We start from the raw sequence: 71,376 nt of genomic DNA, 5'->3' as shown, positions 1-71,376 counted from the left end.
ATGCGGCTTTACTCTTAGGCAGCCCGGCAGCCGGTTCAGGGCCTGATGCCTGGTGGCGGGAGGTGGGGGGGGATTCCGTTGGGTTTGAAGAGGGAAGAGACCCCAAGGAGGGAGCTGAGTGGGCAGACCGGGAGCCCGGGAAGCATCGCTACTTTTCACTGAACCGTTTGATCCGGAGGATACATCCAGTTTCCCTTCCTGGGCACGTCTCGGTGTCCTTTCCATCTGCGAGAGGCTGCCCAGGGCCCGTGGGTGTGCCCAGCCCGTGCGGAGTCCTACAGACTCCGCAATGGAGCAGATGGGGATGGCACTGTCGCACGCGCAGACGAAGGGACTCATAGGTCCCTGGGAGCAGTGGGATCCGCCTGTGGGGGGGAGGATGGATTCGCCTGTGGGCGTGGCCTCCACTAGGAGGCGCTGCTCGAGAGGGGGGTGGGTCTTCCTGGTGGGAGAGTGGCGAGCGCGCAGGCAGGCTGAGGTCCCAGTGTGAGATGGCCTGGGGTGGTCCACACAGCCGTTCCTCGGGAGGAAAAGAAAATCTGCGGGTGGGGTGGCGGGTACAGGGCCAGGAGGTCATCACGGAAGGCCCAAGGCTGAAGGGATGTGGGTGGGGTGGACGGTGACCAGATCCCAGACAGGTCACTGGGGAGACCCCGGCAGGTGAGCGCCTGCTATGCACCATTCGCTCTGCTGAGCCCAGTCGTGTGACATTGTCTCCTGTAATCCATCCACCTTGCTTGGGCGTGTGGTCCCCCGTTTTGCAGACAAGGAAGCTGAAGCCTGTAGAGGTCAAGTCGCCCCCCGCCCCGCGAGGCCACACGGCTCCTAGGTGGAAGCACTGGAATTAAAGCCAGGGCCTCCTTCGCACTCTGCCACGTCGCACCTGCTGCTCCAGGAGTGTCTGTGGCGCGCAGGGAGCGATGACAGGCCGTAGGACGAGCAGGTGAGGCAGACGGGGTCCAGCCCTTGCAGTGATGTCTGGGAGCTGGGCGTGTCACCGGAACCCAGGAGGATGGACAGGAAGAGACCAGGGGGACACAGAAGATGGGCTGGTGCCGAGCAGAGCGCTAAAGAGCCTACGTGGTCCACTTCTGACTGGTGGGTTTATGGTGCGAGAAGAGACCGGTGAGCCCATCGCTCAGCGCCCCCGCGCCTGGCCCTCGGGACCGCGGGTAAGGAGCACAAGAGAGGGAGGCTGACAGATCTCCAAAGCAGGGTGCAGTGGAGACACGTGCACAAGACATGTGCAAGTTGGCCAGCGGAACAGATGCCTTGGGCCCCTAGAAGGGTCCCCTGGGAAGAGATTGGAGATGACCCCTCCGAGAAGTGACATTCCAGCTGTAACACCAGGGATCTGCAGGGAGCTCGGGTAAAACCACAGAAGGGGTCCATTTCTAATCCCATCCCATGGCAGAGCGGGGCCTCTGAGAATTTGAGGCGCTGGGCCCGCCCGGGAGGCCTTGGATAAGCCGCTCACCCTGTTTGGGCCTCAGTTTCCTCGTGTGTGCAACTGAGAGTCGCTAGCTACTCTAGATGATCTCTTGGTTCCCTGCGCATGGGTTGGAGGTCTTTGAGGTCCCCCGGGGTCTCCAAGACCCCTGGGCTGGGGAACTGGGAATTCCCTGGTATGGTTGCCCACCAGGACCTGTCATCTCTGCTTGGAGACATCTGGGTGTCCCCACCTGAAGGATTAATTCTGCTGTGCCTGGGCTGTCGCGCGCAGACGTACAAAAGGCGTCTCTCCATCTCCTTCCCGAAAGTTCTGTTGCTGGACCAGCCCCTCCCTCTGTTTCCAAACAGGGAGTCGGCAGTGGGGTGGGGAGCAGACCAGCGTCTATTGTGCCCCACCTCTGCTCTGCGGGACAGACGGATAAAGCACCTTTCTCTCTCTAACCACTTCATCCTTCCAAGTGCACCTGCACCTAGAGACTTTTGTCCCCCCCCTTTTTTTTTTGCAGATGGGGAAAGCAAAGTCGGTGGCCAGCAGGGAACGGAAGGCAGTCTGTCCACTTCTCCCTGTCAGACTGTCCCCTTCATGACCCAGGAGCCCGACAGGAGGCCCTTGTGAGAAATTTCTATTAGGCCTCCGTAAAAGCTCTCCTCTGGAGGGAGTGGATGGCTTCCAATAACCACTCGCCCGGCACCCTCAGCTTCCAGGCACAGATCATAAAGATGTCTCCCTGCCCTCTAGAGACCGAAGGCTGGAGTCTGCAGGAACGTTCTATGGGGATTCAGATCTCCTAGGAATATTCCACAAACAAAGCTATCAAATAAACGGGTATCATTTGTTGGTTGTGATGCTTGTAAGGGGTACACTTGAAACACGGTGAGTGTCAGTGTCCTTAGAGAAAGTGGGGACGGCCGTGTGCTTTTCAGGGGATGCCTCCTAGAATCACATCCAATGACTCACCTGAGCGTCCTGGTCTGGCGTCGGGCCAGGATGCTGCTCTAGGAGATGCTGACGGCAGCTTTCTGCCCACCTGCTCGGGGACAGGTTTCTGGACACCGGCACCGCATCCCAGCCTTACAGATGAACCGATGGAGACTCATGGGGGATGGATCCCACGCATGACAACTGGGGACAGACGCCAAATCCGGGCTCTACTCCAGCACTGTGAGCCCCCTCCCCCCCCCCCTTGTAGTGAGGGAGTGACAGAGAAAATGCTGAATACCAGGTAGGGTTCCAGGGATTCCCCCCTGACTCAAGAGCGGATCCCTTCCTGGGGAAGAGAACCTTGGCTAATCTCAAACCCACGCAGGGCCCACGTGGTTTCCACGGTGGTTTTCCATCCACTATCTGCTGAGAACAGAGTGGATTCAAGTGAATACATCATTGTGGAGCACCTACTGTGTGCCAGGCACTGGTGGGCAAGGGAGCCACGGTCCTGTTCTGAGGAGAGTACAGGCCTTGGGAGGCGGAAATCAAAAAGGTCCGTGGAGAAGACGGGTCTAGACGGGGACAGACAGCACGTAGAGCCAAGGCCCGAGGAGTCTGTGAGGAGGAGCGTCACCTTTGAAGCCAACCACCTGTGTGGCCACAAGCAAATCGTTTCACCTCTGTGCCTCAGTTTCCTCATTGGAAAATGAGCCAACAGCAGCACACGTGGTCGTCGGGTTGTCTGGAGGCTGAAGTGGGGAGTGACACGTGTGCTGCCTTGGGCTGCTGTGCAGAGGGGACAGGGGACAGGGAAGGGAGCGAGGAGACAAAGTAGGAGTTGACCACACTCAATGGTGCTGGACTGGGACAGACCGGCTGAAGAGAGTGAGGGAGTCAGCTGTGGAAGGGAGGGGAACAGTGTTGCAGCAGAAGGAACAGCGTGCGTGAAGGCAGGAAAGAGGCTGGTTTGTTTGGGAAACACAAGGCCGTATGGTTGGAATGAGTGAGGAAGAGGGCCTTAGGGGGTGAGGTCCGAGGTACAGGCAGGGGGCAGAGTCTATAGACCCTGACAAAGCGGTATAAGGAGGTTGGGTTTGATCCTAGATAGTGAGAAGCCATTGTATTTTTTTTTAATTGAAATATAATTCCTGCACCCGTCCCCTTATTTTAAGCAGGGGATGCTGGAAGACTGTGGCGATAGGCAGTCAAGGCGGCCCCACGATCCCCACTCCCCACTCTTGTGTATTCCCCTCCTCCCGAGTGTGGGAATAACCTGTGACCTCCTTCTAACCAACTGAACATTCAAAGCTGATGAGGAATATACCTGATTACCTGTATGTGATCCGCGTATGTAAGATTGTAACATGCACCTTGCTAAGCGGCTCCCCCCTGCTGGCTCTGATGAGGCGTGCGTCCATTTTGGGGAAGCCCAAGTTTGGGCAGGGACCTGCCAACGACCTCTAGGAGCTGAGGACAGCATCCAAGCTCCAGTCAGCTAGAATCAGAAACCCTCTGTCCTACAACCATAAGGAACTGAATTCTGCCAATAATCGCACGAGCTTATGAGCAGATTCTTTTCTGGCCAATCCTCCGGCCAGGAGAGAACCCAGTTAAAACCATTTTCAGATGCCGGAAGTCTGAGATAATGAGATAATAAATATGTGTTGGTTTAAGCCACTAAACTTGTCACGTTATTGGCATCTGGCAATAGATCATTAATGCAGACACGATTCTCTATGGGCCGGTGGCATTTCTGCACATCTCACAATCAGAGGCTCTGATTACCTTTGTTCTACACTATCGTTTCAAAGATGTTTGTATAGTGAACAGCCTCTGAGGATAAAGATAGCGTCTGCCTCCCAAACAGAAGGCAATTTGTTTGCTGTCTAGCATGATGGAGATAAATGTCTCCCTCCAGGACAAAGATTGGGCACGTTTGCTTGCAGCTCATTATAAAAGATTCAGGTTCCCCAGGCTTGGGGCTCCTTTCCTGTAAAGCATCCCTCTACCTGTGCAGGAATTTCTTTTTTTATTTTAATTTTTTTAATGTTTTATTTATTTTTGACAGAGAAAGAGACAGAGCATGAGCAGGGGAGGGGCAGAGAGAGAGGGAGACACAGAATCCGAAGCAGGCTCCAGGCTCCGAGCTGTCAGCACAGAGGCCGACTCGGGGCTCGAACTCACAGACCGCGAGATCATGATGACCTGAACCGAAGTCGGACGCTCAACCGACTGAGCCACCCAGGCGCCCGTGTGCGGCAATTTCTTGATCTGGTTGTTTCATCCTACGGGATTTGAGGAATTTGAGAAAATGATATCCTGGCTATTGCTATTGCTGTCGGTAATATGCTATTCTTTGTTTCTGATCCAAGAGTCTCGTGTCTCCTGCTTGTTAGCTTGTAAGGAGGCTAAAATCCCAGACCCTTCACAGCCCTTGACAGAGCAGTGACATGACCTTATTTGAATTTTTAGAAGCTCTCTTGGGCTGCTGTGTGGAGGGGACTGGCAGGCAAGAACACGAGTGGGGAGACAAGGTAGGAGTTGACTACAGTCCAAGAGGCAGAAGCCAATGGTGATGCCACGGATGGAATGTTTGTGTCTCCCTCAAAGTTTATATTTTGAAGCCCAACCCCCAATGGGATGGTATTAGGAGGTGGAGCCTCTGGGAGGAGATTAGGTTTACAGGAGGTCATGAGGGTGGAACTCCATGATAGGATTGGCGTCCTTAGAAGGCAAGAAGAGACACCAGAATTCTCTACCTCCGCCCATGGGAAGGCGTCTGTCTGCAAACCAGGAAACGTCCTCACCAGGGTCTGAAATGACTGGCACCTTGATCTTGGATTTCCCAGCCCTCAGAACCTTGAGAAACATGTATCTGTTGCGTAAGCACCTGGTGTGTGATGTTCTGGTGCGGCGACCCGAACTGACCGAGACAAGTGGCGGGGGCGGGGCAGCCCTGGTGAGGACGGCCAGTGGGGGCGGCTTTGGAGGAAGATCTGGCAAGGCATACTGAGGACGGGGTACTCAGGAACATCCCGGAGTTCAGGGCCTGTGCACACAGAGTGAAGCAGCTCTCCGCCAAGGTGAGGACGGGGAGACAGGGGTGGGGGGAGGCAGGGAGGGGAGGGGGCAGGGAGGCTGTCCGGTTTGGGACGCGTTGGAAAGATGCCTGCGGGGGAGCACGTGGGTACCTGATCCGGGGCTCAAAGACGGGCATGCGCTGCAGATCCAGACTTGCAAAAGAATGCAGAGAGGAGAGAAGGGACCGGGTTCAAAGAGGGTCTGGGTGGGTCCCCGGGACACCCCAGCGTGTGGAGGCAAAGAAGGGTCTGGGACACTGACCCAAAGTGGTGAAGCCCTGAGTCAGGATCAGGAAGCCCCTTGTTGGGCCGGGCACTTGCTCTCCTGCTTCTGGACTCTGGGGAGGTCCAGGGATCCCTGGACGGGGTCCCTAGAAAGTAGGAGGTCCTCGGCGGATTGGGGAAGCAATTTACCAGCTGGTACGAAAGTATGTTCCTAGTTAAACTAACAGAAGACCCGTCCCGGTGTCCACTGAGTATCACCCCGACTTCAAGACCTCTTGGCAGGGCTGACCCGCACCCCCTCACCCGATTCCTTACATCCCTACCCCAGCAGGGAGATTGGAGTGGTTGCCAGCTGGCCACTGTTTGCAGCTCCTGACTTTTCATTAAAATCCTGGACACTTCCCCAGCGCTCAAAGGTGTCCCGATTAATTACGGGCAAGTGTTGGCTCTCCCCCCGGAAATCTGCCGCCCCAGCCTGGCTCTGTCCCCTATGATTTTATTAAAATCCACCTTGCCAGCCAGGGCCCCGAGATTTATGGCCACAGCTAATAGGCTGCCTCCCCACGAGACATAAATCTGGGGCCTGCCTAGGGAGCTGCTCGCTGCTAAGAGGCCAGCTAATTGTTCCATCTAGAGGGTTCCACGGAGGAATGTTCAATTAGGCCTCTCAGAAAATTTGGAGCATTAAATAAGGTGAACAGGGATTTGGGCGCCATTATTTTCTGAGAAGCAGCCCCTTCTGGCTCCCCGGGCTTGCTGGAGACCCTGGGCCCCCGCTGGCTCTCCTCGGCCAGGAGGCCTTCTCGAGGGTCACGGAGCAGCGCTCTTAGCAGTCAGTTCAGTTAGAAACAAGGCGACACCAGGATGTATCGTCCTACAGAAGTCCTTGGGACGCTCTCACCCGGAGTCAACTACCGACTGGCCTCTCGGTGCCCTCGGATGATTTGCTTCCATTCTGAGGGCCGGCCCCCTCCTCCAGGACGGGGTGACACTGTCTATTCCTTCTGCCTCTCAGCATCGCCGGAAGCTAAAATCCATTCATCCGTGCCTTTGTTCATTCAACAGCTCTTCGCGGAGGGATCAGCCTCCTGCGGGGCCGGGGAAATGTGCTCGATCTGCAGCTCTAGGGAGAAAAAGACACAGCACTGCCCTCAAGGAGCGCCCAGTTCCGAGGGAAGGCAGACAAAAGGACCCTGAAGATGTGGACTGACTTATGATAGAGGCCTGGTGGGGCGTGGGGTGGAGGGGATGTGGTAGCCCAGGGGTGCCTAACCAGCTGGAGGGTAGAGTCAGTCAGGGAGGACTTCCTGGAGGAAGAGACAGGACTTGTCTCTTATTTTTGTTGTGCCTGTGAGTGGTTGAGCTCCTCCCCAGAGACCTCACCCCAGCTGGTCCCGCAATGGCATGTCTTTCCCACAGGCTGATTTGTGAGCACACTTCAAGAGTATCTCACTCTCGCTCTGGATTAACAACCCCAGGCACTGAGTTTATTACTGTTGATTTGGAACCTGGGGCTCAGGGAGCCTGGAGCCTGCTTCGGATTCTGTGTCTTTCTCTCTCTGCCCCTCCCCCCCTCTCAAAAGTGAATAAATGTAAAAAAAAAAAAAAAAATACCGTCTCTTTCCCATTGGACCCTGGTGGGTACCAGCACCAAGTCAGGTACAGAGTGGAAGATGTCCCCTGGGGGGAGACGCAAATGATGTGGACGCCAATTCCAGCCCTTTCGGGGTTAGTGAGGGTTGGTTTTTTGCTGATTTGAGGTTTGATGGTTTCCCCGGTCTCGCCCAACGCACGAACAGGAAGACATCACACACAAGGGTTCCTTCTCTAACCCCTGTGCCTTGTCCGCTAACATGACAACTTGGAGAGCAGAGGGATGCCCAACAGGGGTTGAGTGGACGGGGGCAGCCCCGGGGACTTTGCCCCTCCGTGCCTCGGTTTCCTTATCCACCGTTCGGAACGAAACAATCCGTCTCCAAAGATGGTGGCAGGGATCCGGGCCGTGCTGAGACATGGCTCAGAAAATACTTTGCAAACTGGAAAGCGCGGAGAGAACAGAAGGCATTAGCATCATGCTTCGCATTTTTATTTTTAACCTGCGTGAAATTCTGGAAGCCATTGGCTGCCAAGAAATGCTAAGCTGTAGTTTCTGTTCCACGGGGAAATGGGGTTTATTTTAAGCGGGGAATTGCACGGTGCACCACGTATTTGTTTGGGAAACCGGGTCCGATCGAAGGTAGCCCCCAGCCCCCAGCGGTGCCCCAGAGTTCACTCCGAAGGTCTGTCTGCTCACGACGGAGGCACTTCCCACATGGCAACAAGGCTGTTTCTGCCCAAGGCCACGGCCTCCCTCACATCCCTCACCTCCTTCACCTGCCTGGGGTGGGCTTGGGCTCCCGTACAGACATAATAGCTTTTCACACCAGAAGAAACGTGGCTGCTGGCCCCCCGAGCACAGAGAAGTAGCAGCAGCTACGTGATCCCCCAGCAAGGCCACGGTGGACGGCAAGTTTCGAAGCCCGACCCCCTTCAGGGGAGACACTTGTTCCCAGCTGTGGGGGGTGTTGGTAGCCGAGGGTCTGTCCCTCTCCAGAGTTGCCCTCAGCTGGAGAGAGCCCTCCTGCTCAAGGGGCAGGGAGGGGGACAGTCGTGCCTGAGGGCCCCTCCTCCGGAGCCCATGCTGCACCTGCAGGGTCCCCGGCCCCTGCTCCCTGCCCTTGTGTCCCCCACCCCCGACATCTCCCGCACGTGAATGGCAGTGTCTCTCAGGGAACCAGACCTGGGACAGACACTAAGAGGGGCTGTCTCCATTTCAGAGATGAGAAAACCATCTTTAGGCGCCACCGCTGGGGAGTGGCGAACTGTGGCCGTCTGGTTCGCAGGGAGAGGAGCTCGGCACTCACATCAGCAAACACCTGCTGGGTGCCCAGCCTGGGGGCCAGCACAGGCCGAGCCCTCCCATGCACGGAAAAGTGTGGAGTGTGGACCAGGCGCCACGGTGACAATGCCGGCCACGTGCCCCTCCGCTGGCCTGCTCGGTCACCCCTTCCTCACTCTGCTTCCCCGCAGTTCCCACAACGCTGGGTGACAGCCCCCGTTGGCGGAGGCCACAAGGCTCCTGACGTTCTCTTTGCTGGAGGCGAAGGGCGGGACCCTCCTTGCTGGCCGGCCGGGACTCGGATAACTAAGATCGTCTCTGCAGACCCACAGTTCACAGTCCGGCTGATGTAGCGACGGTTCAGTCCCTCAAACTTGCTGCATCGGGCACAGTGCTGGACCCTGGAGCACAGGGGAAGGACATAGTGCCTGTCCCTCGGTCCCTGCCCGGACTCACCGTAACATGGCTCACTGCAGAAACACGCCCTAGCTGCCTGTGAAAAGTAGCCCAAAGCTGTAGAGGGAGGGCACTGCCTGGGTTGGCTTTCTTCTGTTCCAACAACTGTGTCCACTCACCGGAGCCTAACTTGTCTCCTCTTGTGAGCTGCAAGGAAGCCTGGGAAATGGGGTTTTTAGCTCACCAGCCCCTGCCGTTCCCAAGGGGTCACCAGGGGTGGTGAATAGGGATACTGGGGCCAAGCAGCTGCATGCACCTGTCCACATCTGCTGTGGCTTTCTCTGCGGCTTCCCTCAGCCTCACATTCCTTGTACGTTCATGTCTGTTTTCTTCTCCTGCTGGAATCTAAGAGCCATTTTATGTACCTCCGGCACCTGCCCAGGGCAAGCTTACGTAGGTGTCCAATGAGTATTTGTTGAATGGATGAATGAGTGGTTTAAGCCATTGCAATGGCCTCTCACAGACTGTTCTGCCCCCAGCCTTTCACCTTTCCCACAGTTACTAGAGACCCTTCCCCCAGAATAAAGCTCACTAGATCTCTCCCCTGCTGAGGAATCCCTCCATGGCTCCCAGTTGCCCAGGAACCAAGTCCAGCCTCCCCTGCCAGCCTGCAGAGGTGCTTCCAATCCAGACACTGCACTCCCAGCCTCATTGGGCACCCTTGTCCACCCTCTTGGGCCACCCAAGCTGCACCTCTCTGCACATGCAGTTTCCTTTGCTAGGATGACCTCCCACACTTCTTCAAGGGGCAGACTCCTGTTCAAGCTTCAAAGCCCAGCCCCAAACTCCCCTCCCCAGCAGCTTTATGACTCTCTACTTACCCTTTTCTGTTTCTTTACTTGTCTCCTCTCTGGACAGTCAGCTCTTAGAGGCCAGTGACTGTGCTAGCAAGCTCTACCACCCTGGAACCCATGCCTGGCACAAAATGGGCACACAAGAAATGCTGGATGGATGGGTGGGTGGGTGGATGGGTGGATGGATGGATGGGTGGATGGGTTTATGAATGGGTGGGTGGATGGATGGATGGATGGACGATGGATGGGTGGGTGGATGGATGGATAGGTGGGTGGATAGGTGGGTGGATAGGTGGGTGGATGGATGGATGGATGGGTATATGGGTGGATGGATGGATGGGTGGATGGATGGATAGGTGGATGGAAGGATGGATCGGTGGATGGATGGATGGATGAGTGGATGGATGGGTAGATGGGTGGATGGATGGATAGGTGGATGGGTGGATGGATGGATAGGTGGATGGGTGGATGGATGGATGGGTGGATGGGTGGATGGATGGATGAGTGGGTGGATGGGTGGGTGGGTGGATGGTGGGTGGATGGATGGGTGGGTGGGTGGGTGGATGGATGGATGGGTAGATGGGTGGATGAATGGATGGGTGGATGTGTAGGTGGATGGGTGGATGGATGGGTGGGTGGATGGGTGGATGAGTGGGTGGATGGGTGGGTGGGTGGATGGTGGGTGGATGGATGGGTGGGTGGGTGGATGGATGGGTGGATGGTGGGTGGATGGATGGGTGGGTGAGTGGATGGATGGAAGGATGGGTGGATGGATGTGGATGGATGGATGGGTGGATGGATGGATGGGTGGGTGGGTGGATGGATGGTGGGTGGATAGATGGGTGGGTGAGTGGATGGGTGGGTGAGTGGATGGATGGATGGATGGGTGGATGGATGGATAGGTGGATGGAAGGATGGATCGGTGGATGGATGGATGGATGAGTGGGTGGATGGGTGGGTGGGTGGATGGTGGGTGGATGGATGGGTGGGTGGGTGGATGGATGGGTGGATGGTGGGTGGATGGATGGGTGGGTGAGTGGATGGATGGAAGGATGGGTGGATGGATGTGGATGGATGGATGGATGGGTGGGTGGGTGGATGGGTGGGTGGGTGGATGGATGGGTGGATGGTGGGTGGGTGGATGGTGGGTGGATAGATGGGTGGGTGAGTGGATGGGTGGGTGGGTGGGTGGATGGGTGGAAGGATGGGTGGATGGATGTGGATGGATGGATGGGTGGATGGGTGGGTAGATGGGTGGATGGATGGATAGGTGGACGGGTGGATGGATGGGTGGATGGATGGATAGATGGATAAATGGATATGCAAGGCAAATTCTAAGATCACCTAGTTGTCTGTGTGGCTAGAACTGAGGATTCAGGACATATTTATGGAATTGTTTTCACATCGACTTCCTTACTTGATCCTCACCTATAGTGCCATGAGGTCACCAGGGGGCAGTTTCTCATTCCCATTTTATAGGCAAAGAGACTGAGGCTGGGAGAGGTTTAAGCAGCCTACGCAGCCAAGCGGCAACGCTGAGGCCAGCACAATGACCTTGTGACTCCAGAGGCAGTGCTCCTGGCTCAGCTAGCCCCAGGGCAGCATGAAGCACAACAATTAAGACTCCATTGAGAGGGCCCTTTTGATCCAAATTATATGGCCCTTGTGCTCCGGAGCAATTAACAGGGAGCCACCGGATGGCATCCGCAGCCGCTGTGCCCACGTGGGCGACATGGGGGCACTATTATCTAGTGCCACGCAGCCTGCGCAGCCCTGCCGTGGACCGGGGGGCTGCAGAATGTAGGACTCAGAACGGAGAGGAGGCTGCCCCAGAATTCGCGGTTCGAATCCCCCCTTCTCAGAGAGGCCGACTCTGACCGTTCTATTGAGACGTGCCCCCTCCCCCAGCCACTCTCCTCCCTAATTCAGAATCTACTCTGTTCTTTCTCCCGTGCCTCCCTAACACCTCACGTGGAGCCTGGCTTACAGCAGACACTCAAGAGACTTTGGCTGAGGGAATGAATGAATGAATGAATGCTGAACGCACAAATGCTGGGGTGCCACTTTGTACAAGTCACCTTACCCCTCTCCAAGCCTCTGCGGGGTCCTCTGTAGCGTGAGGAGAGGGAGTCCTACCTGACCCAGGGAGTGTGAGTCTCCTGAAGTAACAGGTAGAAATGCTTGGCATGGGGGCTGGCACGTAGCAGGGTCTCAAAATTTTTTTCTTATCCTTCTGAATCTCCCCTCCTCCCCCCCCCCCCCCCACCAAGCCCCAGTTCCTGCAGGGGCACTTGATAGTCATTCAATACGATTTCATGTCTCTGACTCGCTCACTGTCCAAAGGTAGAGGCAATCAGGGTTGCCCTTATCTACTGCTGAGTCACAGATGACCCCAAACCTAGCGGCTTAAAACATTCACTTCGTTCTATGTGATGATTTGGGGGTCAGGGATCTGGGCAAGTTTCATCAGGACAATCCTTACGTTCCATGTGGCACTGAGTGGGTCACGCGGTGGTGTGCAGGCTTCTGGGCCGGGCTGTAGGAGATGGACACACAGAAAGACAAGTTCAAGGCGATCCTTCTCACCCACGGGGTTACCGCCCGAGTCCCAGCAGGTAGGGGTGGCAGCGGGGGAACCAAAGGCCCTCATCACCGGAAGAGCTGCTAATGAGATCGCTTGCAACATCACCTCCAGCAAGACCGCTGTCCCTCCTCCGCTCTAACGCTCATGCAGCTAAAACCACAAACCCACATCTCTCCGCTCAAGTCAGATCCGCCCCTGAGGCCGGCGAGCACTACAATCTAAATGTTTGCCTGTTCGGCGAGGTCCCCGGGGAATAGCCTCTGAGACTCCGACTGGCAAGCGGGGAAGTGACTGCAGAGCCCCCAGGGCAGTGCCACCTTTCCTGGGAATGAGGGGAGCGGCCCACGCAGAGGTGAAGGGATCGTGATGCCTGCCGTCACTGGAGGCCTCTCGTCCCCGGGGCCGCTCTGCTAAAGGACCTTGAGAACCGTGCAGAATCAAGACCAGGCTTCTGCCCCTGGCAGTGAGCAGCCAGTGTGGCCCCCAGGGGAGGGGGCGCAAAATCAGGTGTAGCTGCTGTCAGCAAGGGGCTGGGGGTCTGGGAGGAGAGCCGGGGGCGACGGGAGCGGGGGGCTTGCCGCCTAGCACAGCGTCCCCCGTGATCGCAAAGGAAATCGCCAGGAGCCTAGTCAGCTCAGGCGGCCACGGCAAAATATCGCGGATGGGGTGACTTAACAGAAATTTATTCTCTCACGGTTCTGCAGGCTGAAAGGCCAAGGGCAAAATGGCAGCACGGCTGGGCTTTGGTCTCTTCCTGGCTTGAGACAGTTGCCTTCTTGCTGTGTCCTCACGTGGCAGAGAGAGACAGAGAGACAGAGACAGAGAGACAGAGACAGAGGGAGAGAGAGAGAGCCATCAATCCCATCAGGTCAGGGCCCACCCTCATGATCTCATCGTACCTTATTATTATTATTTTTTTAAGTAGGCTCCACACCCCACGTGGGGTTCGAACTCCCGACCCCGAGATCAAGACTTGCGTGCTCTACCGACTGAGCCAGCCAGGCACCTCTCGTTTTACCTGAACTCCTAGAAGCTCGGTCTCCAAACACGGTCACATTGGGCGTTAGGGCCTCACCATTCAGCTTGTAGCGTGACGTTTTCAAAGATGCATGATTCCCCGGAAGTGGAGAAAAGTGTGAACACGCGTCTCTTCGTTTCCTGTTCCTGCTGCAACGGGTGATCACAAACTTAGCGATTTGACACATATTTATTATCTTGCACTTCTGGGGGTCAGAAATGTGACACGAGTCTCACTGGGGCTAAAACCCTGGGCGATGGGGCGCCTGGGTGGCTTGGTCGGTTAAGCGTCCGACTTCGGCTCAGGTCATGATATCACGATCTGTGAGTTCGAGCCCCGTGTCGGGCTCTGTGCTGACCGCTCGGAGCCTGGAGCCTGCTTCGGATTCTGTGTCTCCCTCCTCCCTCTCTCTCTGCCCCTCCCCTGTTCATGCTCTGTCTCTCTCTGTCTCAAAAATAAATAAACGTCAAAAAAATAAATTAAAAAAATAAACAAATAAATAAAACCCGGGGCGAGGCCTCTTCTGGAGGCTCTCGGGAGAGCCCGCCGGCTTCCAGAGGCTTCTGCATCTCTTGGCTCGAGGCCCCTTCCATGCTCACGGACAGCCGCGTGGCACCTGCTCTCCCCTCTGACCTCTGCTCCCATCCCCAGATCTTCTCCTTCTACATCTGACCCCCGTGCGTCCCTTGAGAAGGGCCCTCGAGATTACCTTGTGGGTACACTCAGGACGACCTTCTCCCTCTGAAGATGCTTAACCTTAATCTCATCCGTGAGGGCCCCCTTCTCGTGGAAGGTGACATACTGGAAAGTTCCAGGGATTAGGACATGCTCATCTTTGGGACCCCAGTGTTTTTCAAGAGTTTCTTCTACCACAAGCAAAGCTGGTGACGAAGGAGGATCTGACGGAACGAACTCACGGAACATTGGCTAAAGAGCACCTTCGCTGCACTGACCCAGCGTAGGAGACTTCGAGGACCGTGATTTGAGGACCCTCCACAGCAGAGGCCCCTTGGAGCGCTGATGAATCCCTCAAATGTGTGGTAAAAAAAAAAAAAAAAAAGATGTCATTTACGTGGTGTGTCCTATCATCCTATACCTTGTCAGAATCTCCAGAAGGACTGATGACTCTCCTGACCGGTCCCAGGAATCAGTTTATCATATAGATCAAATTGTGTGAAATATTAGCTAAGCCGTTTTTCACAATTTAAAATTTTATTTACGAGATAAACCCCAATTAGCGTCCCCCTGCCCCACATGATTTACTATGACTTAAAAAAATTTTTTTTTAATGTTTATTTATTTTTGAGAGAGAGAGAGCACAAGCAGGGGAGGGGCAGAGAGAGAGGGAGACAGAATCCGAAGCAGGCTTCAGGCTCCAAGCGGTCAGCACAGAGCCCGATGGATTTTTACTATGACTTTTTCGTGTCTTTCCCAGAAACTTGCATCCTTGATAGCCAGGCCCTCCTGCTTGCACATGGTAGCTGGGCCTGGAGTCTCAGCGAGGCACAGGGGAGCAGAGGAGGGGAGCCCATTCTGCTGGTGGCAGGGGGCTTGGGTCAGAAAGACTTCATAGACTAGCTGAGCCTGAGATGAGGTGCTCTGGCAAAACAACGTGTATCAGGCAGAAGGTTCCCAAGAGTGTATGTACAGAGGCATGAAAACGCCTGGAAGGTTCGAGAAGGCTCTGGAACTCTAAGACGTTCCCGAAGAGGTGCAGTGGTAGTGGGGGTCCTAGGGAAGAGAAGGAAGGGCAGCTCAAGCTGGAGGCTGTGGGCAAGAACCGTGGGGCCTCCCACGGAGAGCTCACTCAGGAAGTAAGTGCGTAAACAAATGCAGTTGATTTCAGCCAACTGAATAAGGTGCAACAAGAGACAGGACGAGGAGCCAGTGAAGGGTCATGGAGAGGAGCTCCGGCTCCCGAGCCACCGCTTCGGTCCGTTTTCTGGGCTTGACCCATCTCTAGCTGTGTGACTTTGGGCCAGTTCCTTCACCTCTCTGTGACTCCATTTCCTCAGCTGTAAAATGAGGACAGTACGGTCCCTGGCCGGCAGGCTGTGGGGAGGACGTACTGAGCCAGCTCACGTAGACTTGGGAGGCCAAGGCTTGACCCAGGATAGGCGTTCAGACTCCCGACCTTGTTGGCTGTCTACTCAGGAACCCATTTTACTTTGAACTATTTTTCAGGTACTGGGAGGAATATTATGCTTGAAATTCATAACGCATGTTGCTACAGCCCTTTATCCTTTACTTCAGTTTCTCTTCCTTACAGTTAAAAAAAAAAAAAATCCCAGCTGGGGCTCAGTGGGTGGCTCAGTCGGTTAAGCCTCCAACTTCGGCTCAGGTCCCCATCTCATGGTTCGTGGGTTCCAGCCCCGCGTCGGGCTCTGTGCTGACAGCTCGGAGCCTGGAGCCTGCTTCGGATTCTGTGTCTCCCTCTCTCTGCCCCTCCCCCACTCATGTTCTGTCTCTTTCTCAAAAATAAACATTAAAATATATATATATATATTAAAAAATCCCAGCTTCATTGATGCATAATTGACATGGAATAAATAAACTGCATATATTTTAAGTGTACGATTTCATGAAACCGTAACATACGCATATGACGGTGAATCTACCATCATAATGAAGTTGATTAACAAACACATCCCTCCCTCAACATTTCCTGCTGCTTCTTTGGAAGCCCTTCCCACTCCTTCCTGCACTGTACCCCCTGCCGCCACTGATCTTTTCACTACAGATCTTCTAGGATTTTATGTAAATGAAGTCATACAGGATGCACCCTTTTTGTCTGGCTTCTTTTACTCAGCATAATGAATTTGAGCTTCATCTTTGTGGCTGCATATATCAAAAGGTCATTCCTTTTTTGTTTTGTTTTGTTTTTTTTTTAGTGCTGAAGAGTAGCCCACTGTATGCATATACCACAATTTGTTCATGCATTCACCTACTGGGGGACGTTGGGATTGTTTCCAGATTACAAGTAAAGCTGCCATGACATTTAGCTCACAGTTCTGTCCGGACACATGTGTTGATCTCTCTTGCCTCAATACCTACTAGTAGGATGCGTGGGTCATACAGCGGTGTACGTGTAACTTTTTGAGAGACTGCCAAACTCTTTCCCAAGGTGATTGAACCCTTTCACATTCCTCCAAGCAGCGCATGAGGCTTTGATTCCTCTGCGTTCTTTCCAGCACTTGGTGATGGTCTGTCTCTAATTTTAGCCATTCTGGTGGGTACAGAGTAGTATCTGCTGGTGCTTTTAATTTGCACTTCCCGATGATTAATGATGTCGGGCATTGTTTCCCGTGAATATTTGCCATCTTCGTAGCTCTAGCGAAGTGACTCTTCCTATCTTTTGCCCGTTAAAAATAGTTTGTTGACGCAAGAAACAAGCCTTGGCGAGGATGCGGAGAGAAAGGAATCCTCATGCGCTATTGGTGGGAATGCAAATTGGTGCAGCCACGGTGGAAAACTGTATGGGAGTTTTTAAAAAGCTAAAAATAGAAATACCATCTGATCCAATTATTCCACTTCTGGGTATTTACCCAAAGAAAATGAAAACACTAATTCGAAAAGATATATGCACCCCCCATGTTTATTGCAACATTATTTACAATAGCCCAGATATGGAAGCAGCGCAAGTGTCCATCTGTAGATAAATGGATAAAGATGATGTAGTATATATACAATTTGTTTATATATATTATGTGTGTGTGTGTGTGTGTGTGTGTGTGTGTGTGTGTGTAGTTCAGCCATAAAAAAAGAATGAGATCTTGCCATTTGCAAAAACACGAATGACCTAGAGAGGATTATTATGCTAAGTGAAATAAATCGGTCAAAGAAAGAGACATACCATATGATTTCACTCATATGGGGAATTTAAGAAACAAATGAACAAACAAACAAAAAAAGAGGCAGTCCAAAAAAACAGACTCTTAAATACAGAGGACAAACTGGCGGATGCCAGTGGAGAGCTGGGTGGGAGGATGGGTGGAGGAGATAAGATTATACAAGTACACTTACCTCAATGAGCACTGAGAAATGTACAGAATGGTTGAGTCATTACATTGTACACTTAAAAGTAATACAAGTCCTTTTTGGAGAGACATTTATAAAAGCTTTTACCCAGTTTGTGGCTTGCCTTTTTACTTGTGTGAATGTCTTTTGAAAAGCAAAATTTTTTATTTGATAAAACACAGCTTGATCTTTTCCTTTTATGTTTTGTGGCTTCTGTGTCCTATTTCAGGAATCTTCACCAAATCCACGGTCGCCATGATTTTCTACCACACTTTCTTCTTGAAGTCTTCCACTTTGAGCTCGCACATTTAGGTTTATGATCTGTTTTAACTTGGTGTTAGCACGTGCTTTGAGGGAAACGTCAGGGTTGATTTTCTTGCATACGGCTACCAATGGTCACAGCTTCGTTTGTTGGAAGATTATCCTTTCCTCACGGAATTGCCTTGGCATTTTGGCGAAAATCGATCGTTGGGCCTGGCTGCAGGTCGGATAGAGTAAGCATCTGTCTCTGCTACTGAACGCAACTATAAGAGCTGGACAGAATGCATGCAGCTGCTATATGGGGCTCTGAAAAGGAAATAGTGGAGGAAAGAAGAAGCATAGCAGAATTTGAATGCAATGCAAAATGAGTGTGCCATTTAAAAAAAATTTTATTTATTTATTCATTCATTACTATTATTATTTTTTAAATTTACATCCAAATTAGCATATAGTGCAACAACGATTTCAGGAGTAGAACCCAGTGATTCATCCCCTGTGTACAACACCCAGTGCTCATCCCAACAAGCGTCTTCCTTAATCCCCCTTGCCCATTTAGCCCATCCCCCCACCCGCAACCCCTCCAGGAACAGAAGCTCCAGCAATGAGACCCTGCAAGAGCCAAATCTGAGGAAGCAGACTCGTTTCTCCCCATTGCTGGAGCTGTAGTCCTGAGTGTGGTCAACCCTCATTGCTTTTTCCTCTCTGTCCTTCTGCCCCGTGGCTGCAGATGTGGAAGTGTGAAAAAGAGTAGATTAATTCAAGTCCCAGCTTTCTGGCCAGAGGACTGAAAAGGGAGGCCCTGGAAATTTGAAAGTACTTAGAAAAGCATGGAGAGGGAGGGACTTTGAAAAGTGACCTCATAAAACTCCTTTGAACTCTAGGGTTTATCCCTTCCTCCCATTCCCATTCCCATCTCCCACCTGTGGGGGTGCAGATTTTTTCCTATCTAGTATATCTTTGAGAACTATTGTAATAAATAGGTCACCATCCAAGCTCCCACCACCTCCCAGGCTAACCAATACCACAAACAGTGGACTGAGCACATGTGGTACATACTGGATTGTCATAGAAAAGACTCGGTAGAAGCCAAGACCATTCATTTGAGACCCTTCTTCTTTTTCTAAACTGGGCATTTACTCCTACAAATGTACCTCTAAGCGCTGCTTTGACTGCATCTCACACGTTGTGTTTTACCTTTTCAACCATCTCAAAATACTTCCTAATTTCCCTTTTGATTTCTTCTTTGACCCACTGATTATTTAGAAGGGCATTATTGAGTTTCCAAATATCTTTCTGTAATTGATTTATCATTTAATTCTGTTGTGATCAGAGAACATACTTTAATATGATACGAATCCTTTTACATTTACTGAGACTTGTTTTACAACCCAGAATATGATCTATTTTGGTAAATATTCCATGTGCACTTGAAAAAACTTATGTTGCTCTTTTTGGATGGAATGTTCCAGAAATATCCGTTAGGTCAACTTAGGTGATAAGAGAGTTTCCAAATCTATGTTCTAAGTGATTTTTGTTCAACCTGTTCTGGCAGTTATTGAGAGGGGATGTTCAAATCTGTGACTAATTGTACATTTGTCTATTTCTCCTCTCAGTTCCATTGGTTTTTATTCCATGTATCTTAAAGCTATACAAGGAGGAGGACAAACATTTAAGATTGTTATTTCCTCCTCAGCAATGATCTCTGTACCATTTTGAAATTATTCTTTTCATCTTTGGTAAAATTCTTTGCTCTGAAATCTACTTTGATATTAGTATAGGCACTCCAGCTTTTTTTAGACTAATGTTAGTATGTCTTTTTCCATCCTCTTCGTAAAAACAAATTTGTATATTTACATTGGGTTTCACATAGGCAACATATAGTTGGGTTTTGCTTTTTAAGTTCAGTCTGATAATCTCTGCCTTTTTTTAAAAAAAATTATTTATGTTTGAGAGACAGAGAGAGATAGAGCACAAGCAGGGGAGGAGCAGAGAGAGAGGGAGACACAGAATCCAAAGCAGGCTCCAGGCTCCGAGCTGCCAGCACAGAGCCCGACACGGGGCTTGAACACATGGACTGCGAGATCAAGACCTGAGCCAAAGTCGGCCAGTCAACCAACTGAACCACACAGGCGCCCCAATCTCTGCCTTTTAATTGGAGTGTTTAGCCCTTTTACATTTAATGCAATTAAATATAATATTAATATATGGTTGAGTTTAAATCTATCTTACCATTTGTTTTTTAATTGTCTCTTCTGTTCTTTGTCCTCCCTTCTTTTTCCGGTTCTTTCTTTCTTTCTTTCTTTCTTTCTTTCTTTCTTTCTTTCCTTCTTTTAATGATGCCATTCTAGTTCCTTTGTTGGCTTATTTGTTATGACTCAGTTTTGTTTCTCTAGTGATGCTGCAAGGCTGATTGTTTACATTTGTAATTTGTCAGAGTTTAGGTCATGTTATATGATTTCACATATAGGGTAAGAATCAACCTCCTCCTGGCTTTTGTGGTATTGTTGTCATACATTCAACTTCTACCCAAGTTATAAACCACATGACACATAGTTACTATTTTGGCTTTAAATTGTTGATTATGTTTTAAAGAGATCAAAAATAAGAAGAAAAAAACCCTTAATAGTTACCAACATATTTACCATTTCTGGCGCTCTTTTTTCCTTTGGGTAGATCCAGGTTTCCAACAAGTATATTTTCCCTCTGCCTGAGTGACTTTCTTGAATACTTCTTGTAGACCTGCTGTGCTGCTTTTAATTTTCATATTGTCCCTTTTGCCTTTTTTTTATTTCACCTTTCTTTTAAGAAATATTTTCACTGGGCATAAAATTCTAGTTTGCATGGGCTTGTTGTTGAGTACTTGAAAGATTTTGCTCCATTTATTTCTGGCTTTTGCAATATTTCCAACGAGTAATCTGCACCCATTGTTCTCATTGTTCTGTACACAATGTGTCTTTTCATCACAGACTATTTTTACGATTTTCTCTTTATCACTGGCTTTAAGCAATGTGATTATGCTGTGCCTTGCTGAAGTTTTTTCTTCATGTTTCTTATACTTGGGGTTCAATGGACTTCCTGGCCCTGTGGGTTAAAATTTTCATCAAATTTAGAAGGTTTTTTTAGCTATTAGTTCTGATGTTTCTTTTATTCTGTCTCTCCTCTCCTTTGTAGACTACAATTACACATGTATTAGCATACTAGAAGCTGTCCCACAACTCACTGATGCTCTGTTCATTTTTTTCCCCAGTCTTTTCCCCTATGTTTTAGTTTTGGATAGATTCTACCACTGTCTTCACATTTACTAATCTTTTTTTCTCTGCCGTTTCTAATCAGCTACTAATCTTCCAGATCTCGACATGTTCAATCTTTCTCCTACTTTCTTGAACATCATTATTATAACAGCTTTAGGATACTTGTCTCTTACTGTTATCATCCGTGCCTTTTCTTGTTGTGTTTCTGTTGATTGATTTTCCTCACCACGGGTTGTATTTTCCTGCTACTTTGCACGTCGGGTAATTTTTTATGCCATCTATTATGGTTTTTATTCTTGAATGTGCTGGATATTTTTATATTCCACAAGAATTCTTGAGTGTTTTTTTTTTTTCTGTGACACGGTTAAGTGACTTGGAAACCATTTTTCCCACTGGCGCACATTTTTAATCTTTGTTAGATGGTATTGGGGCAGCCTTTAGTCTGGAGCTGATTTTACCCACTCTTGAGGCAATAAATGCCCTTCTGTGTACTCTCCTCGGTGTCCTTTGAATTGTGAGGTCTTATCATTCCAACTGGTGAAAACTCTAGGTATTTCTGTTTGAACGCTAGGGATTATTTCATCTAAATTCTTGGGGGAGGATGGCATCCTTGCACATGTGTGCTGAGCAGTACTCCATTGAAGACTGGAGTGGTCCCATCTTCAGATATCTCTGTGCATTCTCTCCTCACTGGTATTCTGCTTTGCGAACTCTAGTCCTTGTGTACCCCTGAACTCCTAGCTCCATGCCTCGGCTCATGGACGCTGCCAGATTCTGCCTGGCTTCTACCTCCCTGCACTGGTCTCTAGCAGTAAGCTGGGATGATTGTAGAGAAGCCCTGTTTGTTTTTCCCTCCTCAGGGAAGCTGTCCTGTGCTGCCTGATGTGAACATCAGAAAACCGTTGTTTCTCATGCTTTGTCTGGGTTTGTAGTTGTTCCAAGGGGGAGGATAAATCTGATCCTTGTTACTACTTTTTGCAGGAAGCAGAAACCTGGGGCCCCTGGGTGACTCAGTTGGTTAAGCATCCGACTTTAGCTCAGGTCATGATCTCATGGTTCATGAGTTTGAGCCCCGCGTCGGGCTCTGCGCTGACAGCTCAGAGCTTCGAGCCTGTTTTGGTCCTGTGTCTCCCTCTCTCTCTGCCCCTGCCCTGCTTGTGCTATGTCTTTCTCTCAAAAATAAAATAAACATTAAAAATTTGTTTAAAGGAAGCAGAAATCTTCTTATAACATTGTGAGGTAGGTTTTGGCTCCCCTTTAACTAGCCAAGAAACTGAGGCTCAGAGAGACAATCCCATGATCACACAGCGGGGATGTGAGAGTGCTGAGTCCATACAACAGATCCCTTGCCTTGGAGCCTTGTGTTTTCCTAACGCTCCCCCAAGCTAATAACGCTCAAGAAATTGACGAGGGATGGGCACGAGGAACCAAAGTTCAACTATGAGAGTTATTGTTGAACAAGTCTCTGTTTGGACCAAAAGTCGTCAACCCAATGGATCCCCCTGAAGATTTAAGGAATGTGATGGACTCTCTTCCCAGAAAATCGTGTGTATATATTCCTAATTTTGCATACAACTTTAGGAACTCTTTGACCCCACTGCGGCAGAGATGGCTGGGAGTTTATTCAATATCTACTTCTTTCTTTCTAAGAGCACTCCAGTCTCATTTGTAAGCAGCAATATACCAGTTCAAATAAAACACGATTTCCCAGCCTTTCTTGGAGTTTGAAGGGGCCAGCGGAAACTACGGGGAAGATCTTCCCAGCAAAAGTCTTAAGCTGGCATACACACATTTGCTCTTGCATTTACCCTTTCTTCCTGTTCAGAAAGACTTCCTGAAGTTGGGGGTGAAAGAGGGTCTGTCCTGTGACCATGATGACAAGAACCTCGGGCTGCAGATGGTGGGAACTGAGTGGGGGTGGAGGCACGGGCCCTGCGGAGTCCTGGATCCTGGACCAGGTATTTCCAGCATTCTTATGTGAGAGAGAAATGAATTCTATGTATCTAAACCCTTGCAAGGTGGTCCTATCTCACCGAACCTCTTAAGGAGAGCAAAGACTTTGTCTCCTTCACTGTAACTTGCGTGGAGAGAAGTACAGGACCAGAAGTATGGGGGGGATGTTGTAAATGAAAATGATAGACGATGATACATGGAAAGTAAAACACAACATTATCATTCATCAACATTGAAACATGAAGAAACTGACCACGTTGGTCCCAGCAGAGAGTAAGAGCTTGCAGAAATGGCACATGGGAGAGGTTGGCCATGAGATGCTGCAGGCAACTGGGACTCAGGCTCCAGATCCTTCTAGCTCTGCCAAGAGCTTCCTCTCTGAACCCAAGTTTCCATCAGATAAAAAGGACTATGGTTTTCAACCGTCCAGGCTTTCAACCTTGACTCTCTCCTTAGCTCTCAGATGATGAGTCCAACGACTTTATTATAGACTTACCTTATCTCTATAAAGGTACATGGAGATTTTAAGGCACCCCCTCCTTAGCAAGAGGAAGTCAGACATGTATCCCTTGACCCTGTAGGTCAGCCTCCTTTCCCACTGATGACTGGAAACCACTTCTCTGGGTAGGACCGTAGGATCCCCTGGAGGCAAAGGATACAGTCCATTTGTATGCGTGGAGGCATTCCAGGTCTAGGGAACCCGGAAGGTTTGCTCATTTAGGGAACATGCAGCCACTCAGTATGTTCGCCTAGAGGCAGCAAAGCCCACTGCTAACAGGCAGATGGACCAACATGGCTTCAAATGTTATCACCAAGGCTCAGGGTCTCCCGATGCAGCACAGGGGCGATGGCAGCATCTTCCTGAGACGAAGTAGGATCATAAAGATGAGGGAATTAAAGTACTCATGATGCCAAGCTTTTGGCACAGTGGTTGGGGCACAGAGGGCTCTGGATGCTGACTGTTGGAAAGCTGTGTGCCCGGCAGTGTGCTCAGGGAGTGGAGGGAGGGGGGATTAGGCTCACATTCCTGAATGCCTTTACCATACCGGCCAGTGTGCTCAGTACTTCACAGCCGCCACCTTTGAAACTCTTAAAGCTTATCAGGAAGATCTTTCTATTTCATCCCATTTCATTTTTCACTATATCTCTGCCAACTAGGATTTATTACTTCCATTTTCATTTTTTATGAAATGAGGACATTGGCTGGGAGAAGTGAAGTCACTTGCCCAAGGTCACGTAATTGTTCAGTTGCACGGCCAGGTCTGGGTGGCCCTGACATGGTGTGGTCCTTGCCTTTGGTGACGTACCCATCCATTTAGTTGGATAAGAACAGCCCAAACCGTATGAGGTCCTACAGAACATGCTGCTTTGTAATGAATACATGTGAATGTTCTGGAACACAGATTGGAGGAGTCTGGGAAGTCTCATTGTCAGAAAAAAACGAAAAGGAGGAGGAGGAAGACATTCTAAGAAGATCTTCATGAGCAAAGTCATAGAGATGGCATTTAGCCTAGGGTATTAAGAAGCTATGGAAAGATGGGGCACCTGGGTGGCTCAGTCGGTTGAGCGTCCGACTTCGGCTCAGGTCACGATCTTGCGGTCTGTGAGTTCGAGCCCCACGTCGGGCTCTGGGCTGACCGCTCGGAGCCTGGAGCCTGCTTCGGATTCTGTGTCTCCCTCTCTCTCTGCCCCTGCCCCTCTCACACTCTGTCTCTCTCTGTCTCAAAAATAGATAAACATTAAAAAAATTTAAAAAAAAGAAGCTATGGAAAGAGATGAGACTGGTTAGGTGTGAAGAATCCAGATTCTGGAGGTCCAGAATAATGGACTACAGAGCTTTCAAGAGTTTAGCTTAGTCTCTTAACCACTGGATGTTTTTAAGCATGAGAACATTGTGACGCCTATAGGGGTTTTGCAGACCACCCAGCAGTGTGTGCAAGATGAAAGGCATAGGACAAGTGGTAGATAGGTGGGATCCGGGAGCAGGAATGAGCAAACAAGAGAAGCAAGTCGCATTGAAAGGACGAAACAAGGATGAAGTGGTGAGGAGGAATGGAAGAAGGAGGAGTTCATAAGGGGTAAAAACATCAGGGAGCCTGAGAAGGTCTTTGCTGTGAGGGTTCTGATGTGCTTCCTTTGCATGATACATTGGAGAACTTTCTTTGGAGTCTAAAGATTAGGGCAGCAAAGGGGAGAAGGAACAATGTGGCGTGGTGCCCAAGGGAGGGCCGGGAAGGGGGTATCAGTTATGGGTCGGAAGCTGATTTCGTTCTTTAACAGCCCTCCGGTCTTGGTCAAAGCTCTGGTTGCTTCAGTTTCCATACCTATAAATTAGAAGAAGTAAAAAAAAAAAAAAAAGTACTATGTAGTTCTTACCTTATAGGATTGATGTGGGGTTTAACAAGAATGTAAAGTGGTTTCAGGGGCGCCTGGGTGGCTCAGTCGGTTGAGCATCTGACTTCGGCTCAGGTTCACAATCTCATAGTTGGTGGGTTGGAGCCCCGTGTCGGGCTCTGTGCTGACAGCTCAGAGCCTGGAGCCTGCTTCGGATTCTGTGTCTCCCTCTCTCTCTGCCCCTTCCCCCACTTGCACCCTGTGTCTCTCTCTCTCTCTCTCTCTCTCAAAAGTAAACATAAAAAAAAAGAAGCACAACACCAGAGCCTAACGGTGATAAGTGCTCAATGATGGCAACTGCTATTATCAATCACCATCATCATAACCTCAATAATTATCACCGTCACCACCATCACCAGTGTTACCGCCATTGCCACCATCGCCATCACCATCAGTAGTAGACGAGCTCTTGGAGGATCCCTAGTCCAACAGAGAGATGATTCTCTCCTCTTCCGAGTGCCCCTGACTCTTCCTTGTGTCCTGATTCCATCGTCTTCTGTCTGTCGCATCCAGACCCTTAACTTAACCAGGCAGCAAACGTGAGGCTGTTTCCAACACACGAATTTTTTTTTTTTTTTTTTAGTGGAAAGAAAATTTTAGTGGAAAATGAAGCAAAGAAATAAAGACACGCTGGGGCCATTTTTGTTGGGAGCCTCCTTGATTCAGAAGCTGAAGTTCTCACATAGGTGGAAGAGGAAGCTAGGGCAATGGCAACTCCTGCAGAAAATTCTGCCATGCGTGCTCTTAAAATTCTTACAACACTCTCAAAGAACTCCTACAGAATTCCTGAGCACGCTGTGCGGGACGTCTGCAGGGGCTCCTCGTGGAATATTTTATAAGCCCTCTGGAAGTACGGCTGTTCTTGGGTGGCTCCGGGGGGGTGCCTCCTTCTCACGGAACTTGAGAAGTCTCGCGGCACGGCATAGAAGACCCGTGGAACTCTCGATGAATTCTCACGAAGCCCCCCCTGCCCCAGGGTTGCCACAGGATTCGTGGTGAATTCTCACAGAAATATCCTGGAATTCCTACTTGCAATGCTCCCTGGGCTTCCGGGGAATTCTTAACTAACTCTTCAGGCATGCTAATAAAATTCCCAAGCAACGTTCGCAGAAGTTGCATTAAATTATCTTAGAAACCGCAGAAAGCACTTGGAGAAATCTTGCAGAGTTTCCTGGGAACAAAACTAAGCTGGAGGCTCTCCAAACCATCGACGACCAGACAGGTCCTATCCGCAGGGGACTCTGTCAAAGGATGCTTAGGACAGGGAAAGCGACGGGGGCTGCTTTTCCGGATTTAATGAGGAGGCAGGTAGAGGATGTGTCCCCAGCTGCATTTTCTGACTTAAGCAGCAGGAGAGGAGAAGCTAATGTGTAAGCAAGACGGGGCACAGATCTGGATTTTTCTCATTCTGCATGTTTCCATCCCTCCTCCAGTTGTCACACTCCAAAGGTGTCTCCGCCCAGGGACCCAGCCGTAGCTGAATGGAATGTCCCCATAATGTCCTTCCTATTATTACCCAGCCCCCACCCCCTCTCGGAGCCTCGCGTTAACCGTGCATGCTCTTCAAACCATTAGCGAAGCCCGAGCCAGTGAAGGGCCTTGGATGTTGGTGTATAATGGGTGCCGTCTATCGACGTCACGTGATTCTTTCCAAGGTGGGGTACGGAGACACGCAGGCCACGACTTCACCGAGCCCTCCCCAGAGCCTGCTGCTTCGGGACAATACCCTGAGTTTTGCAGGCTGGCCTCCACAGAGACTGGATCCCAAGGGGCTCGGCACGGGGGACAGCTGTCACATAAAGGGGATGCCCAGGGAGGTCAGCGGGGCACCCAGACAGCACTACCCAGCCTTCAACACGGAGGCATCTGCCACTGCCTGGCCCACTCCGAGCCAGCCTGGCCCCGTCCCAAACCGGGGGCCTGGGAGCTGAGGCCCAGCAAGCTGGCCTGCTGGCCTGCACTCCCAGTTGGCTGAGCGGCCCTGCGTGCGCTCTTTGCTGGGCTGACTCCGGCTAGTTCCCGGGGTCCCAGCTCAGGACAGCTGCTCCCTAGGGAATCCCAGGCGAGGCCTGTTCCCCCCGCTTTATGCTCTCATGACACCTGCCATGTGCCACAATACTGGGTAATTAAGTGTGGGAGGGATTGTTTAGAGCCCGGGCTCCCGGCGGGGGCAGACCCTGCCTGTTTCACTGCCAAGATGGGGCCGGGCACACTTGGGTGTCCACTGGGTGTTGAACGAATAAATGACACACATCCATATCAGTACGAGTCCCAGATACCGGGGCAGCTCTGTGCCTTGTTTTATGCTTCATTGTCCACATCTCATTGGCCAGAACTGGCTCTCTCGGCCACCTCGAGCTGCCAGGGAGCCGGGGAAGCATCTATCCCATCTTTGCAGTCTCTGTGGTGGGGGATGGGCCAGCAAGACAGACATACGGCTGGGGAGCCCCCGGCCAGTGACCGCCTGAGGCCCAAGAAAGACCCTGAAGGGGGTGAGCACGACCCCCGGGTTTGCAAGCAGGTGCTCTGAGCCTGGCCTCTCCTCCTTCGAAAGAGGAGAAGGAGGCACCCGGGCTCAGTCGGTTGAGCGTCCGGCTCTCGGTTTCAGCTCAGGGCATGATCTCAAGGTTCGTGGGTTCGAGCCCCATGTCGGGCTCGGCGCTGCATTCCAGAGCCTGCTTGGGATTCTCTTTCTCTCCCTCTCTCTCTCTGCCCCTCCCCCACTCGCTTGTGTATGCTCGCTCTCTCTCTCTCTCAAAATAAATACATAAACCCAAAAAAAAAGAAAGAAAGAGGAGGGAAGTGATGCGCCTTAAGGACCGTTGCCGGGTCCTAGCCAAGCACCGACAGATTCCCCGCAGCTGCTCCAGATTTTCCCCGTCCAACCGCCTTCCTGATTGCGACCACGCCCACGGGCCGCCTGGACTTAATTTACTTAACAATTTTCTTCCAATTGCCTCACCTTTTAAAAACTTTAATCTCATCCCGAGCAATAACATTGATGAAATCACAGCTTGGGTGCGTGTGTGGCAAAGACCAACGTCTCCTTCACAAAAGCGACTCTTTCTCCCTGTAGAAAACCCCGGATCTCTTCGCCGGGCCATAGGCCGCTGAGAATAAAAACTTCCTGACCTGGCCTTTCAGCTGGATGTGGTTTTATGACTTGTCCCGGTCAATGGGATAGAAGCAGAAGGTGTGAGTTAAAAGAGAGGAATGTATCTTTTTCCTTTCCTAGTCTGCTTCCTGCCTGGAATGTAGACGTGATGGCTGGAGCTGTGGCAACTAAATTAGACCTGGAGGTGACTCTGAGACTAGAAGTCCTGCAGAGTAAAAAGATGGAGAGAGGTGGGGGCCTCGATCTCGTGGAGTGCCCTGCAAGCCCTTGACTTTCACCAACGGAGAAGTACACATTTTTCTTCTTGAGCCCCTGGTTTGTTGTTGGTTGTCAATGGCAGTGAAGGCTGTTCTGAACTAATGTGATGTGTTGGAACTAGTTTTACATAAATGCCTAAGTATTAACATTTTATTTTTTAATGTTTATTTATATTTAGAGAGAGAGCACACGCGAGCCAGGGAGAGGCAGACAGAGAGAGAGAGAGAGAGAGAGAGAGAGAGAGAAGCCCAAGCAAGCTCCACACTGAGCAGAGCCCGATGTGGAGCTCAGACTCGTCAACTGTGAGATCATGACCTGAGCCGAGATCAAGAGCCAGACGCTTAACCCGCGGAGCCACCCAGGCGCCCACTATTAACATTTTAAAAGGTCCATGACTGGGGCGCCTGGGTGGCTCAGTCAGTTAAGCGTCCGACTTCACCTCAGGTCATGATCTCACAGTTCATGAGTTCGAGCCCCGCGTCGGGCTCTGTGCTGACAGCTCAGAGCCTGGAGCCTGCTTTGGATTCTGTGTCTCCCTCTCTCTCTGCCCCTTCCCTGCTCATGCTCTGTCTCTCTCTGTCTCAAAAATAAATAAACATTTAAAAATAATAATAAAAAAATAACATAAAAGGTCCGTGACCCCTGATATCATCCTGGCTGCCCACGGTGGAATATTACCAGACCTCAGGAAATGCTGACGTCGTGCACGAGAAAAAACCTGGAAATCTCTAAAGTGTTCCTCAGATGTCCCTGGTGCATTTGGTCTTGCCCAGGGCCCAACACTTCTCTGGATGGTGATAACAAAAGAAAGTGGGTAGGGGGCCTTGACAATGCAAAGTGTGAACCCACGGCCCCTCTGCTTCCCTCCCAGCAAGACACAGGGCAACTCATCTCCTTTCCCCGATCTGGTAAGAACCTCAGAATCGACACTGAAATCAGAATACTGAAGGGATTGCCCCCCAAAGCCAAGAGCCATGGGTTCCGGTTTCCTCGACTCTTGGCTCCCCATGTGACCTTGGACACAGTCGTTGATTCAAGTGAAATTAAAGCCCTCACTTCGACTCTTCAAATATCTCGTGGCCCCTTGGGCGCTAATGCTCTGTGAGGCGCTCCTTGAGGAGATCACCACCTGCTTGCAGGTGGGCTCAGTCCTGGGAACTCAAGAGAGGATGTGGAACCCGGACCCGGACTCCGAAGGTAGAATCTTCATCTGGGTTCCCAGAAGCTGTCCCTGAGAGCAGGATTTCAGGGGCGGGGTTTACTCGGGAGGCGATCCTGGAAAGTACCCATCTTAACCTTTCTGTGCCTTAGTTCCCTAATCTACAAAACAGACGTAATAATAGCACGCACACACACACACACACACACACACACACACCCAAAAAACGCATCACGCTGCTGTGAGTTATTAGTTATGGGTGTGCTGGAGCCACTCATGAGAACAGTTCTGTGGGTCTCGTCCCAACACTCCGCTGGTGACACGATGCTGGTAGCCTGAGTCAGCAAGGTGGGGGTGAAGGTATTTACACCATGGAAATCAGCAAATGCTACTGATCAGGGAGCCCCTGGGTTGCTAAACATCGACCATTGCGCCACAATTACCGTCCCAAATCGACACAAGACAGTGATCAGTGGCGACGGTCCCTGTGCTTCGTCCAGGGCAGTGAGGTTTACCTGGACCCCAGGCCTGGGGGGACCGAGGACACGTTTACAGCAACTCCACACGCCTTCCGCTCCGGGGCCCGGAAAACCCGTTCAGCTTCTTTGAACCTCAGTGCTTTCTAAGAGGATGAGCCCGTTCCTGTGCAAAAGCAGGCTGGTTCTTTGCTGCTGGCCAGACGTCACGGCTTCTGTTCAAAAGCAGCAATAGGGCGAGCAGATGATGGCGTTGGGTCCCCGTTCTAGCTGCCTGGCCGTTGAAGTCAGCCACCGCTCTCCAGCCTCGTGACTTTGGACGAGTCGCTTGGCCCCTCTGTGCTCGGGTTTCCTCATCTGTGAAACGACAGTAGCATCATAAAGATGTGTGGCGTGTGTGCTTGACCTCCGAACAAGACAAGTTTGAATTGTGTGGGTCCTATTTCCACGTGGAGTTTTTGTGATGAATGTAGTGCAGTCCTGTAAATGTATTTTCTCTTCTGTATGACTTTCTCTCTTTTGAAGTTTCTTTCTTTCTTTAAATATGTTTAAATATTTATTTATTTTTGAGAGAGAGAGAGAGAGACAGAGCGTGAGTTGGGGAGGGGCAGACAGAGGGAGAGGGAGACACAGAGTCCGAAGCAGGCTTCAGGCTCCCAGCTCTCAGCACAGAGCCGGACGTGGGGCTCAAACTCACCAACCGCGAGATCATGACCTGAGCCGAAACCAAAAGTCGGATGCTTGACCGACTGAGCCACCCAGGCGCCCCTCTGTATGGTTTTCTTAATAGCATTTTCAATTCCCCACCTTACTTTTTTGTGAGAATACAGTACCTAATACATACAACAAAGTACATGTTATTCGACTGTTTCTGCTATCGGTAAGGCTTCTGTCATCAGTAGGCTATTAGTAGTTACGTTTTTGCAGAGTCAAAAGTTACACACAGACTTTTGACTAGGTGGGGGGGGGGGGTCAGGACGCCTAACGCTTGCACTGATCAAGGGCCGAGCATAGTACGCTCAGTAAAGGTCACGACCACCAACACGACACATCGCCGACACCAACGGTGCCCTTGCCTCCGCGCGCATGTCACTGTTTCTATTTCACCTGTCCACACGGTTGCTCGACAAACTGTATCCGACAAGATCCTTCACAGTCGGTTGGAAGATGCACGGCCGAGGGGCAGACTGTCGGCGGTCTAGCCAAGGTCGCAGTGCAAGTTGGTGTGGGAGCTGGGGAGCCTCGGTCCCTTGCACCCTCCGCCCCACACTCAGGCTGCCTCCGCTTCAGAAGTCAGTGGCTACGACAATTGCACTTTCTTTTCCCTTTCCAAAGAGGGATCATCAGCCTTGGAGGCCCTTTGAAAGAGCTGTGATTACATCTTCATTTGTGGGTAATGGGATTAGCACGGCCCATGGCAGAGCCCCTGGGCGCAGTGGGGATTGGTAGGCACTACCCACAGTGCTGATAGCCGGGAAGATTTGCTCCAAGCTGCCCAGCCCCTCAGCGCTGCCAGGCTCCAGACACGGAGTGGGGGGGGGGGGGGGGGGCTGTGGGCATGGATACAGGGACCGGAAAATGGAATTAGCTGCATCCCAATGCACAGAGGGCTGGCTGCCTGGTCCAGCCCAGACTCCTGCACTAATCAAGGATCTCTGGGCCCAGAGACGCCAGGATAATGATGACAAGATGAAGGGGGTGTGTGTGTGTGTGTGTGTGTGTGTGTGTGTGTGTGCGCGCGCGCGTCTGCGTTGAGTGCAGGTGTCTGTTTGTGACTTCGGCCTTCAGATATCCTATCCAGGAGGGCTCTCCCAGACCAAGAGAGGCAGGAAGAAACTAGGGCAAGAACAGAGGGAGCCAGAGACCAGAGCCCGGTGACCCAGCTATGTCCAGCTCTCAACAGACCTACTGTGCGCAGGTAAGAACTCACTGGGTTGCACACCACAGCGCGCCTTCCTCATAAGCTAGCTCTGCGCCCAGAGCCCTGCCTGTGTTAACCTCGTGCAATTCTTTAAAAAAAAAATGTCTTTTACATTTTTTTTTTTTGAGAGACATAGGGAGACAGAGCACAAGTTGGGGAAGGGCAGAGAGAGGGAGACACAGAATCTGAAACAGGCTCCAGGTTCCGAGCTGTCAGCCCAGAGCCCGACGCGGGGCTTGAACTCACGGACCGCGAGATCATGACCTGAGCCGAAGTCAGATGCTTAACCGACTGAGCCACCTGGGCGCCCCAACCCTGTGCAATTCTTACCACATCCCCGAGGCTGGGACCGGCCATCCCAGGACAGTGTAAAACTCATCCCCAGTTTACATGGGAGGGAATTCAAGCTTATGGGTAACTGAGGCTAGAACACACCCTCTACCCTGGCATCAGTGTCCCCAAACCGAGGTTTTGCGGGCTACAGGACAGATTTTGTCTGTTGCTATAACACACGTTAACGCATTATGTATCTATTTACTATTTCTCCTGAAACGTCCTCTCTTTAAAAAATTTTATTATTTTCCCGATGTTTTATTTTTGAAAAACTTCAAACCTGCTGGAAAGTTGCTTGAAGGGACACCCATGTGCCTTTTATTTAGAGTCTGGATTCGGGGCGCCTGGGTGGCTCAGTCGGTTAAGTGTCCAGTTTCAACTCAGGTCATGATCTCACGGTCCGTGGGTTCGAGCCCCACGTCGGGCTCTGTGTTAACAGCTCAGAGCCTGGAACCTGTTTCGGATTCTGTGTCTCCCTCTCTCTCTGCCCCTCCCCTGCTCACGCTCTGTCTCTCTCTCCGTATATAGAATGTATGTCCATGTACATGCATGTATGTATATTTGTATACATACACATATATGTACATACATAGGTGGTTATGCGCGTGTGTGTGATGCACGTATGTGCAGACACGTTTTTGTGAACGGCTTGCGTTCACAACACTGGACTTGTAACGCCCTCAGCACGAGTCTTCCGGACAAGGACATTCTCTAACATAACCACAATAATAAAGAACACGCTCAGGACACTCCGTGCTGATTTAATTCTATTATCTAATTTATAATCCACATTCAAATTTCCCCCCAATCAACCCACTCACGTCCTTCAGGGTCTTTTTCCTTTTTAAACCCAGGATACGATCAAGGATCACTCATTGCATTTATTTATCATTCCTTCGAGATGTAATTGGCAGCATTGAAAGCAATTGAAGAGGGGCATTCTCTCTCCCCGGGGCTGCGGACCACTGCGTCAGCATTGTGCCGCAAATCATCTCTCCCACGTGTGACGGCCTTCGGGAAACCCTGCCCTGTGCGAGATTGCTTCTGAGTCAGTGCGTCAGATAACACCGGGCGCCTGTCCTTGAGGAGTGCCCGAAGCCCGGATCCTCACTTGTCCAATGAGCGTGTCCCTAAGTCTGGGCTCCTGCCAGAGGCGTGGCGGGCACGGTCCCCTCCCCGCCCTTCACTATCCGGACTTTGATTTTGTCCAGGGCAGCGAGTCCGTGCCCACAAGACAATGACCGATCAGGGCCGCCTTTGCTTGGGTGCTCACTTCCTCCCTGTGGGGTCGACCAGGTGCCCAAGCCAGCCAGGGATGCTTAAAGGGAAGTCTTCGGGGATATCTGCCCCTGGATACTTTTCTCCTTTGGTAATAAAAGGGAGAAACCACGTCAGGAAACGCCCCTCCCCCTCCTCTCTTCCCTCTTCCTACCTTGAACTTGGTTGTGATGCCTGGAGCTGTAGCAGCCATTTGTGGCCATAAAGCAACAGAGCAGAGAAGTGGGGGAGAGCCTGGTTTCGTGATGCCAAGATCTGGCCTCTGCTCCAGGCCTGACCTGCCACCTCCCCCTTGCTCCCCGTGGGAGAGAAGTGCTTGTCTCTGTCGCTTAAGCTACTATCAAAAGCATTCTTAATTGACACTTTCAGGAGGCTTCTAAGAAACTCTCAGACACAGTGAAAAGTATAAGGCACATGGGGCCAGACATAACTGGGTCCAAACATCAGCGGCAGACTCTAATTATGTCTGTGAGCCTGGGGACACTATTTAAACTCTCTGAGCCCAGGGGCGCCTGGGTGGCGCAGTCGGTTAAGCGTCCGACTTCAGCCAGGTCACGATCTCGAGGTCCGTGAGTTCGAGCCCCGTGTCGGGCTCTGGGCTGATGGCTCAGAGCCTGGAGCCTGTTTCCGATTCTGTGTCTCCCTCTCTCTCTGCCCCTCCCCCGTTCATGCTCTGTCTCTCTCTGTCCCAAAAATAAATAAATAAACGTTGAAAAAAAAATTTAAACTCTCTGAGCCCAAACGTCTCAGAGACCAAGAAAGAAAGGAAGAGAAGAAAAAAAGAAAGGAAAGGGAACTCTAGGAAAGGCCATAAGGCTGGACATACTTACATACAGGTGTTCAATTGCCCCTTCAGCAAATTATTGTCGAGCCGTTCGTTCATTCAGTAACAATTTAATGAGCACTTACTATGTGCTAAGCACTGTGTAAGCAACGCAGGGACCCCCATGAGACCAAGTCCTTCTCATAAACTTACATTCGGAAGTTTCTTCAGGTTTTAGTTACAAACCAGCAACATTGCTCACAAGATGTGATCGTAGGGGCACCTGGGCATCTCAGTCGGTTAAGCGTCTGACTTCGGCCCAGGTCGTGATCTCACGATTCGTGGGTTCGAGCCCCGCGTCGGGCTCTGTGCTGACAGCTCGGAGCCTGGAGCCCGCTTCGGAGTCTGTGTCTCCCTCTCTCTCTGCCCCTCCTCTGCTCACGCTCTGTCTCTCTCTCCTTCAAAAATAAATATTAAAAAAAAAAAAAAAGATGTGATTGTCCCCACCGTCACCGATGAGGAAGCGGGGTCTCCAAGCCGTCTGGCTCGCCCACAGCACCAGCCCGCTGCGTGTGGCGGGGCGGAGGCCACCCTGACCTGGGTAACCACAGGGCTGCCTTCTCCACGCCATCCACGTCGGCGAGGCACAGCGCCTTTGCAGCTGTAAACGACGCTCCAGAAGAAGGATAATGCCTCGTCCACGTCCTTTTAGGAATGTGCTTCTGATGCTGATCGCGTTTGAGGAGATACGCGAATAGGTTGTCTGGAAAATGCACAGGCTCAGAGGTGCACACGAGCCGATGCTTTGCTTCCAGCTTCTCAGACCTGATGGGATTATCAGACGGGGCGATCCTGGCCCAGGCGGGCACCAGGCAAACTCTCCCGTTTTTACCTTCTCCTTCCTCTTCAGCTCTGCCAGGAGCCTCAGGAATCCAGTGTTTCACTTTCCAAGTAGGGGAAAGCAGGAAAGAACCTCACTTTCCGGAACCTTGGCTCAGCCGTGAGATGCTGTCCCTGCCTACCTCACTCTGCCCTCCTGTCAACCCTGGGCAACAGAGTCATCCGTCCTCCTCCTACAAAGGGAGAAACTGAGGCTCCAAGGAGCCACGTGACTCGTGCGTGGTCACCCAGCCTTCAGTGCAAGGTCCGACGGTAACGATTTGCTTAGCGACTGTCTCCCTGCCTGAGGGCGAGCACAGAAACCGCACCTGTTTCATTTACTGGTGAACCTCCTTGGTTCAAGGCCTGGTCTCCTGAAAGGCACTGTCCCGAACCCCTTGCTGCCACAGGGAAGGTGTGGCTAAAGGCCTCTAACTCAAGCGCCTTCGCGCCTTCGTCTGAGAGGACTGAGCAGGGCATAGGGCAGACGGAAGGGAGGGGATTTATGCTTGAGACTAAAAACAAAACCCATCACAGCCGGATAGCAATGAGGCTCTCCAACCATGACCTGGGGCCTGTGCCATCTGAGCTTCTAGGGGTTTCTATCATACAAACTAGCCTAAATTTGGATGCCTGCGTGGCTCAGTTGGTTAAGCACCTGACTTTGGCTCAGGTCATGATCTCCTGGTTCGTGAGTTTGAGTCCCGCATCGGACGAGTTCAGGCCCCACTGTGGGTGAGCCCCACTTCTCTCTCTGTCTCTCTGCCCCTCACAGGATTCTCTCTCTCCTGCTATCTCTCTGCCCCTCGCTCACTTGCGCTCTCTCTCTCCCTCCCTCTCGAAAAAAATAGATAAATTGGCCAAAATTGGTGCCATGCCCTGAAATGAAAAGAGGGGGGCAAAACACCCAGGGGTGGGCATTCGCACTCTGTCTGAGCTGCTGGGTAAAACCCTTCTCTTCTCCAGGCCTCAGTTTGATTCCTAGACTCGTTTTCTCCACTCAAACACCCTTCCCAGAGCTTGGATGACTGGACTTTTCCCAGCCTCGGTAAAGACTTCAGAGTCTAGCTTGTGACACCTTCTTCGCCATCTGCGAAGAGTGAGTAGCTCAACCGACCGTCAGGAGCCAACCTTGTCGATGCTCAGATAATAAAAATCACATTTATGTGGTATTTACCAGGTGTTTTGTCATCCCAACTTAACAGGTGAATAAACTGAGGCACAGAGAAGAAGAGTGATTTGCCCAAGGAGCCACAGCCAGTAAGTGGCTCAGGCTCCCGGGGTCTGCATTTAACTGCTGCCCTGCGGCTCCTCCCAAAGGTGTCCGCCGTGTGCCGGGCCTGGGGCCAGGATCTCACTCTCGGCAGGGCTCACTGATCTCTCCAGACGGGGAGATGTAGCCATCGTCCCTGTTTTCAGAGAAGGCAGCCGACGCGGGGGCTGACGCAGAGGCTGAGCTTGAACTAAGGTCTCCCCTGTAAGTTTTGTCCTCGTGTCCCATACATGGGTCATAAGCAGGCCGACTAGGGCTGGAAAGAGGTTCTTTCACCCAGCTCTGTGACCCCAGGAAAGTTGCTAAACCTCTCTGAGCCCAAGTTTTCCCATCCTGGCATTTCTCTCCTGAGCTGTGAGTAATGTTCTTTTTGCTTTGCCCCAGGAGATGTGAGAAGAAGTCCCATGATTCTTTCCAGCGAGGCTGTCGCGCTGGGGAACTGAGGAAATACTCACGTTTGCCTTCCTGTCTTCTGCTCTTTCTTTCTCCCCCTTGTCTAGCCTTATGCAGAGGATCCAGCCAAGAATTCGGAGGCTGGAGGGGTGGCGGGCCCACGAGACAGAAGGAGCCTCAGTGCCCGAGTCACCGTCTGGAGGACGAGTGGTCCAGGTGCCCGCATTGGGCTGTTACGCGGCCAGGACGTGACTAGACCACCGTAACTGACAGAGGAGTTTGAAGAGAAAGCTTCTGCTGGGATCGGCAGCTCTCGGGGTTGAAAAGGACCTTGGACATCATGGGGGCAGAGTTCCCACACACTGCAGGGACCCCCTTTACAACGTCTCCGCCTGCAGTTCCCCCAACCAGATTTGCACACCCAGCGTGACGGGGAGCTCACTCCCTATCTTACACATAGTTGAAGGTGGAGAGCAGGTCCTCCTGGCTGACGTCTTGCTTCTTCATCCAGGGAATGTGTGCTGAGGCCTCCAACCTTTCAGGCCGCCTCCAGGCCAGACCGTGCCAACCATCCCTCTCCTCCGGGCACGGCTTGTAGAGCCTGCCCCATGTTGACGTTCCGTGTGGACACGAGAGGGCTGATCCTTTTCAGCTCTGTCCCTGGCACTGGCCTCAGTGAAAAGTCGCCACGATAACATTTCCCAAGCTGCCACGCACACAAGGCTTGGCATCCTTATCTGACTTCATCTTCCCGACAACTCTACGGGCTGTGCGTCTGTTTAGCCCCATTTTGCTGTGGAGAAAACTGAGGTTCAGAGAGATGACGGCCACCTGCCCAGGGACTAGAACTAGAAAGTGGCAGCACGGGGCTCAGATCCAGGTGTGTCTGATACCAGAGCCCGGGTGCCACCCCACAGGCGGTAGGGAAGGGACCCCAGTCCCCGAGAGCCGCAGATGAAGGGCGGCCAAACTCGGGCCCTCAAACAGTAGCCTGGGCCTGCCTCCTGGTCCGATGCCCAGGCCCACGTTCCATCCACGTCGGTTAGGCCGGCCGCGTCCCTGGAGGCCTGTGGCTCCTCCCTGAGCACCTGGGAGGCGGGGGTCACAGAAGGAGCGGCCGGGGTCTACGCTGCAGCCGTTGCCTGTGTCCGAATCGGTTAAGAGAAGCCCGGAGTCTGGCAGGGCCAATTGCTGGGCAGACCCCTGTTGACTGGAAAGTTGCTAACATATGTCCTTAATCCGACCTGCCGGCTCTCTGCGAGGCGCCAGGATGCACGGCCGCTCGGCAGGCCCCGCTGAGCGCAGACAGCAGGCTCCAGACTTACAGGGCCTGGGTGCCTACCACGTGCCAGGGCCTCGCACGCATCATTTTGTTCATCCTCACAACAGGCCGGAGAGGTAGATGACTCTATACCCACTTTGCAGGTAAGGAAACCGAGGCTCACGAAGGTGAAGCCGTGTGTGCGCACGGCTGGGGGGAGGGGAGATGAAATTTGCTTATGCACGGGCCGACCTGGGCTCACATCGTGGGTCCGTTCTGCGACACGGTTCCCCAGTGTTCTGGGTTGGGGAGGTTTATGGATGGTGTCTTACCTCTCCCCTCACACCTCCTACGCCATGTGGCCCCGCGTGGATCGCGGGACCATATGGCAATGGCCCCATTGGATCACGAGGTTCATGAGGGCAAGGACTGATTCGACAAACCCGTGAGCTCCCACAGCTGCGCACAGGAGGGGCTCAGGACACGGTGGGTGGAAAGGTCTGGGGGGCTCACTGTGGGGACGGCGACTGGGAACACCGGGCGGGAGCAGCGGGAAGAGTAAAATGGCAAAAGATAAGGACAGAAAGTCAACAAGAAGGCAAGTCTGGAGGGGAGACGGTTGCAATAGAAGCAAAAGAGAAACAAAGAGAAACGCCCTCAGCAAAGGGAAGAGCTCAGCCCGCACAAGAAGAGACAGAGCTCCCCAGAAACGCAGGGAGCCATCTGGGTAGGGAGTGAGCTCACTGTCCCCGGGGGTGTGCAAGCAGGGCTGCGTGAACGTGGGACTGGGAAGTCCTAGAGAGGATTCACGCATCCAGAATGGCCGTGCGGGAGTCTCCCAACCCCGAGAGACAGAGGCTCTGACCGTGGTGACCACCCCTCTGACACACAATCTCGTTTGCAGTGCTCGTGCAGGGAGGAGGACCAGAATGGAAAGCTCAAAGCTACTCTTCTTAGCGAATGTAAGTCCTCTGTCCTTGACCCGGAACTCTCCAAAACCCAGGTGGGAGCCAGCCGTGATTGTCACGAGGGGCTGCGGGGCCCCATTAAGGAGAGGTCTAAGTTCCTCTGCTGTGTTCAGGGTTGACTGTGGTCTGGCCCCAGTCCCTCCCCAGGCTCCTGTCCCTGTGCACCCCCCGCATCCCGTCCAAGCTCCACATAAGCCTGAGTTTGCTGCAGTCAGTCCCTCCCCTCCCTGACCCCAAATGTCAGCCTTGGATGGAGGCTGATGCTAGAAACGGATATGACCTTGAACGTCTCTATCAAGCCCAAGTCCAGGTCCTGTTTTCTTCAGCGAAGGAAGTCCCCAAAGAGGCTTGTGGCCAAGGTCTGTCTTCCAGTATGGGGGAGGAAGGCGGTCTGGGCAGTGCATCATGGGGTCCACCATGTTGGGTGATTTTCTAGCTTTGCAATCGCAGCCAAATTGCCTAACCTCTCTGAGCTTGGGTGTCCTCAGCTGCCAAATAGCACGAGCTACAGTTCTTGAAACTTTTGGTCTCAGGACCCCCCTGCTCTCTTAAAAAGCTACTGAGGACCCCCAACACCTTTTGTTTGTGTATGTTATATCTACTGACGTTTAGAAATTAAAAACTGGGAATGTTTGGGAGCAGTTATTAACTTATTAAAAATAATGACAGACCTCTCACCTGTTAGTATAAACAACACGTTTGCTACTTCAAAATAATCGGCGAAAAGGGTGGCATCGTGTTTCTGCCGATCTCTTTACCATCTGGTTGAATAGAGTCAATCTATTGCGGTGGATCGCGTGCTTGAAGTGCATGAAGGAAACTCGCGCCTCACAGATACGTAGCTAGAAGAGAGAGGATTTAAAAGGCTTTCCAGATCACTTCCTCGGAGTACACAAAACCCGACAAGTGGTGGTACTTGAACCGTCTCAATGTGGGATCTGAAGACCTATTGATGAACTTTCTTTTTCTTGGTTGCAAAAAATCCTTTGGTCCGTCTCCCACGTTGTTCCTTCTTCTTTTTTTTCCTGAAGTACAATTAACACACACACACGATGTTATGTTAGTTTCAGAGCCATCCAACCGTTCTATGTATCACTCAGTGCTCACCACGACGAGTGTATCCCTCCGGATGGGTCATTGACCCACGTGTGATTTTGAAACACCGTGTATCCATCATTTGTAAAGTGCTGGCTCACCGACCGACGACAAGCTTTGACACGTGTAATCACACAACATCAAAACCTCACATTCGGGGCGCCTGGGTGGCTCAGTCGGTTAAGCGTCCGACTTCGGCTCAAGTCATGATCTCGCGGTCTGTGGGTTCGAGCCCCGCATCGGGCTCTGTGCTGACAGCTCGGAGCCTGGAGCCTGTTTCAGCTTCTGTGTCTCCCTCTTTCTCTGACCCTTCCCTGTTCATGCTCTCTCTCTGTCTCAAAAATAAATAAATGTTAAAAAAAATTTTTTTGAAAAAACCTCACATTCGTTAATCTCACCACCAGTGTCAAGTCTTTAAGTATGGGGGAAGCAAGCTCACAATGGCGTCTGCAAGCTTTCCAAAATTCTAAATTTCGTCAAAAGCTCCGATCTTCTTACTGGCAGCAGGTACTACTGTGCGCTGTGGATCCTGATGTGACAGGCTCGCTTCGTCCATTTTCAGAAAATACCCCCGGTCCAAGTCTGCATAACCGTGCCTAGCCTGCCAACCACTCTTTGAACTCTAAATGGTGCTTCGTGAAGAAGGCAGTGAGCTCAGCTCACAATCAAGCAATTGTACAGTCACTTTTCCTCAAGGCAATAACCACACTTGAGTCTGCAGAGGGAGTGCCTTGGGTATACTTCCCCTTCTGTCCCACAGGCTGTTAAAAAGATGTGTACTTGAGGGTTGAGATTTAATAAGACTGATGATTTGAAAACAATGTAACGTTTATTTATTTTTGAGACAGAGAGACAGAGCATGAGCAGGGAAGGGATAGAGAGAGAGGGAGACACAGAACCCGAAGCAGGCTCCAGGCTCTGAGCCATCAGCACAGAGCCCGATGCAGGGTTCGAACTCATGAACCGCGAGATCATGACCTGAGCCGAAGCCGGTCGCTTAATCGACTGAGCCACCAGGCGCCCCTGATTTTTTTTTTTTTTTTTTTTTTTTTTACCGTAAGTGTATAGCAGAAACCATGCAATGACTAGTAGTACACTTTGGGGCTAGCACTTCTGTTTCAGGTAAGGAATCAGCAGTTTTGTTCACCAATGGCTTTGTACCATTGGTGAAATATCAACACAGTGAAACACAATTTAGTATTAGTAGTAATATTAATATTGGGATACTATGTAGTATTAGTATCACTAGGGACATAGTTTTTACCTCACAGACCTTGGGGAACCCCTAGGTCCCATGGGCCATTCTTTGAGAACCGCTGATATTTAAAAAAAAAAAAAAAAAAGTATGGTATTTGGAATCAGATAGACCAGAGCTAGAATCCGAGATTGTCCCAGCTATGTGAGAGCCAGCCATTTGCTTAACTTCTCTGATCCCCAGTTTCCTCTTCCAGAAAATGGGGATTATGTTACCTGCCTCACAGGGTTATCTTGAGACTCAAATAAAACAGTGTCTGTGAAAGTGCCTGATACAATGCTGGGCATGTAGCAGCCTCTTCACAAACGTACCTTCCCCTCTGTTATGTAATGAGCCGTGTCCCCCCAAATTCCCATCTTGAAGTCCCTACCCCAATGTTACTGTGTTTGGAGATAGGGACTTTACGGAGGTAATCAAGGTTAAATGAGGTTATAAGGTAGAACTCTCATCGAACAGCACTGGTGTCCTCACGAGAAGAGGAAGAGATACCAGAGATCTCTCTCTTTCTATCTGGCCCTCTAGGGTCATGTGAGGACACGGTGAGAAGGTGGTTGTCTATGAGCCAGGAAGGATACTCTCAAAGAAATTTGCTGGCCCTTGATCATGGACTTCTAGCCTCCAAAACTATGGGAAAATAAATGCCTATTGTCCAAGCCCCCTTGTCGGTGGTATTTTGTTGTAGCAGCCCAAGCAGACTACTGTACCCTCCCCATACCCTTTTCCCAAGGGCCTTGTATTGTTGGTTTGTATGGTTTGAGAGTCCTTTGTTAGCTGGGAAGAGCTGGGTATGAGCAGATAATACTAATGTTAGAAACTCTGTTCCCAGATAGTCCTTGGGCTAAGCTCTGGCCTCAAGGATCATGCCTTGAAGGAGATTTCTGATGACAACATTGTAAGAAGACCGTGGAAAATTCGGATACTGGGTATTTGGGAACCATACTGGGAAGAAAGCAATTTTCTAGTTGATTCTCTGAGACAATATATAGTAGAAAGATTGCCGGGGTGGTTTTTTCACTACCAAAAGCCAAAGAGAATCTGCCTAAAGTCCTAAAGCCATCTAGCAGACTCACCAAAGCAGGTTTGTCACATGGGGACATTAGCAGCCTATTTGATGGTGATGGGGGTGGTGGCAGTGGTGGTGGTGATAACAGTGATGATGGTGGTGATGCTGATGATACTGACACAGATCATGATGACAGTGACAATGTCAATGATGGTAGACAGTGATGGTGGTGATGGCGAAGGTGGTGACAATAAAAATGATTGTGATGAAGATGGTGATGTGAAGTGATGGTGGTGGTGGTGGTGATGATGGTGATGGTGATGAAGATGGTGATGGTGATGACGATGGTGATGATATGGTGACGGTGATGATGATGATGATGATGGCGATGGTGATGATGACGATGGTGATGGTGATGACAATGGTGATGATATGGTGATGGTGATGACGATGGTGATAGTGATGATGCTGGTGATGGTGATGGTGGTGAAGATGGTGATGGTAGTGATGATGATGGTGATGATGATGACGATGGTGATGGTGATGATGCTGGTGATGGTGATGGTGGTGAAGATGGTGATGGTGGTGATGATGATGGTGATGATGATGGTGATGGTGATGATGACGATGGTGATGGTGATGACAATGGTGATGATATGGTGATGGTGATGACGATGGTGATGGTGATGATGCTGGTGATGGTGATGGTGGTGAAGATGGTGATGGTGGTGATGATGATGGTGATGATGATGACGATGGTGATGATGACGATGGTGATGGTGATGATGACGATGGTGATGGTGATGATGACAATAAAACAATTACAGTATTACCTTTTTGAACATCAACCATATGGAAGGAACTATGCCAAGTCCTTTACCTGAGGCAGCTCATTCCACGAGAGGTAATATCTGACAGGCATATTATACCTATTTTACAGATAAGGAAACTGAGTCCATAGAAGCTGAGTAACTTGCCCAAGGGCACATGGCTGGTAAGTGGCTGAGCTCTATTCTTTTCATGTGTCCCCAAAGTAATTTCTTTTCTCTCCTCTTCTCTTCCTTTCCTTAGTTTGTTATTACGACTCTACCCAGGGTAGCAGTAGACTGAAATCCCTGTGTGGGGTTGTAGGGAGAAGAAGCTAAGTAACACTGCTTCCTCTATGGTGGAAGACGTCAGACTCTCCTGGACAGTAGGTTCTGCAGATGAGGAAGAGAGGAAGCCGCTACCCCCACACCTCATGCAGGTAGGTGGCGGGCAGGGAACCGACCCGTTACATGTCCCAGGCCTTGACCCAGGCTCCTGGCTCCTCCCTACCACCTCTGGGCACAGGGCGGAGGGGCATTACTAGGCCTTTGTGACCACTGGAAATGTGATGCTCAGAGAGGTTAAGTGACTGGGACGAGGCCTCACAGCCGCCATGTGGCCGTGCTGGGGGTGCCAGGACCTAAGGCGACCCTTCCTTGTTATAACAACAACCGCAGCACCTACAGTCCATCCGGCCTCTTCCCCCAGGGTCTGGGCCCCTTCTTTTTACTCGCCCACCCCTCTGCCTTCTTCGATCAGTCCTATAGCTCCTTTTAGGTCATGCCGGACCTGTCTTTTTACTCCCTGGGCACAACTCCATTTCACAATGGGGATACTGAGGCACAGAAATGTTACTCGAAGGCCACCTGGCGGGTGAGAAGCTGGGATTTGAACCCAGGCCACCCAGCTCTGAGCCCACATCCCTAACCACCAGGCCCTGCTGCCTCCCGTGACTTCCTGGGACGGTTGGACCGGAGTGGCTTCCCAGGCCCTCGCATGTTGCCCCTGGCCACCTCTGCGGCCTTGATCTCTACCACGCTCCCCTTGCTCTTGGCAAGCCACACAAGCTTTCTCCTGTCTCACGGCCTTTGCACTTGCTGCACTCTCTGCCTGGAACGTGCTTCCTCTGGCCCTTCTCCCAGGGTCTCTGGCCCCAGCTTGTGTCACCTCCTCACACGCTTTCTCTGATCATGAGCTCCTCCAAGAGGTCCCTCCCTCCCTGCCAGTAAGACCCTGCTTGTATCCTCACTGCCTGAAGACACCTTGTCTCAACTCACTTAAGGGCCGTCTGTGTTTACCTCTCACTGGGGCAGGTCCGTCTTGTCCGTGAGTCCCCACAGTCCCAGTGCTATGCCTGGCACAGAGCAGGGGCTCAATTAACACTTGTCAGGTGAATACCGAATTTGGAGGATGCTATGGTGTAAATGTTTGTCTTCTCCCCAAGGTTCACAGATGAAATCCTCACCCCTAAGGCACTACTTTAGGAGGTGGGGACTTGGGGTGGAGCTCTCATGAATGGGATTAGTGCCCTTACAAAAGAGACCCCAAGAAGCTCCCTCACCGCTTCTCTCCTGCGAGGTCACAGTGAGGAGATGGCCGTCAATGAGGAAGCAAGACCTCACTGCACACCGAATCTGTTGCGGCCATGATCGTGGACATCCGCAAGGAGACACTGCCTCCAAATGCATGCATTTTCTGAAAATGTACAGCCCCTTTCCTGCAGAAAAGGAAAGTCTAGCCCCTTCTCCAGTTTGGAAAAGTGTTCTTCAGTGTCGTTTTCTGACATGGAATTTGCCTGGAAGAGGCCTCAGAAGAGACACCTGGCTTCCGGGCGCCCTCTTACTGATTGCAAGGTGGCCTTGTCCCAGAAGACAGAAACCTGTGACCATGGGACTCTCCTCTTTGGGGGGCATCCCTGGGGGGGCTCACACTAGGAAGAGCTGTGGGTGGGACTGGCTTGCTGGAGTTTAAACCCCTGAAGAACTTGGATCATTACCCCCTGGGCAAGAGCCCCGTAGCCCTCCTGTGATCCGGCCACGATGTAAAGGGGCTCAGACTAGCCTCCTGGATGGGGTGCAGCCACATGGCCAGGATGGAGCCCAGGCAGCCTCCAGCTGGCTCAGGCCCCCAGGACGAGAGGGAAGCCAGCCCAGCTCCCAGCTGAGCAACCCCAGCCGACAATTCGGGGGCAGAAGAGCCACCCAGCTTGGCCCAGCCAACCCATGGGATCGTGAGATATAACCAGTCGCTGCTGTCGCAAGCCTCTGTGCTATGGAAGGGTGACGGATGACGGAAACAACTCCTGAGTACTTCTGCGTGCACTTCCTAAAACTAAGGACTTTCTTTCACAGAACCCCCTGCAGTTATTAAAGTCAGGAGATTTAGGGCCGCCTCGGTGGCTGAGTCAGTTAAGTGTCCAACTCTTGATTTCGGCTCAGGTCACGATCTCACGATTCGTGGGATCGAGACCCGCCTCGGGCTCTGTGCTGACAGTGTGGAGCCTGCTTGGGATTCTCTCTCTACCTCTCTCTGGCCCTCCCCTGAGCGCACACACTCTCTCTGTCTCTCTCTCTCAAAATAAACAAATAAATAAATAAGTAATAAATTTTAAATAAGCATTTTAAAAACTACATTAAGGGGGCACCTGGGTGGCTCAGTCGGTTGAGCATTCGACTTTTGCTCAGATCATGATCTCACGGTTTGTGGGTTCGAGCCCCACGTCGGGTTCTGTGCGGACAGCTCGGAGCCTGGAGCCTCCTTCGGAGTCTGTGTCTCCCTCTCTCTGCCCTGCCCCTGCTTGCTCTCTGGCTCTGGCTCTCTCAAAAACAAATAAACATTAAAGAAATCTGTTAAAAATGCATCGAAGTCAAGAAACGTAACATTCGCACAATGTTGTTATCTAATCCGTAGTCCTCATTCAGATTTCACCTGTTGTCCCAATAATGCCCCTTAACAACATTTTGTCCCTCAGCCCGGGATCTTTCAAACAGATTCGCTTCTGCAGGCGGGGCGTGTCCACATACAGCTGGCGAACAGGAGGGCTGGCTGCCGGAGATGAAATACATTACTTCTTCCAAGCAGCTGAAAAGACACAGGGATTGTCCGCCCCCCAGGCCCTGGGCCCTAGAGCTCCCCACGGGTGCACAGCCCTTGGCGGGGAAGCCCTGCTCACGCGGAGAAAACCCACTTTTCAGACTCACAGAACTGGGTCGGGCTCCCTGACTTCGCCCCAACTAGCTCTGTGACCCCTACCTGAGGGGCCCGCCCCCGGAGCCTCAGTCTCCCACCTGCAAACGCCACCACTTCCCAGATGCCCCGGGCAGAGCGGGGTAGGAGGCAGACGTTCAATCAGTGACGGTCTTCATCCTTCCTCTCGGACGCAACGGGAGTCTTAGGGGTGAGCTACATACATTTTGGCTCAGGAAAGGCTCAGTACCCACAGATGGAAAAACAAACGTTCGGTTCTAAAGAAAACCACACGTTCCAGGGACCACATTGGCTTACCCGGTCTAAACGCAGTACGCTGGGCCCCAGCAATCGCCTCCCCGCCGTGCCCAGAAACGTTTATTGACCAAACTGCAATTTCATTAGCGGTTTCAGGGAGACACGGAGGCCACAGTGGCTAATGTAAACTCTTCCAGCCTTACAAATCACGCCCCTCTTGGAATCTGATTCAGTGGTGGATGTGGTCTGCTCCCCCCGCCCCCACACCCAACCTTTTCATCCCCAGATTTCCGCTTCGAAGTGCGCTTTGGGATTTGGCCTCGCTATCTGTCCACCTCCTGCACGGCCCCCTGCAGAATTCATAAAGGAACCCAGAGGCCACCCACCACACAGCAGGGGCACGGGGGTAATGACAGGGCCCGCCACCGCGAGCAGGGCCCTTGGCAAAAGATGAAAGGCCCCGTCCTTTCATTAATGGTGACGGCCTAGAGAACCCCCGACGGGGTGAGATGGGAGGCTCCTAGAATGCTCTTTCAACGCCCACTGAGCCCAAGAAAGGCACCTGTGAGGAAGGGAGGGGTGGTGGCCGTGGTCCGGGTGTTCCTCCTACAGGAGCTCCCCCCTGCCACCTGCAGCATCAGGCAAGTTAGCCCCGTTCAGCCGGTGACATCAGGCTCAGAGAGCTGTGCACGCCTAGGTCTGCCCGGTATGGAGGCTCCTCTCTTGTGCTTCAACGCCTGCTCTCTGGAACTAGACCGCCTGGTTCAAACCCCAGCTGCGCCCCTCCGGTAGGACTTCAGACTATGGGATCTAACACTTGGAACCTCGGTTTCCCCACCTCTGAAGTGGCCACAGGAGGATAGCTTTGTGCAAAGGTTGCCAGACCAGGGCTTATACCCCAGATACTGCCCTGCAGGAAGTGCGGTGAGCCACCGCGTCCTTCCCCCACGCAAGTGTCCAAACACCGTTAGACATAAACAATGTGTTTTTATTTCTACTGAGGTAAGATTCCCACAGCGTAAAGTTAACCGTTTCCAAGTGCGCAATTCAGCGGCGTCGAAGGCGTTCACCGCGCGCTGCAACCGTAACCAAGATCTAGTTCCCAAACGCTCCCAGCACCCCCAGAGGGAAAGCCCGTCCCTCCCCGCTGCCCCCTCCCCCAGCCCCTGACAGCCGCCAAGGTGCCTTCCGTTCCTGCGGGCCTGTCAGTCTGCGCATTTCATGTGAACGGAGCTGAGCAGGAAGTCTTGCTTTCGCGTCTGGCTTCCGGCACTTGGCATCACGGCTCACAGGGCGCCCACCCGTAGCCTGTATCAATGCTTGACTCCCCTTTTCCCTGGATCGATAACTACTCCACTGCATGAATACGCCGGACTTTGGGAGTCCGTTCGTTCACCAGCTGATGGACATTTGGGCTGTGTCTCCCTCTTGGATATTTTGAACAACGCTGCTGCGAACATTCACGTACACGTCTTTCTGTAGACATCGGTTTTCCTTTCTCTCGCGTATATACCTTAGCAGTGACGTCGCCGGGGCACGTGATCATTTTTTTTTTTTTTAACGTTTATTTATTTTTGAGACAGAGAGAGACAGAGCATGAACAGGGGAGGGGCAGAGAGAGAGGGAGACACAGAATCAGAAGCAGGCTCCAGGCTCTGAGCCATCAGCACAGAGCCCAATGCGGGGCTCGAACTCACGGACCACGAGATCGTGACCTGAGCCGAAGTCAGACGCTTAACCGACTGAGCCACCCAGGCGCCCCTCATTTTATGTTTAGCTTTTTGAGATGTCACCAAACGATTTTCCACAGTGGCTTTACCACCTTACATCTCCACCAACCCGATGTCTCCACACCCTCCACACCCTCGCCAACACTTGCAATCTTCCATGTGGTGATCACAGCCAGCCTCGTGGGGGTGACAGGGTAACCCTGTGGTTTTTAAGCGACGCACAGGCGTGACCTTTGGTTTTTCCCATGAGCGTTGACTGCTCTGTGTTGACTGACCTCTGTGAGCTCCGGAGACTCGGGGTCTAGACGAGGGCTGAACCTCTCTGCGCCTCAGTTTCCATATCTGTCACAGGACCTGGTTGGTCTGGATCCGTGTTTCTCAAGTGACCTCCGTGGGGACGGCAGACAGAACAGGACTCAGAACCTCGGCCACCAAGATGGAATTGTGCAGACCCCGGCTTGAGTCTCGGAGGAAGAAAAGATGAGTCATTCGCGTGAACTTGGCTCCATCTGGAGTCTGTCTTCTTCTACGTGAAGTCCTAAACACAGTTGGAAGGGATCTGGCCCTGGCTATCTGGGGCTGTCATGTTAACGTCTTTAGGCAGAGCCCCCCGCCTTCCTGGCAAGCAGAAAGCTCTCGAGCCAGATCAGAGACACGGGAAGTCCCTTCCTGCTTGTCAGTCCAGGCCTCTCCGGCCACCATCCCTGGCCCGAGTGGGCCCCAGAAACCCCTGTGGCCATGCGGAATATTCTAGGCCCCTCCGTTCCTCAGGAGGAAACATGTTTTCGTCTCAGCCATATGTCTACTGCTCCCTGTCATGTTTTGTTCATGCTGCCCAGAACACCGTTCCCCACCTTCTTTACCCAGCCTGTTTCTACAGATCCCTGAAGACAGTTCATCACCTCTTCCTCCAAGAAGCCTTCTTGGATGCCCCACCTGGATCATGGGTCCCTCCCCTGTGTGCTCGGGGCCTCTTCTGTCATGGCACTCTTGACCCTGTTTCAAGCACTTTCTGTTTCACCAGATTCCTCCACTGGGCTGTGAGTTCTTTGAGTTAGGAACTGTGGGGTTCATGTCAAGGTCCCTCATACCCAGGGAGGCCGCGTCTGGGATAAAGTGCCCATGGGACATGGTGGTGTCTTGCCCTCAAGTGTCCTCTGGGACCCAGGCCTTCCCCATTGTATGCAGTCCTGGTGTTCAGACAATCATGGTGCCTGATCTGACTGGGCCTTGAACCGGGCAGGTGACCCAGGCTGGGCTGATCAGACACTCTCTCCCGAGAATTTCTTTTTTTTTTTTTAATTTTTTTTTTTAACGTTTATTTGTTTTTGAGACAGAGAGAGACAGAGCATGAAGGGGGGAGGGGCAGAGAGAGAAGGAGACACAGAATCGGAAGCAGGCTCCAGGCTCTGAGCCATCAGCCCAGAGCCCGACGCGGGGCTCGAACTCACGGACCGCAAGATCGTGACCTGGCTGAAGTCGGACGCTTAACCGACTGCGCCACCCAGGCGCCCCACTCCCGAGAATTTCAAGCACGGTAGAGTAACACCGGGTGGAATCAGGGCAGACACAGAGTTGACCTCTCCTTACTCCTGCGACCCAGAAGCCCAGACTACCCCAGTTCCTGTCTTTCTCACGCCTCGCGGTCCAGCGTGTCTCCATTTCTGTGAACCGCCCTAAATTTTGGAAGTGAACATCTTCGGTTTCATCGGGCCTCTACCACCGCCCATCTCTGTTGCTTGCCTCCAGAGAACCCTGGCGGACTCGTCACGCCCGTATCTGTTCCATAGATGCCTGGACGGGTGAAAGAGGGAGTGCAGTCTGGAGGGCAGAGCGAGCCGATCAGATGGGACAGGCGGAAGGAAGAGAAGGCACTTCCGGCAGAGCGAGATGCAGGCAAGGACGCCCCAGGAATCCACACGCTGCCCGGAACGCTGGAGCAAAGGGGGACACGAGGGTTCCTGCCTGCAACATCCAGCCCGAGACTCACCGTCGGGCAGACCCCCTCCTCGCCAGCTCCCGCCTGCATGTGGGAAGCATGCTCCAGTGGTCCTCCCTGGAGCACAGCCCTCACGGGGCTGCTGGAGGATGGAAGCCACCCCTATGGCAAATGTATGTCCCAGGGACCCTCTTCCACCATCTCAGCCCCCTTTCCTTTGTGTTCTTTGCGGTTTCCTACAAAACAGAGAGATGCCCAAGAGGACACAGTAGCTTCAGGCAGTGGGAGCGGGGAGAGGAGGGAGCTGGGAATGAGGCTTTGGACCATGCCCCTCTTCCCAAGCTTTCGGCGGGGAACTTGGGGCTCAGGAGGGGGCCCCACGGCCAGTTGAGGTCCCTGCTGGGAAACCAAAGGTCCCACGTGGCCAATAACTTGCTGAGGCAGAACTGTCTTACTTCAATAAAAACTGACAGTCTCTCCCTGAAGCCTTTCAAAAGGTGGGCTCCAGATGGATTAAAGCCTCAGATGTGAATGTTACAATAAAAAGCCAATCAAAGAAAGCCCAGGAAGATACCTTTGCACCGAAGAACAGAATGATTCTACTCCAAAAGACACTAAAAGCACAAGACAGAAGGGAGAGAAAACAGTGACGGATTCGACTGCACGAAAAAGACGGGTCCCTGTTCGTGAAAGGCAGCGACCACGGGCAAAGGCAGCACGCACAGCACCCGGGCAACAGTCAGGTAAGACAGATGAGTGCTTACTGGGCCGAGCAGACCGGGGACTGTCACGGCACAGTAAGAAGAAAAGGACAGAAGAGCTGAGAGAAAGCTAGACAAAAGGGCAGCAGAAGAGAGGTCTACGTGGCTGACAAGAATGACAAGAGATGTTCACGTGGCGACTTTCAAAGCGAGACTGCAGACTCACGAGAAAGGCCACAGGTCCCCAAGAGGACACTCTGATGTTGGCCGGAGTGTCTTGGAGAGGCGGGCGCTCTCGGGCACTGCCAATGAGCCGCGCCGCTCTGGCGACACCCCGGGTCCCTGAGACCCACCCCGGGGTCCAGAATCATGGATGCTGAGAGCACTTGTCACATGGGTCCCTGGCGGGGTGGGGGGGCAGGACACCGATGTCCCCAGTGGCACTGGTCACGGACACCGGGGATGGGGACAGCCTGGTACCTCCGCCTCACTGGGGACGTGTGGTTGGTCAGGATAGGGACTCCAGGTGGACTGCACCTGAGGGCGGGACAGGAAGTGAGGGAACCAAGGTGACATCTGAGGTCCCAGAGTAGGGCTTGCGTTTCCCGTTTTAACCCCCGTTTTTGCCACTTTCTGGCCGGCTGAACTGGAGCAAGTGAACCCCCCGAGCCTCCGTCTTGTCATCCGCGCTAAGGAGCAAGGAACAACGACACGGCGTCTGGCATCCTGGGGGATCAGGTGAGTCCCGGGGCAGCAAGATCCCCGCGTCCAGCCCATAGTAGGTGCTCAGCAAACAGTAGTCCCCGGCACTTGCACACATGCGATCTGCCGCCAGCCAGGCAAGGCTCGTGGAGAGGAGGCCACCAGCCCTCACTCCTCTGAGATCATCCGCCCCCCCCCCGTGTCCCCGGAACCTTGTGGGCACCGAGTTCTTCATTTGTTTTATGGTCTTGCGGTCGCCTCCCTGCACCCCCGAGCCCTGTCCTGCCACAGGAAATTCAGCAGGGCTGATCCGGAGGTCAGAGTGGCCCTCTGCAGCGTCTGTTCCTTCCTGCCCACCCCCACCCCGCTGTTGGGGGCCCTGATTAGCCTGGGTATTGGATGACCCCTGCTTTTCTTCCCCTACCCCGCAAGGGTTAATCAGCCTTCCTGCTGGGCGGCTGGGCGGCTCGGAAGGAGGCAGCAGGGCGGCCTGGTGGCAGGAGGCTTTCATTACTTTGATGGGATACATGTGCTCGGCTTTATCTCCGGCCCTTTCTCCGTAATTCAGCGCTTGAACGTCTCAGCTGTCGGCCAGGTCTGCAGACAATTGCTCGGGGTAATACTATCCGGAAAAAGCTGATAAAACGCAGATGTGGCAAGGCCTCTGAAATTTGCGGTTTGCTAAGTAGTTTGCTGCCATGCTTGCCCGTGGCCAGGGCGGCTTCCCCGCGAGGCTGGGAACCGAGGGGGTGGGAGTTGCATTTTTGGTAAGTGAAAGGTTGAATAGAGGAAGTGACTGCAGGATTTTTTTTTTTTCTTTTTGCTAGAATTAGGAAGATTGGCAAAGAGAAAGTAGAGGGGAATGTGACCGTACCATGGGATTTGCGAGTTCACTGGCCCCTCTGCTCCCTCCCTACCTGGCTCTGCAGGGGCGGCTCCAGGACTGGGGGTGGAGGGGGGGGGGTGGGGACGGGCACTCCGGGCTTCCTGTGTGGGCGTGGTGCTGCTGGGTTTCCTGGGAGGAAGCCGGTGCGACCTTGGACAAGTCACCCCACCTCCCTTCTTGCTCAGCCGACTCAACAGAAAAACCACACCGCCACCAATAACTTCAGGCGGTCCCCGTGTGTGACGTCCCTGCACGATGTCAGGCACACAGTAGGGGCTCAATGAATGTTGGGGGAGTTCCTTGCCGTGCCTTCCTCTCACCTAGCTTCCCAGGCAACCCTGAAGAGTAAGAGAACAGGATACCGACAGGAAGATGCTGGGTCCCATTTGAGGGGTGGGCGAGGAGGGGTCGGGCTGTTGGCCCCCAAAACCATGACTTCCCAGGCCAAAGCCGCTATGCTGGACCCTTGGGTGAAACGACGATCGCTGGGGTCTTCCTGGCCCCAAGGAGGGTTAGAACAGTGCCCCGTCCACCCAAACCGTGTGCCCAAATCTCCAGGGCTCAGGCTAACGTGCAGATTCGCATTCGGGAGGCGGCCTGCAGATCTCACAAAGTCCCAGCCACATGGTACCACGGCCCCAGGACCACACCGCGTGTGGCCAAGAGGTGGGAGGACCTCAAGGCATCAGGCTGGAGAGAGGCTTTGGGCACTTCCGGCCCTTCCTCTCTCAGCCCCCAGGAAGTCTCTGCTGACCAGAGAGGGCAGGCAGTATGGCCGACGTTGCCCAGCATGCCAGAGGCAGAGGCAGGCTGGCGGGGGGGAGGGGGGCATGGGGACGACCTTCACACCTGGCTCAGGGTTTTCCTTGTGATGCTTCTGGTGACCGCCCCCCCCCTCCACAAACACACACACACTTCCTTGACTGGCTGAGAGCTATTTTCAGACGGTGAGGGTATCCACTCAAAACTGTCCCAGAGAGAGCACCCTTCAAAGTGCCCTTCCCGAATTGCCCTTATGACCAAGGAAAAAGCACACAGGTTGACATCACGAGGTACCGCCCTAGAGCACACAGGCCTGCTCATAGCAGCAGCTGCCACCGTCCGTTCGTGGACCTCAGGCCCCCACCCGCGTGCAGACATCTTCAAGTAGAGGGACAATCGCACAGGAATGGAAAGGCGGCCGCTGTCGCAGGGGTGATTGATCTTAAGCTCTCTTCTGTCCTGATGCTTAAGGTAAGAATAGTCAGCACACACCAGGCCCCTCGCTGCATCTTTACCTCTCGTCCCTGAAGTCAGTTGGCCACACCCATCTCCAGAGGAGAGACACGGAGTCCCCGAAACGTGAAGTCATTTCTTTCTGAGTCAGCCGGCTGGCCGGGGCAGAGCCGGGACCCAAACCCAAGCTGGCTCAGGAGTGCCGGCCCTCCCAAGTCCGCACGGTCGCCTCTGATCTGTGCCACGCCGCCCGGGACAGACAAACGCGACCCTGGGGTCAGCAGGCAGGCACTTCAGGGCACTCCAAAATTTAGGGCCCAATTGTTCCTCCCTGGAGGCGGGCAGCCCGCAATTAGAGGGTCCCTTTGCAGTTCCCGCCTTCCAGAGAAAGAGGGCGTCTCTCCCCCTGCGGGGTGTGGGCAGGGCTGGTAGCAATTTTGCCACAATGTGTAAATTAGTCAATCTCCGAGTCTGTAAACGGGGCCTTTGAAGGGTCCTTAATGAAGCAACTCCATTAGGGCTTAATGACGGCTGCCTCGGGCCTTACTGGACCCAGTGCCTTTTGATGTCTCGGGGCCACGGGTTGGAGGCACGACTTATCTCGGTGCCCCGGCAGGCTTAAAAAAAAAAAAAAAAAAAAAAGGCAAAAGCCCCCTTAGAGAAGTTGAAAAATTTTTAATGAAAAAAGTTAGTCCCTGGCCTGACTGATGTTGGCACTTCAAAGCCACTGCGCACTAAATTGTTGTAGACTGCTTAATTCAAAAGTGCTCCCTTGCCCGTGACAGCCCAATGGTGACAAAATACAATTGGCAACAGGAGCTGGGCAAGATCAAAGGCTGGCTATTGTAATAGTTTTGTTCCATGAAGAATTGCTTATTGTCAGGAGTTTTTAAGCCTTTTTTTCTCTTTTTTTTTCTTTCTTTTTTTCTTTTCTTTCTTTTCTTCTTTCTTCCTTTTCTCTTTCTTTTTCTCTTTCTTTTTCTTTCTTTTCTTTCTTCTTTCTTTCTTTCTTTCTTTCTTTCTTTCTTTCTTTCTTTCTTTCTTTCCCTTCTTTTTTCTTTCCTTACCCCCTCCCCACCGCCGCCCCAGCCTCCAGCATCATCTCAGGATCCTCTGGTTCAGAATCGGTGCACACAAATACGTGTAATTACACCCCCGGATAATCCATTTCAGCTCACAGAGGCTGTGGCTACCTGTCAGCCCCTCTCAAGGTTCGCGGGTCCGTGTGGCCGGTTGGGGGGTAAAAACTGGTTCTGTGTTTTTGTTAGAAAAGGTGCTGCGAGGCACCGGGGCTCAAAGCAGAGCCGGGACCTGTTCCTCGTCCTGGGAGCTACTTTAGGATTTATTTTAGATTAAACTGCTGCCTGCCTGAGCCCGGCGGGGTGCAGGGGTGATGAGGGCATCGCGGACTCGGCCGTGAGGTCCCTCTTGCCTATACCTAGCTTTTCCTAGCCTCAGTTTCCCCAGCTGAGTAACCCAGGGTCTCATTTACTCACACAAATATTTACTGGGCTCTGACTTATGAAAACGCTGCCTTGTAGGGCTGTTTCAAGTGACCAGAGACAGTGAGTGTAAGAGTACTTTGTACCTAGACGTGCCCCCACCACTCTCCTCCCATGCTTTGGGGGATCTGTTCTCGGTCTCCGGGCTGCACCTGGCTTCATAGGTCACAGTCATTCTCCGGGAACCCAGAACCCAGGATGAGATAGTCTGGTGAGTTATTTTCCAACTTCTACTTGGAGGCAGTGACAGGCAGAGGGACACCGTCTCTAGGCCTGTGTGTGGGTCCCCCCTCCCTTCTCAGCGGTATGACCCAACCCGATCACTTTTCCACCCCCACCCCCAGACCCTTACTTTCTTTCTCTGTACGAGGGGGATAATCCTCCCTGCCCTGCCAAACCTCACAGCTTTTTTCTGACCCGACCCAAGCCTCAGATAAGGAAAAGGATGGAAAAAGCCCTTCCTAAACGGCCAGAAGGCCACAAACATCCCCAAGCCAGTGCGTGCTATTTTCCAAAATAAGCCGGAGGAGGCTACGGCTCTTCTGAGTTGGGTCAAGGCTGGGGATGACTGGGGACCATCAGGAAGCAAGAATGCTCGGGTTTCTTTTATTGCTTCAAATCTTAGTCACCAGGAAGCCGCCCCATGAAACGTACAAGCCTCGTATCATTTACTCGTCTTGAATTAATTAAGAAGCCTGGTATGGGGACAATTAGAGAAACCCTAGGCTGATGACATCGCCTCGTGATGGAATTTGTTCCTGCGTCCACTTTGCCTCTTGCGCATTCCTGCTGATACCGGCAGGTTTATTTTTCTCGAGACCAAGCATCTTGGACGTGGCGCGGGGCCTCACCGGCGACTCTGCACACATCTGGGGACACGCACAGCCCGGGAGGGCCGGGTTGAGGGTCACGCCGATATGCATCTGTTTCCTCGGCCTGTGTGTCTTACTTTTCTGTTTTAATTTCCTTTTCACCCAACCTCTCCTGCCCTTCCCCACCCTGGCCGACGTCCCTGTCTTTTGTTTGGAAATTCCATTGGGACCAAGCATTCTAAATCCCCAAACATTTAAAGCAGACATTCTAGGGTGGCATCGCTCTGAGGCCAACATGCGGAGGGTGCCGTCCAAAGGTCCGCAAGCCGTGCAAGGCCCACAGTTGACTCCGAGACCCGCCTGTGGATCGGGAAGGGACACACGGCTAGCCACAGACCGGCCTGCTCACCATAATCACGCCGAAGTATGCATGAACCCAGCTGAGCAATTATGAATAATTAAATCAATTAGAGACAGTCTAGCACCAGGGATTACGGCCGCTCGGGTGTGGGCCTCCGTAATATTTTAACAGTAAATGCAAGAGCCCCAGAGAGGTCTGGCAGAAAAAGGGGAACAAAAGCGTGTCCACATGCCAAGCCATGTTGCTTGGTGACCCTTCTCCACAGCATCGGCGGCCTTCCCAAGGAAAACAATGGTAATGAAATGCCAATAAAATATTTTGGGGGCAAGTATGAAAGCTTCAAAATGAGTTAATTAAAAACGGATAAAACATGAGTCTCTGCAAGTATGTTGAGTAAATTTAGTGCTTGGAATTTGACGGAAGGAAAAGGTTTTCCAGCATGAAGCAGAACTCTTTTAAAGGGGCAGGGCTGGGCCGGTGGGTCGTTTTCTTCTAAAACCAACCTCTGGCTGCTCGCGCTGCAGAAGGAAGCTCAGAGGGGGTAGATAGAGTAAGGCAGGAACGGCCGGCTGTCCGTGTTGCCACAGACCGGCCAGTGCACCTCTTTTAAGGTTGTCTGGGGAGCGGGTGACTTAGAAGCCCGTTTTGGGCCTGCGCAGGGAACAAGGTAGTCGGAGAACATGTGCACCTGCGAGGCGCTGGCCGAGCAAAACCTTGACCCCCGTTTACTCTTGCTCGGCACAGAGTAAGCACCCATAAAAACCCAACAAGGGGCGGGGGGACTGAGAGAATGAGGCGCTATTGTGAGTCGGTTCTCTCGAAGGGGACCAAGCGGTCCAGATGGAGGAAGTGAGCCCCAAACTGAGGGTGGCTTTCTTGCACTTTCTTCTGGTGGAGGGGGGCTCCCTCTCTGCCGCTCGGTCGGCTTGACTGCTGCTCCCAGAGGTATCGCCTCCCCAGTCCCACTGTCCCAGTAGCCTGCACAGGGCAGGGATCTCACTGGTTAACTGCGGACAGCTAGGGGATAATCAGGGGGTATGGCGGATCTAATGAAACCCACAGGAACATAATCTCTTTTCTGTTTTCTCAGTGTCTTGAGCCAAAGGCGTAAACACAGCCAACTTTGGCCCAGCAGAGAGATTTGAACGGAGCCCTCCCAGCGGCACAGGACAAATACGTCTTCGGAGGGACGACACGCCCAGATTTGCTGACCAGAGCATCCATGTTATTGGAGGAAAGCCCGGGAGAGCCAAGTGTCATCTTGAACGTGCTGAATCTAGCTCTGCGCTTACAAGGGTGAGAAGCAGCCGTGCCTTCCACCCTCTGGTCTTCCGAGGTACCAGTTAACACACAGCATTCGCTCCTCTCTGGGCCAACTTGGATGTGAGCACCCTCGTGTTGTAGATGAGGCCGCTGACCCTCGGAGAGGTCAAGGTCCCCGTAAAAGGGCAGGCCAAGATGCCATCCCCTGTCTTTGTGGCTCCAAAGCCCACGCACGTAGCTCCTGCCCGAGGCCGCTTCTCGGCACAGGTGTGGAGAATATTGTGCTAATATCCCGGAGGATAAACGTACCCCCCAGTGACATGCTCCCCCAATTGAATGAGTTCAGGGTCCTCGTCTGGAATCCTAGAGGGTCGCCCCTCCCCCACGCACACCTGATTTTTCCCAAATCCCAGTGATCTGGACATGGGATTTCCCAAGCCTTAATACTCTGAAGGGCAGGGGACTGTCATCGTCATTAGCCCTCACGTGGCACCAGCTCCCTATCCCCATCATCAGCTCCACTGGCGCACTGAGATTCCGGCCCCGAGGGGCCTTGAAAGGGCCCCCCAGCCCTTGTGAGAGTCTCGAGGGGACGTCTCGGGGTCAAGTGCTCTGCCTGCAGCTGTGCTAAAGCTCACCTCACCCACGTCTGCGTCTCTGTGTCCATTAGCGGTTCTGGCCCATCCTCTCAATGTCACCACTGAAGCCGTCAGTTCCCAAGGTCGCCACACAGAGGGTGCTCCGCGGTAAGATCCGGAGCAGGGGGGGTGACAGCCTCCCTCCCGCTGTGAGCCACACTGCAGCGCGGCCCCGACCCTTCTGGAAAGGCCGTCCTCTCTCGGAACCTGCACGTGGGTCTGTCGAGGGGGTGGATTTGAGCGAAGCTGCAACGTCCTGGTCACTCTCTTCTAGGGACCTGGGCTTTGTCACTGGATAATTTTCTGCCAGCTGCCACCCACGAATAAGCAAATAATGGCTCATCGAGCGCATTCTCCCACGGCAGGCTTCTCAGCCGGCCAGACACCAGCCTCAGCGTGTTCCTCAACCATGTGCCAGATGTGCCCAGAGAGGTTTGCCCACCACCAGTGGACACCCTGTGGGCCCGTGCTGAGATCCTTCCTGCTCACGCGTGACACTTGGCAGAATGTCCTTGGTTCATGTTAAGCATGGTATTAAAACATCCTTTTTTTAAAAAAGTTTATTTATTCATCAAGAGAGAGAGGGAGCTCAAGCGTGAGCAAGGGAGGAACGGGGGCGGGGGGGGGGGGGCAGGAATCCCAAACAGGCTCCAAGCTGTCAGCACAGAGCCCGATGTGGGGCTCGATCCCATGAACCGTGAGATCATGACCTGAGCAGAAACCAAGAGTCGGACGCCCAACCGATTGAGACACCCAGGTACCCCCAAAGACACCCTTATTTTTTTTTTTTTAAGGTTTATTCATATTTCAGAGACAGAGACAAAGCATGAGAGGCGGAGGGGCAGAGAGAGAGGGCGACACAGAACCCGAAGCAGGCTCCAGGCTCCGAGCTGTCAGCACGGAGCCCGACGCGGGGCTCGAACCCACAAATCGTGAGATCATGACCAGAGCTGAAGTCGGACGCTTAACCGACTGAGCCACCCGGGCGCCCCCGGACACCCTCACGGCTGTAAAGAAGAACAGAGGCTTCTTGGCTGTGAGTTTGAAATCTGGCGTACGATGAGCTGCCCTGCCCTCCTCCAGCTGAACCACTGCTGACAGGCGGGCAGATCAAAGCTCCCTTTGGGGTCTGGGGTCGGAAGCGAGTGCACTGTACCCATTTAATTTGGTGGGTCCAAGGCTCCGAGTGGCTCTCCTGCAGCACAGCAGAGGGAGGACTCTCTTCCCCATTCTCATGGCAAACAGGGGAATGAAAGGGCGGAAAGGAGACCCCAGGCTGGCAAGCTTCCCCAAGGGCACTGTGCCCCTGCTGCCCGAGGGAGCGGGCGACCCGCCGTCAGGGCCGTGCGATCCCACTGAAGCCTTGCTAAGCCCCGTGAGTCATGAAAGGCGTCACTATTTTATCAGGAACACCATGGAATCAGGGAATTTAAGGTGCCGTGTCTTTATTTGGTTTGCCCCCACGTGACAGCAGGGAGAGGGCAAATCCCAAGTCCACATTCTTGCAAATGCGGTCAGTTCCCTGCTGTGCTTTGCAGAGCTCCGGGGAGGGGCCCGGGGAGGGGGAGGCCCGAGAGGACAGAGCTTGGGGTCCACCAGCTCAGCTCGGTACCTTTCTGCTTTGTAAACGGTGAGGTCTGGGTACAAGAAGGTTCTAGCGCCTGACGGAGAGGTCTGAAAATGCCACCACACAGTGTCACTGGCAGAGCGCCGTAAATAACCCCAGGCAGGGCAACAGACGAGGCAGCCAAGCCCTTTGCTGAAGGAAAAGGAAAACGCAGATCCCATTTTCCCAGGGTATGACAATGCCACACTGGCCTCCTGACAGTCCCAAGAGAGCAACAGCTCCGGGAACAGGAATGATCCTTGCGTCTGATTTGCTCACGTGCCTCTGAGCCCTCGGCCCGTCCTGGCTCCAATCTACCTGGGTGACTTTGATCAAGTCACTTCTCCTCTCTGGGCCTCAGTTTCCCCACGCGCATCATGAGGGGGTGGACTGCATCGCTGGCGGTCTCCCCGCAAGCTCGGCCATCCTAACCCTCCGTTCGCCAGGGCCCTCTTCCTGCCACCCCCTTGTCACCCTCTCTGGGCCCTGCCTCGGTCTCCAGGGGCCTCCAGCACCCCCACCTCCGGCCAGAGCCCCTACAAATCCAGACTTCCCCTCCTCCCCCGCCTTTCCCCTACAAGGCCACCGCAGAAAGCAGCAATGTGGACAGAAAGCAAGGATGTTTTAATTTACTCGATTAAATCGCCATGTGGACAGAGGCTCGCAAAGGAATCTGCTCTACAGAACTTTTCGTTTAATAGAATTAGTTGAAACCAGATCGGCCAAGCCCCCGTTCCTGCAGGCCATCTGCCCAGACAGGGAAACGGCTTCCCTAAATAGAACCCCATGCTGCCGGGAGCCTCCTCGAAACGGCCGGCAGGGAGCTGCCCCCCTGCACCCTCCTGTCTGTTCAAATGGGTTCAAAGTCCTTCCCTTTGGGGCCAGCCGGGCCGGCAGAGCTCACGACCACTTTCAGCCAAGGCTTGGGAACTATAATCGGACTCACGTTCAGCTCCACCTGCCGAGGACCCCTGCCAAAATCGGGGGCTGCACCAAAGCAACGCCAACACAGCGCTTCTAATCCAGAAAAGAGGTCTGTCAAGCCGCTCGCCTGAGCGCTTTAAGACAATTAGATAAACTAACATTTACTCAGCACGTCAGGGTCTCCCGGGAAGCTTCCCACAGGTTTTATTTAATCCTGGTGACAAGCCTGCAGTCAGGCTCTTTGCCATCCTTTTGCAGATGAGGATCTGAGAGGTTTAGTGACTTGCCCGGGGCCACACAGCCAGGAGCCGGGACCCAGATGCCAGGCATACCCTAACGCCACGCAGGCTGCCATCGCAGTGCCTGGCCCCAGGGGACCGCTGCTGTTCTGCCCTCCTGTGCACTTGAGCCCGGAGCAGCTGGTTCGAATCCCACCCCTGCCCATACTAGGTATGTGGCTTTGGGGGAAGCCACTGAACCTCTCGTTCTCAGTTTTCTCGCCTGTGGAATGAGAGAGAGAAATGATACCCTGTCTCGGGATCGAAGGAGCCGATGGGTGGGACACTGCCGGGCACACCCAAGCTGGGGATCCCAGGTGTGGCATCATTCCTACAGAGCAAGTCGGTGCCCAAGACCCTCAAGGAGGAGGCCGCGCCATTTAGAGCAGGGGCTAACAGACTCCGGCCCACAGAGCAAATGCGGCCCCTCTGTGTTTCTAAATAAAGTTTTATTGGAACACAGCCATCCCCATCAGTTTCCATCCTGTCTATGCCTGTTGTAACAGAAACCGCACGGCCCACAAAGCCTAAACTATTTACCATCTGGCCCTTTACAGAGAGCGTTTGGCGACCCCTGATTTAGAGCAAGAGGGCCGCACAGTGGCACCACGCCCACCCCCCCCCACCCCGCCACCCCCAAAGCGGCTGAGCAAAGGTGGGGGAGCAGAGAGGAAGTTGCTTAGGGAACATTTTATCCTAATTGTTAATGAGCTTGCTTCACCTCCCAGGGCCCCACTGCCTGATCCTCGAGAATGGCTCGGGTCTCACGTGTTTTGATGTGGCATTCCTGTTTAAAAAAGAAATGATTAATGTGCCCTGATTAGTCTGTCTTGAGGAGTTTAAAAGAAGGGAGGTGAGGGGGAATAAATTGCTCTGTTATCAACGGGCCACTTTATAAGTCTGGGACTTCCACGGCAGGGAGTGGCTGCTGTATGGGATTGATACACACAGAGATTTATAAGGTCAAGTTTTATGAGCCTACAGATTCTCGTGGTGTATTACCACATCCTTATTACAAGCTCATGCTGCTGTCCAGTTAAAGCAACGGAGCTAATATATTACTCCTGCCTGCCTGAGCCTCAGACTTGAAGGAAACAGTGCACATAAAATACTGCCTTTGGGAATCGACCGCGTCCTGGTTTTTTCTGCACAAGTGACTTTGGGTGTTTTCTTGCCTCTCCCTAACCCACAGGCTGAACCACCCCTTGGGGGTGGCCCTGGCGGGATACCTCTGCAATAGCAGGGGACAGCTTTGGGGACCTTTTGCAGACCCTGCCCGGAAGAGATGTCTCTTCACCGCGGTGGCGCTAACAGGGTCATAAATTGAGGCTGGGTCGTTTGTCTTTGGGCCCAGGCTGTTTTAATGGAAAGGGGGAAGTTGGCCTGAACCAGGACGGGCCCGGGATGGTATAGCGTCCGTCCCCTCGGCTCCGGCCTCTTGAGCCTTGCCCTGGGGAGAGCCTGGCCAGGAGCGCAGCTCCAGGGAGCAGACGCAAAGACGCTTTACGATCATTCCAGGCCAGGCAGCAGGGCCTCGCGACCTGGTGGGAGAGTGGGAGGGGTCCGGGCCCCACCTCCAAGACCCAGTCCCTATCTGATACAGACAACAGTAGGATGATCTCTGGTCCAAATGCGCTCGCTTGCTCCCCTTTGGAATAAACGAGCTGATCTACACACACCCCCCCACACACTCACATACCCCTATCTGGTTCTGAAGCCAAAGCAGACGCTGATGACTGGCTGCGATCCTGCCCGAGAGTCTGTGGTCCCCAGACTGTGAGATCCCGCCAGATCCTCCATCCTCCCCGGGCCCCACCGATGCCACCCTGGTGCTGTCAGAACCCGGGTCCGGCAAAATCCTAGGCTCTCACCCCATGCCAGCGGCCAACAGCAGACGGGTACTAACCAGCATCACCAAGCGCTTGCCCACTCCGCTCCCACTGCTTCGTGACCACAGGCAGGTCACAGCCCCTCTCTGGGCCTCATTTCTGCCTCCCTGAAATAAGGGTGCACTTCTAGAAAGCAATCCGGCCATCTGTACAAAGAGCCTTGGGTGATGTCGATTGTGGAATTCTCCTCGAAAGCTGTCTTACGTAATAACCGGATATTCGGACAAAGATCAGAATAAAAGTGTCCATGATGACATTATTTATATTAGAGTTTTAGAGGTAACATAAATGTCCAACCACGGGGACTGCTTAAACAAACTTAGGGTCATCTAGTCAACGGAATGCTAAGCGTTCCTTAAATATTTATCTTTGTAATGAATTTGTAATTGACACGAAAAAAGCAGGCTGTAATGCCCGTGGATAAGGCAGACACAAGGGCTGCCCCAACACTGATCTTGCAAAGCTGGAGCTCAGCTACCAGAAGTCAAGGCTCCTCCCCGCTGTCCCGCCAGGGCCACGAGGGATAGCTGCGGATCCACCCAGACACTCAGTCCAGTCTTGTCCCCATTGTGTCAGTCAGGAGATAAGTGAAGTGGAGCCTAGAACCTTCCGTGGACACGAGGAGCTGGCTGTCGCGTTCAGCTTGGGGAAGAGCCCTCGTGCAACGAAACGCTAAAGCACCCAGGGGGACACGGCTCCTTTTAGCCTCGCCCTCCGGCAGGGGGGTTGTTGGGGTGGGGGTGGGGGCGCAGCCAGCATGGGGCGTGGTTGCTCCCATCAGTCGCGACCCCGCAGACTAGTGAGGAGGTCAGCGGGCCTCACCCCTGGTGAGGCGGGGGGGCGGTCTGCCATCGCATTCACTGGGGTTCAGCCGGGAAACAGAGCTACCAGAGGTACTGGGACAGGGGAGGAGACGGAATGCGGGGACAGGACCATACACGAATGAGGACAGAGCCCGGAGGGGGTCTGGAAGGGGATCAGAGACGCAGTGAGCACTAGTGTGGCCGCACAGCTGTGCGGCAGAAAGACCCCAGAGGCCACGTGCATTTGGGTGCCGAGTTGGACGTGGAAAGGGAAGAGGGCTGGGGAGCCCACCTCCCCCCAGGGCATCTGCTGCGCCTGTGGAACCGCCTTGCAGGCCTGCAGCCAAGCCCCTGATGGTGGGCTTGCGTCACTGTTGGCCAGCAGGGCCAGTAGGCGGGAGGACGAGCTGGACGGGGGACGGGGGACAGCAGGGACAGGCTGGGACCCACCGCATACCTCTGAGCTGTCACCCCCGGCAAGTATACACCGTCCGGGCACCGTGACCTTTGGGTATCGGTGGCCCCTATTTTGCTTCCGCCTTCCACAAGGCCAAGCCGGCAACGCACATTTCAGCACAGCCATGATCCCACAGACGACTGAGGCACAGAGAGGTGGTGTGAGTCGCCCAAGGCCACACAGCACGTCTGTGCTGGCCGGACTTGACCCCAGGCAAGTCCATCGCACAGCGTCCGAGGCCCGTGCACAGTGAGGTCACGCTCCTCTGTGCCCGTGACGTGGAACGCTCACCTGGGCTAGCCGCATTTCCTGGTGACCTTTGACTCAATCCCTCAGTGCAGGGTTAGGGAAGGGCTGGGGAAGGGAGGTGTCAGGGTGGGGGCAGGGAGTAGCAGTCGTGCAGACCTTCTGGCGTATCAGGCCCTGCACCCGACACTACCGGTGTGACGGAAGGAACGGGCACCGGGTGCTCTCCGGCTGGGACGACATGAAGCCCTCGTAGCACTTCTACCCGGCAGGCACTATTATGATTCCCCCTGTACAGGTGGAGAAACCGAGGGCACACGCCGTCGGTTATAGACTAGCGGCTGGCAGGGCTGAGATTCAAACCAAGGCGGCCCGGCTGCGGAGCCCTCTGCGACGTTCCCACGGCGCCCCACAACGGTGCGTGTGCCGACATTTTCTCTCCCTCTGCCTCAGTCCCCAGGGGATCTGCTGCAGTTATGAAGCAAGCCGAGCCTGCCACAGGCCTGGTGGCTCTCCAAGCAGCCCTTTCACGCAGTGCCGTGGGGACTCAGCCAGCTTCCAGGGGGGTGTCTCTGGGCCTCTCTGGGCGAGAGCGCAGCAGCAGGGAGGTTACTCCTGGGCCCCCCGGGAAGGGGGGCGTGGCTCGGGGCGCGGCCTCCTTCCACTCCCGCTCTATTGGCCAGCACCAGTCACGTGGCCGCGCGCCCACAGGCCCGCGGGGGGCTGGGAGTAGGGTGCCAAGTACCTACCAAGGAGAAGGAGTGGGGTGTTGGTAAGGATTCCCACAGTCCGCCTTTTCTGGAAACCAGGTATTCTATAAACGGCTCGCCTCAAACCGAGAGCAGAGTCTCCCTCCCCCACCAAGGGAGAGAACCCCCAAAGTTCAGAGGCCCCACCATGTCTTTCCGCCTGGGGCCAGGGAGCTCCCATCCCGTCCTCCAGAGACGAGCGTCTCTCCTAAACCTGCTCCCTCCTCCCTGGCAGTGCCCAGGCAGGCTTGGCTGCCCCCTCTTGCTCTGGCTGAGAAAGTTGCCCAACTTTGAAAAATGGACTGGATGCCAAGGTCAAGCCAGGGTGACCCCCAGGACCGGAAGGGCTGTGCATCTGGTAGTTGATGATGCACAGGCTGACCCCTTCTCGGTGCCTCTCTTTGTTCCTCTGTGCCCCAGGCCCCGCTCCTCCCACCTTGGGCCTCCCCATGCAAAGGCCCGATTTCCCAGCCCCCCCCCCCCCCTCAGCCAGGGAGGTTTTCCTTTTTGAAAACCTAAAAGAGATTTCTTCTCACATCTCTGTACCAGGAGCAGCTGAGTAGATGTTTATGTCTTATAGACCCTACGAATCTTGCACCTGATCAAGTTTACCTCTTTGCCTTGGCCACAAGGAAGCACAGTCATCCTGAAAGTTCACCTATGGCCAGGACATACCCTCGGAAGACCCAGCTTAGTCTGGCTCCGTCTGTTTTTCCTCTTGCACCCAAATGCCCTCATTTCCCCCCTCTTTCTTATTGCATTAAGTATGTCTTAGAGCAGCATAACAGATCTAGATGTGAGGCAGAAACCTAAAACTAAATATAAGTCAATTTAAACCCTCCTGCCCTTTCTGCTTCCTGCACCCCTCCCCCACCCCCACCCCAAAGATCGCCCTAGCAAACTTCCTAATGAGACTCATGGGTTTGTTAAACATCCGACATCGAGGCAGACTCGTGCAGGGATGGCGAATGCCGAAGGCCACGTTGCCCGGCCTCCGCGATTGCCAGAGCCCACAGGGTCACCCCGAGGCATTGCTTCACTCTTCATCTTAGACTTAAAATCACACTGCGTGCTCTGGAGGAATTTTCCTACTCTTCCTCCGGCCTTTCCGTTCTGTGACGGCCTTATTAAGAGAAGAAGATCATGTCTGATACTAAAAATGCCTCCATCAGAGTATTTCCCACGGCTGTTCCAGCCCTGCCCTCCCCTGGCCAGCCCAGCCAGGGCTCCTGACCACATAACCATTGTCACAGGAAGCAATGAAGCAGCACTCAGAGGAGTGGGCGTTCGCCTCGCTGACCAGGTTGGGGGCATCTGAGACACCTGCCTTGGATCTGCCCAGATGCTTCCTTCCCACGGACAGTCGTGGGTTCATTATAAGTTAGAGTACGAGATACACACAAGACTGGGCCAAACTCCACCAGAGGCGTGGCCTTTAGGAGCCAAAGTGCAAGGCCCCCAGGGAACCCTGGACTGGAGAATAAGGGCTTAGACCTGAAGCAAAGGGCCGCCTGGTCTCGCCCACTAGGCACAGGCTGGGAAGCGGGAGCAAGGGGTGGGGAGGGATGCACATTCTACAGGTCGGAAGGGCCCCGTGGGGCTCCCTTCTGGAGGCAGGAAGTGCGTGATGAATTCACGGTGCCCCAGGATGAGCACTGTCCGGGAGCGAGAGCCCCGAAGACCTAGCAGGTGGAGCCCTGCCATCTCCTCGCGTCTCCTGGGTGTCGAGCTTTCACCAGGCTTGTGTTGTGAAGGAGCAGCTAAGGGGTCCCTGCCCGTAAAGGGTGGAGAGAAGAGCAAAAGCTCCTTCCCCGTGACCCCCGAGACCCTGCAAGGAGTGGCTAGATTGCCCTCCTTTGATGGGTCAAGGCAGAACCGTGGGACGAGAAGCGCGGGACAGGATGGACCAATGGCCCTGATTTCCCTTTCCCCACCCCCATCCTCTTTGCCACGTGACTCTGCACTTCCCGTCCCCGCCCCTGAGTTCATCCACGTGCCGTGCGTTGGCCACAGGGACGTGAGCGAATGTGACTCGTGCCCAAGCTGGACCAAGTGCCCGTGTTTCCCCCCTGCTCTCGCGCCTCTGCCTTGGCCGTGAGAGCACGCGGGCTCGCCTGCTGCGGGAAGACACGCGTCGAGCAGCCCCGTGTCTCCAGATGGCCGGCTGAGGGCCACCCTCCCTCGACCAACCTCCAGCCTCCGAAAATGAAAGCAACCGACAGAGACCGGAAGAAACACCCAGCTGAGCCCCGCCTGATCACCAAGCCCCTCGTGGGAGAGAAGGAAATGCTGACCTGTTTTAAGGCACTGCGCGTCGGAACGGCCGGGTTAGGCCGCATGATTATAAGTAAGTGAACCCCCTTCCCAGGAGCTCGTCCAAGTGGGGAAGGACCTCATAAAATCTCACCCGGTGATTTTAAGCTGTTTTTTTTTTTTTAAGGAATGTTTCAGATGCGTGTTTCATATTCCAATGCTTGAATACAGTTGTTACCTATTATAGAAATGTAATGAAAAAAAAACCCCAACACAGACTCAAATAGATGGAGAACCAGATTGTAGCTCACTGGAGGCCACCGCGAATGTGTTATGACTTGGACGGCCACTTCGCCAGATTTTGTTCAGACTTGAGAAAGTAAAGGAGGCGGGGCAGGGGGACTGTCTCCTTCCTCCTACAGCTAATGAATTACTGGAGAGCAGAGACCAGGAGACAAGATGTTTGAGAAGCGTTAACGTTCGCCACTACTTATCTGTATGAAGGAGAATTCCTTTCGAGGCTGTGAATCCAAGCGAACTTGAGAAATCAGAAATGAATTCGCCTCGGAGGCAGACAGAGCAAGTCTCCCAGAGAAGTCCCTAACTGACTTCATTGTGTGGCCTTGTGAGTAACTGTCACTGTGGACTAATGAGCTGCCGTGGACACCCTGTCGTTTAGTTCTGTTATGTTTACCAGCACTCAGAGTGTGAAGCGGGGGTCAAGATCGGCTGGCTCTTGCCTCCAGTCCCCAGCCCCGATGTGCATTCACCGCCCGGGGGGGACCATGGCCGTGAGGGACCCTGGGCCCGTAGCTGCAGTCAGCTCACTCCTCGCGGCCAGCTCCCTCCCATCGGAGCGGGCTGAACTTTGCGGGCACGGTTCCATTGAGGAAGACAGTCCCTTTGCTGTCTGCTGGGGGTGTAATCATGAGGCTGAAGTCCGAGAATCAAACTCAGAACAGAGCAGGAGGGGAAGTTAGACCTAGCCTTTCAGGGCCATGAAGGGACTCAAGACCTGCATTCATTCACTCGTTCACTCATCAGCCGACATTTCCGGACAGCCTACGCCATGGCAGGTGCCACTCCAGCGCCAGGGATTCAAAGTCTGGCCTGATCCTCACGGAGCCCTCCTTTTAGCAAGGGCAGAACGGGGAGGGGGTTGCCAGGACCGGCGTTGGCACCCAGTCTCCCTTCTCTTTGCTGTGTGACCAGGAGCCAATTGCTTGACCTTTCTGAGCCTTAATATCCTTATGGGTAACAGGGATGAAATCACCATTAGTAAAATGCCTGATGCTTCAGAGACACTCCGTCCTCAGCTTTTTCTTTTTTGTTTAACTTGCACAAATTATAAGTTCTTTACGGATGTTCACCCCATCCTTTCCCCCACTGCATCTCTGGTTTCCATCCCTCTATCATAAAGAAATAATCATGCTTGTATTCCTTTTTCTAGGGCTGCTGAAACAAAACTGGGTGGTTTAAAACAACCAAAATTCATTCCCTCACAGTTCTGGAGGCTGGAAGTGTAACATCAAGGGGGCCGCAGGACCACGCTTCCTGCCGCGTTTCCAAGGAAAAATCCTTCCTTGCCTCTTCCAGCTTCTGGTGGCCCCAGGTGTTCCTGGGGTTGTGACAGCAAAGCTCCAGGCTCTGCCTCCACCTTTCTGTGGCCCTCCTCTCCCTGTGTCTCTCTGTGTCTTCACCTGACCTTCTTATAAGGACACCAGTCATCGGATGGAGGGCCCACCCTAACCCACTCCGACCTTATCGTAAGTACGTCGTGGTACAAAACGCTATTTTGAACTAAGGTCACATTTGGAGGTTCTCCGTGAACGTGAACTTGAGGGGACGGTGTTCAACCCAGTGCAATGGCTAATAAGCATTGAGCACATTTGAAGTATCAAAGCCATGCTAAGCACTCAGCAGTGAGTTTTAGCCCCACACGCTGGGCAGAGCACTTAGAAGAGGCCGGGTCTGTTAGCATTGCTTCCATTTCTCCCCACGACCAGTCTATAAGGCAGGACGATCCCCATCCCGGTGAGTCTAAGGTTGAAATTATTATCACCCCCATTTTACAGACAAAGAGACTGAGGTACAGAGAGGTCGAATTACTTGCCCGAGGCCGCACAGCCCATAAAGGCAGAGGCAGCCCTCAGGCTCTGTACCCTGGTGCTCAATCCCTCCGGAACACTCCTCGAGCTGTCTCACTGGGCTGTGTTGAGGGCTGAGGCGGGCAACTTCTCCCCCATTTCAGAGATGACGAAGTTGGAGGTGAAGAAGAGCAAAGTGACCTGCCCGGGACTGCAGCGCTGTGCCCTCTCAGCCAGCTGGGGCCCCTGAAGGCTGGGGCCCCTCCACTGCCCATTCGCCCACGGGTTCCTTGTCTGTCCAGCACAAGCTGAACGCCAGCCAGCGCGGGCTCCTGCTGAGGTTCCAGGCCTGGGACAGCGACCCAGAGCCATTGAAATTTCCCCCAGGCCCCGAGGATAGTGCTTGGGAAAAACATTGGCCTTGCTGTTTCCTTGCTGAGCCATTCAAGACCTCAATGCGCCCAGAGCAGACGTGTTGCCCAGGGGGAGGCCTAAGGAGCCTGGGGACCAGGGAGCAGTGCTGTCCTCCTTCCTCCTCACCTTGTCCCTTCTTCACTTCGAAAGGCTGAGCAGGGAGTTCAGTCCGTAACGGGAACTCTAGGCTTGGCCCTGACTTAGCCCATTTACAGCCAAGAAGAAAAGCTCCCCACTTTGCACATAAAATGTCTTACACCGGCCTGAACTCACTCTAGGTCCTCAGTGACAAACTCATGCCCAAACCATCAAAGATAGTATCCACGGGGGGTGGCGCCTGGGTGGCTTAGTCAGTTGAGCATCCGACTCTTGATCTCGGCTCAGGTCATGATCCCAGGGTCGTGGGATTGAGCCCCGCGTCCAACTCCACGCTGAGCGTGGAGCCTGCATAAGATACTATCTCTCGCCCTCTTACCTCTCCCCTGCTTGCACTGTCCCTCTCTCTCTAGAAATGAAAATAAAATAAAATAAAATAAAATAAAATAAAATAAAATAAATAAAATAAATAAAATATGGTACCCAGGGGACTGTGACCTCCCAACAGGTTCTAAGGCCATGGATGGAACAGGCTGGTAAAGTCCCAAGTCTTCTCTGAGGATAAGAACCCTGGGGCCATGAGATACGAACATGTAGAGAACGTCCACAGACCCAGCTAGGGGGTTTATAGACTCAAGGGCCCACAGGAGTTAGGTGGAAATGTAAGTGAGCAAAGTGGGGTCCGCAGAAGGCAATAGGGAGTGGGGGGGCTGGGGTGGAGTGGATGCCCAGGCCTGTCTCCAGGGCAACCGCTCCCAGCTCTGGCTCAGTGCTGTTAGGCAGGAATGCAGGCTTCATATGCCCAGAGGTTTTCCTTTGTCAAGAGGAGCTGAAAATCTCGCCTTTTCGGTGAAAC

Source organism: Acinonyx jubatus, chromosome B1, assembly GCF_027475565.1.
Source record: "Acinonyx jubatus isolate Ajub_Pintada_27869175 chromosome B1, VMU_Ajub_asm_v1.0, whole genome shotgun sequence".
NCBI classification, from domain to species: domain Eukaryota; kingdom Metazoa; phylum Chordata; class Mammalia; order Carnivora; family Felidae; genus Acinonyx; species Acinonyx jubatus.
The sequence above is the reverse complement of the archived record's forward strand: the minus strand, read 5'-3'. Positions refer to the sequence as shown.